This window comes from Lytechinus variegatus, chromosome 10 (assembly GCF_018143015.1).
Source record: "Lytechinus variegatus isolate NC3 chromosome 10, Lvar_3.0, whole genome shotgun sequence".
Classification (NCBI taxonomy): Eukaryota; Metazoa; Echinodermata; class Echinoidea; order Temnopleuroida; family Toxopneustidae; genus Lytechinus; species Lytechinus variegatus.
In genome coordinates, this window is record NC_054749.1 from 21,926,174 (window position 1) to 21,998,262 (window position 72,089).

The 72,089-nt window shown below is 36.5% G+C and overlaps 5 protein-coding genes and 1 long non-coding RNA gene across 7 annotated transcripts in view; 2 read left to right on the forward strand and 4 right to left on the reverse strand.

Moving 5' to 3' along the window:
- Window positions 1-2,488: 2,488 nt before the first annotated feature.
- On the reverse strand, window positions 2,489-12,643 carry LOC121422956. Of its 2 annotated transcripts, none has more exons than XM_041618204.1 (3): window positions 12,150-12,643; window positions 5,937-6,021; window positions 2,489-4,492 (listed from the first exon to the last, which is right to left on the reverse strand). In XM_041618204.1, exons 1-3 carry the CDS (start codon window positions 12,564-12,566, stop codon window positions 4,203-4,205), a joined length of 792 nt encoding a protein of 263 aa, XP_041474138.1. In that variant the 5' UTR covers window positions 12,567-12,643; the 3' UTR covers window positions 2,489-4,202. The 2 variants fall into 2 exon arrangements, with proteins under 2 accessions (XP_041474138.1, XP_041474139.1); XM_041618205.1 differs by lacking the exon at window positions 2,489-4,492 and adding an exon at window positions 7,206-7,562.
- Window positions 12,644-13,020: 377 nt separating this feature from the next.
- LOC121422715 (uncharacterized protein DDB_G0284459-like) lies at window positions 13,021-27,341 on the forward strand. The gene is made up of 6 exons (XM_041617887.1): window positions 13,021-13,555; window positions 18,711-18,859; window positions 20,287-20,500; window positions 20,784-20,840; window positions 20,998-21,129; window positions 22,172-27,341. Exons 1-6 carry the CDS (start codon window positions 13,372-13,374, stop codon window positions 22,318-22,320), a joined length of 885 nt encoding a protein of 294 aa, XP_041473821.1. The 5' UTR covers window positions 13,021-13,371; the 3' UTR covers window positions 22,321-27,341.
- A 1,641-nt stretch (window positions 27,342-28,982) lies between these two features.
- LOC121422713 (piggyBac transposable element-derived protein 4-like) lies at window positions 28,983-33,082 on the reverse strand. The gene is made up of 3 exons (XM_041617886.1): window positions 32,530-33,082; window positions 31,349-31,534; window positions 28,983-30,894 (listed from the first exon to the last, which is right to left on the reverse strand). Exons 1-3 carry the CDS (start codon window positions 33,012-33,014, stop codon window positions 29,721-29,723), a joined length of 1,845 nt encoding a protein of 614 aa, XP_041473820.1. The 5' UTR covers window positions 33,015-33,082; the 3' UTR covers window positions 28,983-29,720.
- A 5,719-nt stretch (window positions 33,083-38,801) lies between these two features.
- On the reverse strand, window positions 38,802-39,832 carry LOC121422716. Its single transcript, XM_041617888.1, has one exon. The coding sequence runs from the start codon at window positions 39,496-39,498 to the stop codon at window positions 38,851-38,853; it is 648 nt and encodes a 215-aa protein (XP_041473822.1). The 5' UTR covers window positions 39,499-39,832; the 3' UTR covers window positions 38,802-38,850.
- Window positions 39,833-52,989: 13,157 nt separating this feature from the next.
- LOC121422195 lies at window positions 52,990-55,486 on the forward strand. The gene is made up of 2 exons (XR_005971131.1): window positions 52,990-53,968; window positions 54,136-55,486. It is a non-coding gene; the product is annotated as an uncharacterized LOC121422195 (long non-coding RNA).
- A 15,532-nt stretch (window positions 55,487-71,018) lies between these two features.
- Window positions 71,019-72,089, reverse strand: part of LOC121422215 — a 4,416-nt gene continuing 3,345 nt past the window's right edge. The window contains exon 3 of the mRNA XM_041617123.1: window positions 71,019-71,481. Coding sequence (XP_041473057.1) covers window positions 71,170-71,481 — 312 coding nt within the window. The 3' untranslated portion in view covers window positions 71,019-71,169. The remainder of the gene's footprint in view (window positions 71,482-72,089) is intronic.

Below are 72,089 nucleotides of genomic sequence, written 5' to 3' on the forward strand. Positions count from 1 at the left end.
AAAAATGATTTTAATAGAAAGCGAAAATTCAAAGCATCACACTGAAAATTTCATCACAATCTGACAAAAAATTAAGCGAGTTGTGACATTTTGAAGTTTTGCTTAATTTCATAAAATAATATGCACATCCTGGTAGGAGTGCAAATGAGGGGACTGATGACAAAACCCACTCACTATATCTTTCTTTTTAAACATGTTACATGAAATATGTTATTTTCTCCTCAATGTCACGTAATACATACATGTAGTTTCAACAAAGTTTCTTTCCTTCCTGAACATGAGGAATTCAATTGTTCTAACATTTTATGGTTCAAAAAGTAGGTTCCTAATTGTCATATCTGTAAAAATTAAATTTTTGTATAATTCAAACAATAAAAAAAATGAAATAAGGACTCGCATTGACTCTTTCATATGCATTACACTTAGTTGAGCATTTTTCTCCATAGTATTAAAATCTAACTTTTTCTCTTGGGTTGACTTGATTTTTATTGAATTATTCTGCCTCAAATGCAATTTTTGTTTATGAAGATGTGCAGTGAATGTGAGTTACATGTGGTGTCACTTCATCTTTCCTTTCCGGATCAGGCATTTAAATCATAGGACCGGTAATAATAACAGTTATGAAATCAGATCTTAAAACAGACCAAAGAAGATCATGGCTAAAATTACATTAACCATAACCACTTTAAAATGCTGTGGCCTTGAATGCCCTTCTCGTTCCCATCAGAATTTATTTTATTAATTTTTGCTGAAATATGTCATTGTAAATTACAGAAAAATAGTCTTCTCCTCTGAAAATATTGAATAGCCCGTAAAAAAATTACTTTTTGGTAAAGACAGCGACAAATTCATTTAAAGCTATATGAAATATAGTTAACATTAGAAAAACGGGGCATGTTATATGGCAAGGTCTGTTTAAAGGGGAAAAAGTACTCTTGGAAAAGTCAAAGAAATTTATGTACATGTACAGTACTGTATATTTACATACAGGTACAAGTAAAATCATGTATGTCAATATTCATGCAAGCTGACATTCTGAAAATTGGTGCAAAGCAAATGCTTCCATTCCTTAATATTGGGGGTGTGATATCATTAACCACTGGTAAAAGTAACTGAAAAGTGTAAAAAAAGATGAAATTGAAAGAGCCCAAAAGAAAAATACCTCAAATCAACTAAAAGCTGAACTCTCACACTCCTGTGATAAACATGTACATGTATGTAAACAAAAAAGTTAGTTCTACATGTAGCTTTTGCATGCGATACGTAGGGAAAGAACTCTGAAAACTGCTTTTAGCAGAAATTAATTTCCATTTTGTTATCTTTACCAGAAATTGAAACGAGGAATTTCAGCCAATATTCTATGGTCTGGAATTAAGAACATGCTGCAGAAATATCCATGGCCTTTTTAATTCCCTGCTAACACTGCATAGACCTGCAAATTAACAAACTCATATTTATGGACACATTAAATCCTATTTTGCAAAATGCATGTCACAATAAAATCCATTTTGTGCAGTTTGCAAAAAATGAATAAAATGAAGGTGTTTTTTTTACAATAGATGGGCAATATTTAAAATCTAACACTTGATTCTCAAAGGGTCCCTATTAACGAAATATATCTGTATTGTAAGAAACCTTTTCTCATGTATTGAATGGGCATAAAATGAATCTGTAGCTTAAAGCGGCACTCCAAGCTGAAAATTTCATGAAAATCTGGTTATGAATACTGAATTTATTGAATTTCAACGTTTAGCATTATTTTGTATTTAGTTATAATACAATATTTTTTACTTTATGTATTTTCAATTTGTCAGCAAACTATTGTGTGAAATGTACAATTTCCAGTTGGATAATCTGCAGGTCATCATTTTACATCAGATTAAAAGTATGCAAACATATTGTAAGTTGCAGGAAGGGTATTTTTTTTTATTTAACTTTAATAGATCTTATTCTTTGATATTTTTTGTTTTCATATTAAGAATGATTTATTTTTCCAAGGGTTTCATTCTCTAAATTTTACTCAAGATTAAAAACTAACCCACCTTACATTTAGGTCATTCATTAATTCAATGCCACATAATTTGGCATAGTTATTATGTACCTTACATCATTCACAATTAATTCTAAGCAATTTACTTCTGCTTCAGTGGCAAGCACGGCTGACAGCAAATTGTTAGTTCCTGTACATGTTTTAATATGTGCTATTTTTGCATCAGATTCATCATCACAGAATGATTCAATTTCTTCAAGTATCAACCATTGCACTATCATGAAACATTGGTCATCCATAGTTATGATACTACGCAATTCACCTATTCTTTTGTCAGAAAAACCACTAACTGGTTGTTCCTCTTGATTGTGTCCATTCGATATTCAGATGTACAAAAGAGCAAGCCATTTCTTTTCATTCGTTTATACGTGGTTACTATTCTATCTATTTCAACTCTTAGGCCAGAAGAAATAAATGCAGCATATTCAAAAATCCTTCAGCCGTCTGACTGTACCCATACCAAGAACAGAATCTTGCCTATAATCTTGTGCTGATTTCTTCCCAGAACAAGACATCATGTTGCAAAACACCCTGACTCCATGGGAAACTACACGTTTTGTTATAAGGTTCGGAAGCATCTGCATAAACAAAAATTTTCTCATTGCTTGCATTATCATCCCTCTATTTCCTTGTATCTGACGTTTTATTTTCCAATTACCTGATTCGAAAGGAAAACATGAATGAGTCCACAGTGGTCCCCATTTCCGCACACTTTTTGATAAATGTGTCAATGAATGGACATTGAATGTCATTGAGGATGCACCATACAATATTTGGCATCTACCAACAAAAGATTCAAACAGAAGATCGCTGTTAAGGAGATCATCATTTGTGAGGGATTTTTGTAAGAGCAAATATGATGCCTGAACTAAGATAACTAAGTGATTCCAATACTCATGGGGCAAAATGCCATACAAACAAGGCAGGCAGTATACCAAAAGCCACATGTACCATTCAGATGCTTTCCAGTACTTTCGTTCATTGATAGGTCTTGGTGTTCTGACAACTGAGCTGGGAGGCCTGATAGATTTAAGGCAGGAATTGATAACTCCCATTACTCTCGCTGAACCTATGTAAAATGGGTCAAGAGCTGTGGAAGCAAACCACAGATCAGCCAACTGGCGGGCTACACCAAGGAGGAGACAATGCATAAAATCTGGGGGAAAACCCCAACAAATTGGGAAATGTGGTAGATTTATCAAGGGGCTTGGACCTTTTACACCTCTCACTGATCGATCTTCTTCAACAGACTGTGCCATATCTTCCAATATTTCTTCATCTGTCCTATCATTATAATTGCACACATCTATGGGATACTTTACCACCCTTTCAACAAGTTTACCGGGATGGTAGCATAGGCTACATCCATTATAACCATTGAAGCGAACTGTATTTTGCATGGCTGCCCTGGCTGGTGCATCAGCACAGCAACATATTCCAAACAACTTACTGTGGATTCTTTCTTCTCCCTTTTTCCAAGTAACACCTTCTTCTGCCAATTTCTTTGCACAATCTGTAAATTTGTCTAAAAACACCTCCATTTTTGGCTCTACCTTACCAAACCATACACCAGCTAGGATAAGATTTTGATGTCTCAACTTTGGGGGAAGTTCATTTATCATAAGGAAAATTGGCCACATAGAATATTTTGATGATTTGAATACAGGTAAGCCATCAGAATTAAACATATGAAAAATTGGCTTCATTTCCAAGCAGTTCCTCATCAGCCAATAATTTCTGGTAGTATTCACCATCATAAATATCTTCAATAGCATCATCAGATTTTTTTTGCGGGTTTGGCGATAGGACAAGTGAGGTGCAATATCTGCCCTTTCAAATAGGGCTCTTATCTGGGAAGACAAGTCAGCTGTGACAAAAAAATTGCCATTACAGAGATTTTTTGTGACACATGTGTCATTACACTGAGGACATAGAACTTGATCTTCACACAGATTTGCAAAAGACTTGACATAACTGTAGCAAGATACACAATAAAAATGAAATGTGAGAGATATTGCTCTTCCAGAAAATATACTATTCATGATTGACGTAAGTGAAGTGAAGACTTCTTTACAACAAAGGATATTGATCAACTCTAATAGATGGGATATGGCAGCAGATGATAAACAATGCCTCATTACAAAGGATAAAATCATGAGAATTGCTTCTGCTTTAGAAATGTGGGAACCATTGAAAATTGCGCCATTGAGAGCATCATCATCATCCCTATCTCCCCTGTCCTCACCCTCTCCGCTTCCTCACCCTCTCCGCTATCTTGATCCTCATCTGTTGTGAAACCAATGTCGGTAAGTGTACCCTCGAACAGGGCATCACGTTCATTAACATCTTCATCACTTCTACTTGTGGACAAGTTTGTGTCCGTGCCAACAGTGTCCTCTCCTAAATTGTATCGTTCATTAGTCAGATCGTCACTTGTGATGTCTGCCAAAAAATGTAGTGTATAAAAAAATTAAAAGACTGTAAGATAATTAATATTTTATACTATACAGATCCTCTTTAAAGCGTTAATACAATCAGATGCTGTAATATGAGATCTCCTAATTACAGATAGTCGTAAATGGATTACATGTACATCTGTCATCAAATTGATGGAAGGATGACAATTAGTAGTTAACAGGTTGACTGTCCGTCTTCCTGAAGATGGAGTCAGTCACACTGCCTGAAACAATGAGTAATCTCTCTTCACTTCAACCTGCTACTTCTCAAACCATCGCTACTCAATATTCAGCTCATCTCATCTGGTTTACAGTCCTTCTCAAGACTTCACTCACTTTTAAGAAAAGAATGCCTCTAATATCCTCTGTTTCTCATCTTTCAATTCAATTTTCTGCCTGTGTTTTCATTCCCATCTTCATATTACACATGGTGAATGGTTTAAACCAACTCCACATTAAGAGATCCATTAAGACTATAGAATATCAGCCACTTTTTTCTACATGTACATCTATATTTTCACATGATACTATATTTCAGCTATGGAAATACTACTTCATGTACAGTATTTATTTCTTAAAGGTCAAGTCTACCTCAGAAAAAATGTTGATTTGAATTAATAGAGAAATATCAGACAAGCATAATGCTGAAGATTTCATCAAAATCAGATGTAAAATAAGAAAGTTATGATATTTTAATGTTTCGCTTATCTTTCACAAAATAGTTATATGCACAATTAAGTAACATGGAAATTTATGAGAGAATCGATGCTGTCCCTTACTCACTATCTCTTTTGTTTTTTGTTTGAATTATATAACATTTTATTTTTTACAGATTTGACAATAAAGACCAACTTGACTGAAACATGAAATGTTAAACAATGGTAATTCTATATGTACAGGGTTCAATAAAATAGTGAGTGATCAATGTCATCAGTTCCCTCCTTTGCATATTAAATCAAAAACTTTTTATACTGTAACATTCTTATTTTACATCAGATTTTGATTAAATTTTTAGTGTTGTGCTTGTTCGATTTTTCTCTTTTTATTCAAATCCAACTTTTGTTTGGGTGGACTTGTCGTATAATATTCTTGCTTACATTTATTGGCCTGTGACTTTAAAATCCTTGCATTGGCACAGCCATTTAGTTCTGTTTGACACTTTTAGTTTCTCACCTGGCAATTCTGCAGTGGATTAACTAAGAGTCACAAATGAAACAACCTTTCAGTGTGCATGAATTAGGATTGTAATATTACGGGCCGATATCAAGCATGAAAATTGATTAGTCCTGCTCATTACTATCATTTCAAAATCTCTACTTTGTTGATTAAAGATTTGAAAAAATGTGAAAGTTTTGATCTACATGTACATGTAACAAAGGATATTTACATGTAGACTAAAATATAAATCAGCTCTTTCAAATCATACACACCTGTACCCGGACCACCTTCAGCTGTGTCACTATCCTCTCCTGCAAAGTCAGAATCATCCAAGGCATCCCCTTTTCCATGTTCAATCTGTGAAATAAATAAATTAAAAAGAGTAAAGACCTCACATGTGATTGACCCAAGTCACACAAACATGAAGGGGGCCTGGGGACTATTCCTTATTATGTCCATTCAATTCAATTCAAAATCAAAAGGGGGGTTAAAATATACTGTACATTGCATGCCATAACAATTGCCCCTCTCATGGATTAATACATTTGCATGGCTGCCCTGGCTGGTGCTTCAGCACAGCAACATATTCCGAACAACTTCAAGGAAGGAGCTGTAATGTAATTTCATTTACATACACTTTTCCAAAGGAATTTACATGTACTTGGTTCAAAGCACAAATAGGAAGAATTACAAAGGAGCACAAATTCTTCAAATGCAATGAGGACATTAATATCGAGTTCGTTTTAAAGTTCACACCTGTGATTACCGGTAAGACCCAATGCCTATTTCCATCACTCGTTTCTATCCAATATGATCAAGAGTCCAATACCAGCTATCATAAAGATAGAACTATGAAATCAAACTATTCAGACCCTACCAATTTTCAATTTTATCATGTGAAAAATCAGCATTCTCAAGTCCTGGACACTTGAATAAAATGACCAAAACTGTTGATATACACTATACTTATTACTTCAGTATGCAGATTTATGCAAATGTACACATTTTGAAATTCTGACCCACATTTACGTGTGATTTCCCAAATTACAACACCACAGTAGCCTGGTCCCTTAGTAGTACATACATGTACATGTATGGTGTACTTCATTTACTATCATGTATAAAATTACATAATCAGCAATTCAATCACAAAACTCAATCACATCTTGAAAATTTCCATGAACATGTACCTTGAATTTGTATACTTCTTACAGTACAGTACATGCAATCTTTATTTCCTTCTATTTGAACATTCACAAATATGCTGGTTTTATCAGCTTACATGTACCCAGTAACTGTTTTTTGGCATTTTATACCATTTACACAGGGAAACATGGGAATTTACATGTAATCAATTAATCAAACAATTTCATCATTAAATTATAGTTTAAACTATATATGAAGATTCATTTGAAAGCTTATATTTGTTTGAGATATAGGATTGTAGCTTGTGATGATCAAGGTGGTGATGATTCCTTTATAAGTGATGGTGGACAAAAACTTTCGGAAAGCTAGATAATCATTCTTACATGTATACGTACATCTTACTAAATCGGCTGTTTTTCTAATAGCTGCATCTTCCGATGGAGAGTTCGCCACTGGCAAAATTTTTTTGCCAATGGATCTTCATTGTAATAAAATTCATCCTTCTTGTACGAGAATGGATTGTGTCTGTGTTTATCCCCTTTTGTCGACGCGCTTTCCAGGGAGCTAGAATCATCAGCCGTTGTACTCTGAGATGAGCTCGAACTACATGTATAATTTACATGTAGGTGTTCTTTTGCTTTAACTTTCTCTTTGTGAAGTCTTAATTTCTTGGCAACTCTCCTTCTTTTAGACCTCCCTTTAACAGCTTCTTTTGAGCGAAGACTCCTTTTTTTTCTGTTGCAATGTTTTTTCTGCAAGTTATGAAAATAAAATAATAAAGTGATCGTTTATTTTCAAATAAGATTCAAAATGTGAACAGGAAATAATTTTCCTGGCATTGCAATTTGCTCCACATTGTTTTATGACTGTGACTCCAAATTTCTTTGGTGCAGCAGATGTTCTTCCCTAATACATACACATGTACAAGTTTGGCTCACAGCCTATACAGTACATGTGCCAGTCACATTTCTTTGACTATCTGCTTTAACCAGAGAAGAATCAATTCAGTGGACCAATTGTTTTCCCCATTCTAAACCTTCAAACAGGTACATTGAAACTTGAAATGTATGTCAATTTTTTTAATATTTTGTATCAGAATTCACTAAACCTGAATTACAAATGATTCATATGCAACGCTGTATAAACCGATAATTGGATCAGAAGAGAACAATCTACATTAACGGCAACCATACAAAATTTGAAATGCCTCTTGGCGCATTCAGAGGTCGAAAAACAAGATTATGTCCGATCAACTTGAGAGGTTTCATTCATTTTTTTTTATTTCAACAATATCTTCATATGAAGGTGCCTTTCAGCAATATGCTGGTATTAATAGGGAACCTACATTGCATAACACGTTTATACAAACAAAACAAATACATGTAAATACACATGGGCAATTCCAAGCAAAAGTGGACCTTTTCAGAAAAATATTGGCTCAACACTGAACATGTATTTCAAATCTGGATGAAAGTTTTCTATCAAATCAAGACTCATATGGAATTTCATGTACACAAGGGAAACATAATTAGCCATATTTTTATGCATCTCCTTTAGGAGAATCCAAACCATACAAACAATTTGATATGGGACTTCTGTTGGTTTTTGTTTGTTCTCTACTTAATTTCACTTTAACAGAAAACTATTGCTAGTTTTGTATAAATTTTCTTTTGGATAATCTGAAGGTCATCATTTTACATCATAATAAAAGAAAATTCTCAAATATAAATTCATTATATATTGCCTGTGTGTGGATATTTCCGATGTCACTGTGTAAACATCACTCCATAACTGGGTATGCCACGGTTTTATGTGTTAAGTCTTAACAAAAATAGTACCCCATTTCTTTAATGTAATGCAGATATTATATCTTGAAAAACAGAGAATCCAATCAATGACTCTAACTTGTGATAGCAATTTAAAGTTCACAGAGTTTGAGGTAGTTAGTTTGAGCGATATGTTTTATCCTAAAAAATGGATGCCCAAACTCTGTCAATAAGTAACCATGTTTATAAATATCCATCTTATTTAAAGTGTACCGTTGAAACAAATATTGTATTAATACATGTATGAGTGAATTTCAGGAAATACATGTACAGTCAGGTCACATTTCTTTGCAAATATGGTACAAATATGGGTGAGAAATTTTTTTGAATGTTATGTTTTTTTATCTGAATGTCACTCCATTACCTTTAAACTGCCCACATGATAAAAAAATATAAAACAAAATAAGCAGGGTTTGGGCTTAATTACAGGTTCCATGACATTTGCTCCGGCCACAATCGCTCTGCAGCTTCGGTATAAATGCCACGTACTAATCAATTAGGGTTTGCAATTTGTTATATTTTTTTTAAAACAAAATTTAAAAAACAAAGTAGCTTTGACTGACAGAGTTTTTCACAAATCCACTTCACTGTTTTTAATACTTGCATACATAATTTATTAAAGAACTGACTGCTAATTTTGCAGCAAAAAGCAAAGGCAGCAATCCCATATTAAAGCCTCCTACATGTAGTTAAGGAGTGTATTTAACAAAACCCAAAATGCTGAGAAAATGAAAAAAATTATCTTATACATGTTTGGAACAAATCAAATGATAGCCAACAATTAATGGAACACTGTTTCTTAAATTTACTAGTTCTACATACATGTAACAATATTCTTAACTGAGGCTGAAGTGATTTCGCAAGACTTCTAAAAAAATCAAGGCTTATTTTCTTGATTATATAGGAGTTTCAAAATACGCTTTTCACAGTCCACTTTCTCATGTACATTACAACTGACATCTACATGTACAATTTTATGGAAGTCCTGGGTCCCATAACACAAAGGCTTGATTTTCATGATGGATTGTACATTGTAGTCAATGCAATCAATGGTAGAAAAAAGTTCTACGATCATTACTAAGCCTTGTGGGCCCCTTGTCAGCAATAAATATCTACATTTATGATGAAGTTCAAAACTGATTTCAAATTACATATTTCAATTGAATCATTGTGAAAATTGTTCATGAATGTGGTGGATTACTGGCACACAATGTGTTGTCAGGACCCTCAAACCTTGCGTACATGTATGTGGCAGACTTCCAGCACAAATTGATGGTGTCAGACCTTCAAACACTGCGTATGTGGCAGACTTCCAGCACAATTGATGGTGTCAGACCTTCAAACACTGCGTATGTGGCAGACTTCCAGCACAAAGTGATGGTGTCAGACCTTCAAACACTGCGTATGTGGCAGACTTCCAGCACAATTGATGGTGTCAGACCTTCAAACACTGCGTATGTGGCAGACTTCCAGCACAAAGTGATGGTGTCAGACCTTCAAACACTGCGTATGTGGCAGACTTCCAGCACAATTGATGGTGTCAGACCTTCAAACACTGCGTATGTGGCAGACTTCCAGCACAAAGTGATGGTGTCAGACCTTCAAACACTGCGTATGTGGCAGACTTCCAGCACAATTGATGGTGTCAGACCTTCAAACACTGCGTATGTGGCAGACTTCCAGCACAAAGTGATGGTGTCAGACCTTCAGACACTGCGTATGTGGCAGACTTCCAGCACAAAGTGATGGTGTCAGACCTTCAAACACTGCGTATGTGGCAGACTTCCAGCACAAAGTGATGGTGTCAGACCTTCAAACACTGCGTATGTGGCAGACTTCCAGCACGAAGTGATGGTGTCAGACCTTCAAACACTGCGTATGTGGCAGACTTCCAGCACAAAGTGATGGTGTCAGACCTTCAAACACTGCGTATGTGGCAGACTTCCAGCACAAAGTGATGGTGTCAGACCTTCAGACACTGCGTATGTGGCAGACTTCCAGCACAAAGTGATGGTGTCAGACCTTCAAACACTGCGTATGTGGCAGACTTCCAGCACAAAGTGATGGTGTCAGACCTTCAAACACTGCGTATGTGGCAGACTTCCAGCACGAAGTGATGGTGTCAGACCTTCAAACACTGCGTATGTGGCAGACTTCCAGCATGATGTGATGGTGTCGGACCTTCAAACACTGTATGTGGCAGACTTCCAGCACGATGTGATGGTGCCGGACCTTCAAACACTGCGTACATATATGTGCCAGATTTCCAGCACGATTTGATGGTGTCAGACCTTAACACACTAAGACATTCACCTAGATGCACATGTTGCACATGCACACCTTTTTAAAGGTCAACTCCACCTCAGAAAAATGTTGATTTGAATCAATAGACAAAAAATCAGACAAGCTCAATGCTGAAAATTTCATCAAAATCGGATGTAAAATAAGAAAGTTATGACATTTAAAAGTTTCACTTATTTTCAACAAAATAGTGATATGAACGAGCCTGTTGCATCTAAATGAATTGATGATGTCACTCACTATTTCTTTTGTTTTTTATTGTTTGAATTATACAATCTTTCAATTTCAATGAATTTGATGATTAGGACCTCCTTGCCTGAAGCACAAAATGTTGAAATAATGGAATTCCACGTGTTCAGGGAGGAATGACACATCATTTCACATGACAATGACAAGAAAATCAAAATATTTCATATTTCATATAATCAAATACAAAAGAAATAGTGAGTGATGTCATCAGTTCCCTCATTTGCATACCTGCCAAGATGTGCATATAACTGTTTTGTGAAATGAAGCAAAATTTTTAAATGTCAGAACATTCTTATTTTACGTCCGATTTTGATGAAATTTTCAATGTTATGCTTGTTGAATTTTTCTCTTTTTATTAAAATCAAGTTTTTGTTGGGGTGGACTTGTCCTATAGTATAAACTTATCCTAATAAATTACACGTATACACTGTCTTTGCACATGTGGGATTCATCCCATATATACATGTAATTTCAGCAAATTCTTTGGACTGTATTCCCAATGATCATGATCATTCCACTAAATTACATGTATTTGGCTCTTGAAAGCTAAATGATAGTAGTAGCAGTAAAATACTAATTTCGTGAGAAAGTCTGTACTGGTAATGGCAGTTACATATTAAAACTGAACTTTGTGAAATCATAAAATCTACAGCGTATAGGCTATAGCTGAAAATACGACCACACTGGCAACACAGGCACACGAGGGACAGTGTATTATTATTGCTGGAATAAAGACCCCACGGAAGAGACCACATCTGAGCTTATTTTGCTTATTTCTAAGCAATTACCAATTTCTTCCAGAATCCTTTTGGATTTTTGCACATATTTTTCATTGCCTAGCTGCCTAGGCCTAGGCTACATGTAATTGTAATCACCTTGTTCATAGAATGAGTGGCCCGGGGTTGCGAAATGTAGGCCTTTTATTTAGTAACTGTAGGCTGTACATAATTAGTGGCTACTCACCCGACTCTCTGAGGACTCTGAACTTTGATCAACATCAGATTCTGGATCAGGCATGTCAGGTCCAGGACGAAGTTCACGGGACTGGTGATGAACAGATTCTGTATCCGATACAGCTGATGTAATCAGTGATGATGATTTATCATCATCGAATTCCAGTTCAGAACTCGTGGTACCGGTTTTCTCGTCCGCCTCATCTTCTGTTGACGTCCTCCGGCCAACTGCTGCTGCTGCCAGTACCGCCGGCACTAGTACCGGATCATCATCAACCTCTCCCTCATTCTCTGGCGCTGGCTCTGCTGCTGGTTCGGCCTCCGACTCTGCATCTTTGCCTTGCCTCCATTTAGTTGTCCTCGGAATCCCGCTCTCTGAATTTGGTTCGAGATAATCTTTATATTTTCTCTTTCTAGGATGTGCCATTTGTATCAACAAATAAGCTGCAAAATATGTAGAATTATTACGAAAATATTCTAAATCCTAGTCTAGAGTTGACTCAGGTGAAAGTAATTCCGAATTCCGCGGCCGCGTGTCCCGTCCGTTGTTACATCGCGCTTGGTTAAGAAAAATATTACAAGGTATTTGGCATAGTGATTTTAAAGAAAAAAATAAATTAATGATATATACATATTATGTTAACACTTCAATGCTTTTCTTTTATTAAAATACTAAAAATAATTAGTGGCAACTATTTATTTCAAATTGGCCATCACCTCCCAAGATCTCTATTGAGCGCTATCCGAATTGAGCTAGGTCAGCAGATTCCTTCACTGGCTGTTTGATCTAGTCTTATCGTACGGTACCACTTGTCATATTAAGCAGTCATATTAATTTCATTCATACATAAAATGACAATTCTTGGGATTACAAATAATGCATCATGATATAAATTGAGCTCTTAATTTGTTTACTTTGACTTTGGGCAATATACTAGATGTACAAAATTACCTTAATACCGTAGGTCAAAAGTAAAATTATGAAAGTAAAGACTATCATGCAGAACGATCTCCGGTTGTATTAAATGCCCGCGCAATTCGAATTCGCGCCCAGCGCTAGCGCAGATAGCTAGCTCGCAGCGAGCTCATTTTGGAAACGACCACGATCCGTCTTCACTACTTTCTCTGAGATCAGCCATTATTATTGTGTTGTCAAATTTCGTCAAAATCTGTTTCAATAATAGTTTCACCGTGTATTCCAGCAGTGGTGATTCTAGTGTTGTTTTGTCACCATGACCAAGTTTAACTTTGCATATGTGAAGTTTCTGAGGGATAATTATAAGGCTACCATTCCCATCACTGACATCAAACGGTTTGATGCGAAGTTTCACGAAGTGTCCAAGTGTTATATGGTGGCTTGGTGCGACGACGACGGGATGGATGTATTCTACAAAGCCCAAATACTGATGTTGGCAGGTACGTTATCACTTAGATTATAGCTAGAAATAGAACAGATCTAGTGAATTGTTCTTGAAAATGAAATAAGTCACCTCTCTTCTGTTCTGATTATGATATGAATATGGATTGCAAAAAAGGGGTTAAAACGTAGATTCTTGGAGTTGGACCATTATTTCTGATGAGAAAACAAAAACTTTTTTATTCTCACTTTTTGTATCATGTAGGCCTAAACGTAAATAAAATAAGTCTAAGTTAGACTACAGTACCTGTCTCCAGGTTATAGCCTACATAGTACACTCATTCAATGAACAAGGTTATGATATAACCTTGTTCTCACAATCTCAGTTACATCTCCATGACCATGTCATGCATGTGTGGCAAAATAAGGGTGGCAATGTTTGGCCTATTTTCTCTTTTTTATGGGACAAATGCTTGATTTTCTTACACTGTCAGTTTTCATTACAGCTATTCATTATATAACTTGGCTCTTATGGAAATTCAATTTTATGAATTATTTTTTTCTTAATTATATTATAAATAGAGATTGAAAAATGAAAATTTTCTTGCCATATTACTTTCCACCAATAGAGGGCGTACACAAAAGTATGCCAAAAATTCAAGTTTTTGAACGTTCTGGTAAATACAAAAATTATTCCCACGTTACTAATGAAAAATAAATTGCAACTGTATGGAAATTAGTAATATGGGCCACAAAAGTGATATTTTCATGTTTTTTTTAAGTGTGTGCTCAATACAGCATTGGCATACCATAGTCCTACCTGTAGATTGACTACAGGCAGGATGGTAGCAGTGAACAAGTGATAAAGTATAGGCCTAGTGACGATATAGCCTAGTCTATATAGGCATTGACCTTAGCTAGGCCTATATATTTTTTTTAATTATCATTTTGGATCTAGGACCCCTTTTGCAAGCGAGCAAATCTAATTTAAATGAAAAGATATATTTTTTTGCCTCTTATTTCATTTATGTTGTCAGAGCGACTAAAAATCCATAGGCCTAGGTTTTTAGACAGAAAACAATAAATATGAAAAATTGACCTAACAAATGAGCTCTTCAGAAAAGTTTGGCAATAACTGAAGGTTACAGGTAGGTCCACTCAAGGAAATAAATTCTCCCATATTATACATGTATGCAAAAGTGAATTTTCATGATACCCTAGCATGCCTACCATGTGAAATTGTGTTGGTATAAATCTACTTATTTTTTTAATATTCTTAAAAACAAATCCTTTCGATTTTGCAAAGTTAAAGGCCGTTGTGATAAGTTAATGATCAACCATGACCAGTTTTGGTTGCTTAAGCAAATTTTATTAATTATTAAATTGAACTTTAATGCATGAGTGAACAAAAATTACACTTTTTGGGCAGCATTTCAACTGTATTATTTGGATCTCTTTTGGAGAAGCATTTCAAATTTATACCTAGGGATACCTAGGGAAGTTTCTGAATGAAGGCATGTTATTCCTCTGTATTCAGTTCTAGGTTTTTCCTCCTCAAGATGGCTGGCTCTCTTTCGGGAACAGGGCTTTCGTAGTCATATTTTATTGGCTCATTTTTCCAGCATCTATCCAGGGCAGCTTCAAAACTGTGCACACTTGGGGCAGTGACAACATCATTATTTAGGCTATTCCATGTCTTACGTATTCTAACATAAAAGAGAATTCCTATATTTTGGGGTCTTTGTCCTTGGTATGAACAATTTTTTACTGTGACCTCTGGTATGTTCAATTTATCATGTGGATCTCAGCAATGTGTTCTTGGGAGTAGGGAGAATAGGGGGTGGGATACGATTTAAGTGGGAGAATTAGGTTAATGGAATGAGAGTCAACAGAACATTCAGCCCCCTCCCTCTTTCCCCCTCCCCTCCTGTTGAGAGACTTTGCTATTGTCATGTATGCATGAAGTGCAGAGCAGGATGTTGATTTAATGATTAATTTTGAATTGGGGCATCAACCTTTTCCTATTAATCATTTAATCATCATTTTATCAGTTAAAGGTCAAGTCCACCTCAGAAAAATGTTGATTTGAATCAACAGAGAAAAATCAGACAAGCACAATGCTGAAGATTTCATCAAAATCAGATGTAAAATAAGAAAGTTATGACATTTCAAAGTTTTGCTTATTTTTAACAAAATAGTATGAACGAAAATATGAACGAGCCAGTTACATCCAAATAAGACAGTTGATGATGTCACTCACTATTTTGTTTTTTATTGTCTGAATTATATAATATTTCAATTTTTACGAATTTGACGATTAGGGGACCTCCTTGCCTGAAGCACAAAATGTTAAAATAATGGAATTCCACGTCTTCAGGGAGGAATGAAACTTCATTTCACATGACAATGACGAGAAAATAAAAATATTTCATATTTCAAACAATAAAAAAAACAAAAGAAATAGTGAGTGAATGACATCATTGACTCTCTCATTTGGATGTAGCTGGCTCGTTCATATAACTGTTTTTGTGAATTAATTGAAGCAAAATTTTGAAATGTCATAACTTATTTCATATCCGATTTTGATGAAATTTTCAGTGTTATGCTTGTTGAATTTCTCACTTTTTATTCAAATCAAGTTTTTGTTGGGGTGGACTAGTCCTTTAATCAACTCATTCAATGTGCAATGTGATCAATCAAATATCTCTTTTCAATACATTATTTAATTAATTATCATAATCATTATATTTCTTGGTACTGTAATCATTCCATAAAAAATGACCATCAGCCACCGGTCACTTGGCAGTTACAAACTTACATGTAAGTTTTGAATAGGCTACAATCCAGGAAGTGAGACAGAGAGGGGGGGGGGCTGTGAAATGGAGGTGGAGGGGGAGTACATATGACTTTTAATTGGTAAAAGGACAAAAAGAAGACAATGCACTTTTAACCAAGTCTGTGCATATCTCGGCTTCTTCCTTGTAACAGGTACCATCACATTACTCTGACTCTCATATACATTTCTGAGGCCCACAAGATGAATATACTACACAAAAATTACAATTACTGTTCACCCATGCATTAAATTTCACTTCAGTAACTCATGAAATTTGCATATCAAACCAAAACTTATCTCATTTAATAGCAAGTTCCAAAGGACTAACCACTCAAACAAATGTTAGGCTAATTCCTGCCCAGCCTATCAGGAGAGAAGGGGGGGGGGGCGAGATGGAGAGAGCGGTTGCTTAATGTTCTGTTGACCTTTATCCAATAAACCTATTTCACCTACCTAAGTCATATTACCCACTCTTCTCCTGACTGAGCACATTTTTTACATCCACATGATAAAGACAGAATGCTGCACTAATAATTGCAATTCATGATTACTCCTGCATTAAATTTTAGTTTAATAACATCAAATTTTCATGAACAAGTGATCCTTATATCAAATCACCAAATAACCCTCAACTTTGCAAGTTCCAAACCAAAAAATGAAAGATATTGGAAGGCTAATTCCAGCCCACCTTAATTTTCATACCCTTTGTTTCAGTGGGCAGTGCTCGCTCAAGCATGAATAGTTTTCCAACTTTTTTGTGTCATTTGAAAGTTTACTTTATTGGCTTCATTTCTATAAGTCTCCCCCCCCCCCGAAAGCTACACTTTTTATTTGGCAGCCATTTCAAGTGTATGTTTTTTTATTGGGACACACTGTAGAGCTACATGTACAATGTCAGGAAATGCATAAATTGAGACCCCCCCCCCAAAAAAAAAAATCAAATTTGATTAAAATGGACCTAACTCTTTTGCAACTGAGCTCTTCATAGAGTCTACAGCAAAACACTGAACACAAACACGATCAACGATACACCATTCAGTATTGAAAATATAAAGCCATTTAAATATGTTGATCGTCTTCAAAAATCTGGCTTTCATTAGCGCAGCTTTCATGCTCAGTTTGACCCATTGCAAGAAGGTCAGATCTGTATAGGCTTCCACTGTGAGAGCAAGCTTAAAGGGATGGTCCAGGCTGGAGATATTTACAGTATATTTTGATAAATAGAGTAGACTTCACAGAGCCAAACTACTGAAAATTTGATTGAAATCGTGCGACAAATATCAAAGTTAAATTTTAAAGATTTATTCAGGTGAAACAGTTCTAGGCATGCCTGCAATGGGCTGATGATGTCATATTCCCACTTGTTCTTTTGTATTTTTTTTATATGAAATGAGGTTTATTCAACATTTTTCTACCGAGAACTGAAACCAATCAGTTTGACATCTGATTATAATGTGCATTACTGTAGTTATTTATTGCTGTAACGTATTATCATAATGAAAACACATCATTAAACACATTATGATAAAATCAAACATTTATGATTTCATGTTTTCACAAAAGAAAAAGGAAGTGGGCATGTGACATCAGCCCACCTAATGAATATTCATGACCATAAGCATATAACTATTTTCACAAAATATTGATAAACCTTAAAATTCAATAAATTGGTCATTGGTCATTACATCTGCTTTTTGTAATCATGATTTTAACATGATCCGTGTTGCTGTTTAAATTTGGAAACTCACACTGAACACACCCTTTTAAAGAGAAATTCCAGTAGTTGCAGGAAACACTGATTTCATGAGAAAGTCTGTAAAACCAGGCTTAATTGTCAGTATATCATCGAGGATCTAGATCTGGTACAGTTACATAAACTGAACTTTGTGAAATCTTGAAATCTACGCTGAAAAACGTTCACACTGAAGATCCCCAACACAGATAGGCACACATGGGACAGTGCATTAGTATTATTGCTGGAATAAAGACCCGACGGAAGTGACCGAATCCATACTTATTTTGCTTATTTCTCAGGAATTACACAATTTCTCGCAGAATCCTTTTGTACATATTTCTCATTCATACAAACAGACACTTGGGTGGTCATTATATTAGATTCTGTAAAAAGTCATTTTGAGATCGTTACCAAAACTGGAATTTATCTTTAAGTTGGCATACAGGTAAAGACTGGTACAAATTGATACAGAAGTATCATACATGTAGAAAATTGAAAAAAATGTGTTCTTTTATGGACAAGCAATTACATTATTTTAGGCCTACCTAGTAATGTAAATGAGAATGTTTTTATGTAATGAGTAGTATTCAAACTAAAGAGTAGGCCTATACATACTGATTAATACATGTATGTTTCTTAACAGAGACTGAACTGGAGATACAAAAGAGAATAAGAGATGGGCCTCGGATGGCAATTCCGAAAATCAGAGACTCCTTGGTCGAGGAAACGGAGGATGAGCAGGCACCAGAACTTGCTGCCAAACAGAATGCAACAGACTTTGCAAAGAAGAAGGTAATAGTTTTTGGGGGTTTATGCCTTTTCCAATGCTACATGTAGCAAGGTTAAAATAAGAGTGATATCTCATAAAGCTGTTGTTGGATCTTTTTTATGTATTTGTTTTTCTGTCAACTCTGTTAATACAGCTCTATGCTGATCAGGTCATGAACTTTTCAAGCTTTAGTGTATTTCAAGGCTACATGTACAATCAACAGATGGCATTAAATGTAATAGATATAATGTTTGCATTTGTGTTTCATTGTTATGCATGTACATGTATCAAGATGCTTCCCAAATGCACTCTTTGGGCCCTATGCTTTTAAAATTTCATGTACCAGGATCCACTTCTGCACACTGTCACTTTTACTCAATTGGGAATAATAGAATGTTTTTAAATGTTAATTTCCTGGGTGGAGAAAATGGGTATAATATAGTAGAAGGTACATGTGTGGGGAATGAATGGCCAGAGCAGTAGGCAAAGGGCGTGGTTCTAACTTACAGAGACATGAAGTGGACAACCACAGGCTAACTCAATGATTGCCAGTGATGAACTGCCCTGGGCTGAACAACTTTGAACATCAGGGGTTTATTTGGCATAAAATGATTACATGCTTGATTTGCAGAGATAAATAATATAATAAATATTCAAGTAGCAAAGGTAGCAAATAAAAGAAATACATGAATATACATGTAAATGGCAAATGAATAGCTGCTATTGAATATTAATGAACTTAAGTCAGAGGGAGAGAATGAATCAGAGAATAAGAACTTAGCAAGAGTATGAGTGGACATGAGTACGAACAAAAGAGAGGAATGGAAGAGGGAATCTGGTATGTTTAAAGGAATGTAAAGAAGGTGATGGAAGAAAGGGTGGAATTTTGATGAATGACAGAGAAGAGAGGATGATCAAGAATAATGACTATATAATGTAATAATGACTAATAATGACTATTCTTGAAACCCTGTTCACACTACAGCTCTACAATTTGTGGATGTAGTCATCGTCATATCAATTATTCTTTTTTTGTCCAATACACATAAGTAGAATACCCCCCCCCCTTAATATTTTGCAACGAGAGTGATAATGAAAGGAAATTTCAAAATAAGTTGAGCATGCTATGCAACATATATTTCGCAGCCCACCATACTTTAAAAATATGAGTTCCAAAACTACAAATGGTCAAACCTAATTAAATTTTTCATTCTCCTTTGGAAGAGTATTTGGTTTTAGGATTATTTTGAATTTCCACCAAATAAGTACGTATGTATCTGTTTCTGTCAGATTTGCGAAATATAGGCTTGGCAGCTTGATTGACATTCCCTGTAAGATAAAATATATCAGGACAACTCCCCCTCCCCCCAAAAAAAAAGATTTAAAAAAATACATTTTTGGTATGGTTATATTATTAAATAATAATCCATTCATTGTTACTCAATTTCAGAAAGAACAAAATTCTGCAATGGCAAAGGCCAACAAGTCGGCGCTGAAAGAAATCATTTCAAACAAATTGGCCGCGAAGAGAAAGCAAGATTCCTCGGAAGACAGCACAGAGAAGAAGCTGAGACTTGAGGTTGCGAAGTTAAAAAAAGAAAACCAAACACTTCGCGACCTCAACAGAAGGCTTCAAGAAGAAGTCCTCAACAAAATTCCAAAAGGTAAAATGAGCAACAGGACTATTATATTACATGTAACAAAGAATATATCCCCATAATTTGTTTGATATATTGAAGCCATGTCACTGATTTCATAATCATTACCGAAGACATTATTTAAGAAAGAAACAGTGTACACTATTTTTTTTTGCAATATTACACAGAAGCAGGAATTTATGCCTTAATATAAGAATCCTTTTTCACATGTATTAAAAGAGTGTACTGTAGAGTCTTGATATTGTGTTGACAGCCAACCTCATCATACATTATCTTATTTAAATCTCAGCATTGGTTCAACACAAGCCTATTGCCCCTTCGATGGCCTCCGCACGTTCTCTCTTCGGTAAGTTAATTATTTTTGTTACTTCCATATTGTAACTAACTACATATGTCTAAACTCAGAAAAACATGAAGACAATTATTTTTCCCCCAACTGTAACATGAAAAATAAACTGGTATTACTGTTTATAATTTGAATTCAAACATCTTTTAAATCTCAGGTGATACTTCTCAAGCAAAAGCAACTACATCAGTGGCCAGCAGGCCCAGCACCGCATCCTCAGCCACCACCGCATCCTCAGCCACCACCACATCCTCAGCCACCACCGCATCCTCAGCCAGCACCTCATCTTGTAAGTTTTATTCATGCAGTTGTACATTCCTGTAAGAAACAACTCTTCATTTACAGACACCCTTTTTATAGCCATTCATTATGTATTTCTGGTTGTTTTCCTTCTTTTTTTCTAACTGATAATTTCTTTCAGTGTACCGTATTTAAATTTCTTACTTCCCATCGTGCAATTGCTTTCAGGGGGGGGGGGGTATACAAAACTTATATAAAAGGGAGGTGAAGCTACAATATTTAGACAAAACGGTGTTAACATGTAGTGTACGGAAGTTGAATATACCATAAAATGATAATTCATAGATCAATTTGGAATATTTCAAGTTCTTACTGATACCTTCTTTCATGTCCTACATAGGTCTATAACTTGTACATTTATATATTCTGATGATATGATGACATGCTACTGAGAGACTCAATGATGCTAGATACTTTCAGCACCTTTCATATATTAAAAGATGAAAATCAAAATTGAAACCTTAAAAAAAATTCTTGGTCCAATTACGTGAATCATTGTTTGTTTCATGGATCATGTACATCATTGTTTGTACCTCATTGAGAATCAATGGGGGCCTTTTTCCATTATTATTTAAATAATTTGGAGAATGAATATGGTGAATGTATATAAAACAGTTCTTTCATACAAAGTACCATGCATGTACACAAAGTTCTGTTTTTTATGAACACTATAAAACTATAAAAGCCATGAACTTTTGTGTGTAGTCAGGCCTGAATCAGTTTTGGATGAGAGTACCAAAGCCCTGCCTGATTTTGCCCCCCTCTTTATTACTCTGAATTGGATACAAGTGCTGAGATAAAACCCTTACTAATTTCAAATCGCAAAATATTACTTAAACAAATTGGATGCATGGCACACTTGTATTCTGTATATTGAATCAGAAAATGAAAATAAAACACTAAAGGTTCATTTTAGTGGTCATTCTTATAACTCTGTACACTATATAAATTCTACTCAAATTATTGAGAGTGATATTGTTATATGCGATACATAAAATGAATAGCTATTGCCACACTTTCTCAAAACACAGCTTCATGTCCTACATCTCTCCCTCGGCCTACAGCACCCCATACAGTTTCATCCCCACCAAAGGAACTGGATGCCTTGAATACAGCAACAAATTCCAGTTCTGTTGATGGAGAGGCAAGTATTTTTTTTTTCTTATGCAATATGTCATGAAATATGACTCAAATGTCCTTGACTGGGCATGTGCGGGCACTCATCTGGCATAAATAGCAATATTCCATCAACCACATTTGAAATTTTTATTTGCCGTAAACGATCGGAAAACTGTTGAAATCTGGATTGTTTTTGAGCGTCTTTGACCACTCCAAGAAAAAATTATTGAGAACGCGTCACAGGATAAAAAATGCGTAAAATTGAATTGTCAATTTTTCCATTATTTTCAAAGTGAATAATTGAATTGTTTTATGCTGTTCAGCTGATAAGAATCCTGTCAAATAATTTTGAATGTTTTATTTCTTATTCTGTTTGAATTTCCAAGTAAAGAGCGCCCTCTGTGTCAGAAATTGGTGCCTGCATACACTAAAAAACCGTCATTGCCAGGAATGCACTTTCAATCATTTTCTAAATTCTCACAGAATACTCTACAATGTAAATTGGATAAACATTATACAGGGTATATAACTTCAGAATTATTTATTTAGGTTTCAGAAAACATTTATTTCTCATCTGAAGATGCATTACTATTACTGGATAAAATCGAAGTAAGCATGTCATGTAATAAATTTTGCATAATAAGGACATTTCTATTTTATCTTCCTCTTTTCAGTATGAGTTTCACTGAGAGTTTGAACATGTATGTATGAACGTTGTGATTTATGTCATTACTAAATGAAAATGTCCAGATAAAAAAAAGGAAAAAAAAAGGTCACATGACCTTGCTAACTGGCATGTATCAAAGCATAAAGAATACCAATTATGCAACATTTCATCCAAAAAAAATATTTTTTCTGAAATATTGCTGCATTGCATTATTCTAAACAAAACATTTAGAAACATTGTCAAAAAGTGGACGTCATATGATAGAAACAAGAGTTGGCAAAATAAAACTAAGTATACTTAAGTACACAAATTTAGCACAAGAAATGAATACAATACTGTACACAGTAAAAAAACCCTAAAATTCACAAGAAAAAGCAAATTACCTGTCAAGAATGTCTTTTTCTCGAACAGTTCTTCTGCAAGTTTTGGCTTGGTGTAAAAATTATCCGTGTAGAGATGATATCCCTTGTCGAGCAAATCACCCCTTGTCATGAGCTCAATGACGACACCATGTGCCTGGCCTTCTCCATACCTGATGTGGAACTCCTTTCCAGCATAAAGTTCTACATGCTGAACATATCCGTTGTCGTCACACAACTCGAACTTCTTAAATGCCGAATCTAGCATGACGCTTATTCGGCATGTACTGAATGTACGACATGCGGTTCTTCATGCCAATCATCGACTCATCGATGCTGACATGCTGCTCGGGAACATAGTGTCTCTTGAACGAAGAGTTCCATCTGTCCAAGACAGGATGGATCTTGTTTCATGGATCATGGCCGTCTTCTCCTCGAGGAACTTGAGTTTCAAGATCGTTCACATGTAACATCCGATTGACAAGCGTGAAGAGCCAAAATGGCATAACTTCATTGAAGTATGGGGTCCTCTGGCTTGCTCGAGTAGTCCAGTACTCTGAGAGTTTCTTCTTTTGTGTGAGGCCCATGTTGATTAGGAGGCCCAAATACTTGTTCAATGTCTCAGATGTAATGCCCTCCGCAGGCCACCGCTTGAATCGTGAGCTTGGATGCTCCCTCATCCACGCAACAATACTCTCATTAGCAAGGAACATTCTTGCATACTTGTTGGTCTCTCTGACGATGTGTGTTATCATAGCTTTATCAAAGAACAACTCGAAATACAATACCGGGTCACTGTTCCGAGGTGGGGCTTGTCAGGGACCGGTTTGTCTCACCGTAAAGCTTGGCATTGTCGCTGGGTTATGAGCTGTCTCTGGTGGCTGCACGGGGATCCACTGGCGGTTTGCGTGGACGTTTACCGCCGGGCTGGCTGGCCTTGCTGCTGCCTCTGCACCGCTGCTTCTTGCACTTTCACCACTTTCCATGCTCCAATCACTATCGATTTCGTCACTTGAAACATCTTCCATTTCAATGTCCGATCCTTCAATTGTGTCATCCAAATTATCGGGAATGGCAAAAGTCTCAAATAAGCTCGGTCGACCACCACCAGAATCCGAAGGAGTTGAAATATCAGCCATAATTTCAAACTTTTTAGCTTTGTTTACAATTGCTCAAAGTCGGACATCGCACACTAAATACAATCAATTCACCGCTCACACACACAGCTACAGTATACGGTATACCGGTACATGCCATGCATTTCACACACACATACGCATCGTAAACATACATCGAGCTGATCAGACGAACTTCTTTTCAACCGAGAACAAAAGAAAAATCTTGAGATTTGAAAACTCTTGTGATTGGATAAATCCTGTTTGGGTTCCGTACATTCTTTTATTTATTCATTATTGTTTCAGCCAATCACAGCTCTTCTTACTAGCCCATAGGCCGTGTCAATACTGACCAGCAGCCAATAAAATAATGGGCATACCAAATCGGCCCGTGCATTCTGGCGACAGGCACCAGGCCGATCTCATCGGCCCGTGACACATATAGGGTTAATTATGAAATTGTTGACGAAAATGCTGCCTTCTGATTGGCAGGAATCATTGGCCGTAAAATAGAAGCCAGCATGTTTTATAAAAGCAGTTTTTGGGTAGTGAAATGAACATTTGGGATTATGATCCTGAGGAGAACAAAGTGTTTATGCATGTTTTATAATATTTGGAAGTTTATTATGAATTTTATTTCTAACACCTTTGACCAGACCATGCAAAAACATAGTACGTCCTGGCTCTTGGTTGAGCCATCTAAAAATACCATAAAAAATTACCAATTAGAATATTTGTCAGTAATTATGCAATTGAGAAACTACCAAAGGATATCCCTCCATTTGATATTGCTTTATGGGAAAGTGTGGTTAACTTAAAGACATATTTATTTGAACTTGGTCACTAATGATACAAGCCAGGTTAGCATACTCATGTTGGTTTCGCACCAAGGTACAATTGCTGAGCAAGCGTATCCAGGGACCTATGATGTCTTGGTGTGAAAGCATCAAAACGATCGATCGCTGAGCAAGATCGGCTCTGTTTCTTTCACATCGTACTCAGCTACTGATGGAAATGCCGTATTGTCGAAAATGATCGGTCGCTGCGTACGATCAGAGAGGTAGTTGAGCAACTGATGCAAGCCTATTCATCCTTTGTGACATAGTGAATAAAGCCGTTTGTTTTGCACATAGTGGATGGGATTGTAATGCCTTTTCCGTGTTTTAGCATCTCAGAAAATAAAATAATAAAATCAAATAAAAACCATTTTGACAAGCTAATAGTCCTTCTCCATTCTCATACTTTTTATTGCTCAAACAGTTGTTGTATAAGCTTTAATCAATCAATATCTTTTTCACTCCCTTCATTCTTTTGCCCTGCTCTTCACTTTGATCTTTTGATCAATGCTCAACCCCTTCTCTTTGCTCCTACCTTAAAAAAAAATCATTTTATGTGCTGCACTCGATCGATCTATGTGTTTCATGTAGCCTTAACGATGGTCTCTTTCATCATGTACTATGCAGGGTTCCCACAGTCATGGAAAATCCTGGAAAAATTTGTGGTCATGGAAAGTCAGGGAATTTGGAAAATTTGTGAAAAAGTCATGGGATTGCATTTACCTCTTGGCTATGGCAGCTTTCTAGTTTGTCATGTCTTGCAACTCTCATACTCTGTGATCATACTCATGCAGTGTAATCAGTTTGAGGTTGGTCTTTTTGCCTCGGAAGTCTAGCCTTTCTAACAGTTTGCACGATATGAAGCTGACATTGGATTTTACATCCAATATCGCATACTATGATTTTGACGGGTTACTGGCACTCATCACCCATACAAGAACGATCATAGACTTAGTGGTCCTTCCCTTGAATGTCCTGAAGACTGCAGACCGAGGTGCACTTTTTGGTTTCTTCCTGCTGCTGAACTGGCATTTTTCTGCCATGAATGGAAACGGGATAGATGTCTCCCTTCACAAACTGCACTAGAGCACCATGCCTTACTCTTGCTCCTGTGGTTGCTGTACATCCTGCATCAAAAGCACATCTTTTTCTCAAAGAAGAATGCCCGCCGCTCATTGAGGGTGATGTTTTTGAACTTGAAACAATCTTCAATGAGATGTTTATCACTACAATATGGACAGGTCTTACCTGAAGATTTGGAAGGTTTTTCTTCAGTTGCGAAAGTACGAGCATGTTTTCCGCTTGGCTTTGGGTTGGCTGGCTTTTTTGCTCCCGCACAGAAGCACTGAGCTCTTGGATATTGGCCTTGTCTTCCACTCTCCTCACAAAATCAACGAAGGCTATGAAAGGAGGGTCTTCTTGTCTCCCATGTCTTTCCTTGTAAAGATCAATTTCATCCCTCCACTTGCTTTTTAGGTATGAGGGGATCCTTTCGACAAGTTTTGAGTTTTCTTGGGTAAAATCCAAAATCCCCAGGCTCTTTATTGATTTCTTTATTGCAACGACATTTGCTAAGCAGTCTAACAAATCTTGAAGTCCGGATGCGTCATGGCTGTTGGTGCATTGCCTACAAATTCAGCTTAGAGGTAAAGGCTGAGCTCACAACCGTCAGATTGCCGTACCGTCTGGATAGAGTCTCCAGAGCTTGTTCATACTTATCAGGTGAGCCAATTAAAATGAAGTGCTGCACAATTTCTTTTGGCTTCCCAGATACGCAACTGTGTAGCAGATTCAACTTGGCTCCATATCATCGAGTGGTTTTAAATGTACAGTAGAGGCAAACAAGTTTTACACAGAGGATAGCTTAGTGGGTTACCCGAAAATATGGGCACATCGACCTTTGGTAGCTGAGCCTGAATTGATTAAACACACCTTGCCCGAGAGATGACTGCACTAGTTTCTCAAATGAGGAAACAATCTTATGAATATCATCAAGTGAGTTACTCAATGTTTTGACGACTGTCCCAATTCTAAGTATGTAACAGCCAGAGTCTCCTCTCCTTGGCGATTAAGAAAACATTAAATTCTCTCTGCTTCATTTTCCTCTTTAACTCTTAACATGCCATACACACTACTAACCCAATGCCACAGTGCTAATCCGATGCTAATCCCCTGTGCCAGCCACAAAACCCCCCTGTGCCACATTGTTTTTGGGGTCACGAGTCCTATTCGTTCCTTTCAATAGTCATGATTACAATTGCTTGTAACTCTCTAACGATTAGTTTATCCACAAAATATTGTGTAGTAAAGTTGTAGGAAATTTCATACCCTTTATAATGGTGCCCTCATTATATGGATTGGTTATTATCTATACTGCTAAAATATTAGTTGTATCAAGAAGTTCCATTTTGTTCAGTGTTTTGTAGGCATCATGGCAATAGTCACTTGCTATTACATGCACTGCCACTTCCTGCTCTTTGTTTTCAAAGAGCACACTTGCTTTCATTCAAGTAAAAGCTTGCTTTTATCCTGTCATAAGGCTTTTGGACCCTAGTCTCATACTCAAACTTCCTGTTTTTTGTTACAAATTATTGTCAAATAAATTGGTTCTCATAAATTTGGTTAAAGCTGTTCGATAAATGTTGTTTTATTTTGAGAAGTATTTGTACCTTTCGATGTAAAACATATTTCTTGTACCATGTAGCCTACATGTAATAGAACAATCGTCTTCAATTGCAAAATAATAAATGTAATTCATGCTTAGAAATAGTTGATTTGTTTCATTGTGCAAATATATGAGTGGATGAATGGTTTGATATTAATTTAAGTTCTCATTTCCTATGTCACTATAATTTTATGACGACCCCCTCCCCCTTCTCTTTCTATCACTCTCCCCCTTATTTCTCTCCTTCTCCCTCTCAAATTACTTTCTATCGTCTTTTCTCGTTTCTTTATCTTCCATGTTTTTGTATCTCCCTTTTTTATAACTTGTTTTTTCTATCTTTCATATCACTCTCCTTACTCTCTCATCTGCCCCACTCTCTCTCTCTTTCAATCTCTTGATATTTCATTTTTTTTCTTGTCCTCGTTACCCACCTGTTTCTTTTATTCATTTTTTCTCCTTTTTTTATCTCTACCAGTGTCTTTCTATCTCCCCCTCTCACCTTCGTTTTTTTCTATCTCTCCTTATCTTTCTTTCTCTCACATTCTATATGTCACGATATTTCAACCTATTTATGTCGCTCCCTTCCTATGGCTGTACACTTTCTTTTTTGGAGGGAGGGGGTGGGGAGTAGGTATTCTATTTCCCTCTCTCTTCCATGTATTTCTATCTCCCTATCCCACTGTTACTATCTTACTCTTCCTCCCTCTGTTAAATTTTTTCATTATTTGTTCCTATCTCTCTCCCTCCCTCTCTTTTTCTTTATTTCTCTCTCACTCGTTCTACCTCTTCCATGTCTATCTATCTCCTTATCTCATACCTCGCTTTTTCTATTTCTCCCTGTTTTTTTCGTCACAATTGTCCATCTTTCTTTCTCTCCCCTCTTTTTCTATGCATATCTTTCTCTTTCACATCCATCCTTCAATCTCCATTTTACCAATCTTCTTATTCATTCTGTCTTATATTATTTTTTCATTTACTTATAAAACTATTAAAAATTAATTAACTATTTCACATATCACCACCATACATGTATAACAACAAAACTCCAACTATAATAACTATTGACTCACAGAATGACAAATAACTTTGTGATACAGTTGAATACTGTTTGGTTACATTTTACTGGATCCATGTGACAAATTGAAACAACATTTTATCAATTAGTTCAATCAGTAAAGTATGGCAATATTCATGGCATAAAGTTTTTCAAATGCACAGACTGTGCAAAAGAAACAATAAATATCAGCTATCAATAAATAACAAAGTAAATGAAATATTGCTTTTCACATCATAAGTTACATATGTACAACGCCTCCAGTAATATCACGGAATATTGTCAATAACTCATTATACATGTATTTGAATATGACTGTATGTACAATATTTACAGTAATCAGAAAATAATTCAGCCTTGTAAATGCTTGTCAGAGGATTACCATTACTAAAAACTATATTGCATAAATAAAGCAGGTGTTCAATTAATATATTACGGCAATAATCATGGCACAAAGTTTGAAAAATAACTTATGAAATAGACAAAATAGACAAAATAGACAACAGCCATCACCTCCAAACTACCTCAGAAAAATCGGTGCATATTCATTGACTTAGTTATATAAGACATAAATGATAACGTAAAAATAATAAGATTATCATTTAAGAGTAAACAATGGATACATGATAAAACAATAAGAAACAACATTGCACAATTATTAGGATTGCACTAATGATACTGCCATGGCATAGTCCTTTAGATAAAACTAAAAGAGGTGACAAAACCAAGACATCACATGGGCCAAGTCAGTAAACTATTCAGTGTTCAAGCACGTGGAGAGTGGTAGTTCTGGAAGCACGGTTCCAAGCACATGGGCAGTTGGCATCGCTTGCAATAGTAGGAAGTTGTCTTACGTCCATTTCCGTTCTTCTTAGAGCAAACAACACAGTCTGGGTAGTATCTCCCCTTCCCACCAGAGCATCTCTTCCCCGCGAAGTGTTGGCCTTCATATCTCAGGGCATCCCGGTTGTCACGTGTCGATTCTCTTAGTACCTTAGGGCGACCTGCTGGCTTCTTCACGAAGCCATTGACGAGTCCATTGATGACCTCCATCCGAAACTTCCTTGTTGACACAGAAGAGCCCGTAGCCAAACGATAGGCGAGATATCCGTTGACGAGTGCAACTTCAAGTAAAAAGTGGAATACCACCATATACCATTTTATATGCCGGTGAGGATAGCGATAGTAGGACATACGCTGGTCCAGTAAGTCTACTCCTCCCATTGATGAATTGTAGCCACAGATTGCAGTTGGCTTGGTGACCTGACGAACCCCTCCTGCCGATCTTCTGTCACGCACCTGCCTCTGTTGACATCCAGATGGGTGGATGGTTGACAGAGCGCTGACCCGCTTTGTGTCGTGCCATGTGACACCCAGCATGTCACCTCTCCTGAAGAATTTTGGTGCGTCACCTTTCCGGGCTGCGGCAGCTGCTTCCCTCATCATTGGCGGTATGCCCCTTCGGTTGAGACGGAGGGTCCCACATGCACCAAGATTAACTTCCTTCAGGTCCTCGAATAACTGTGGCGATGTATAAAAATTGTCCATGTATACATGGCGTCCACTCCCAGCATAAGGCCGAGTCAGGTCTTTGACGACTTTGGTGCTCAAACCGTCTCCTCCTCTCCCTTCCTCCTTGCCGGTGTATACGCTCCAATCCAGACAGAAACCGTTGGATGAGTCGGTAATTACCCAGAACTTTACACCAAACTTCTTTGGCTTCATAGGCATGAATTGTCGAAAAGAGAGTCTCCCTTTGAACGGTGCCAAGCTTTCGTCGACCGCCAGTTCACGACCTGGTGAAAAAGACTGCTGGTATGTTGGGCGAACAAGGTCTATAACAGGCTGGACTTTGAACAGAGGATCATAACCAGGTTGTCCGCGGGGAATCCTCAGCTCATTGTCGACCAGGTGCAGCATGGAGTTTAGCAGTTGGTACCTGAAAATACATAAAAAAATATATAACATTATTATAGTTTTTACAAAACTGATTTCATTGACTCTAAAATATATTGTTTTTACATCAATTAAAAATTTAAATATAAAATGCATATATCTGAAACAATGTTTTCCAAACAAGAGAAAAATGTTTTGAATTTAATGCTTCCCCTAAATTGACAGAAACAGCAAAACGTTACTGTTCATATTACTTTATCCCTCTCTGACTTTATTAGAATAAACTTGGTTTATTTTCTTTCTGCCCAAAACCCTTCCTCTCTGAAATTTTGAGTCAGCTGGGACCCCACTCATCCCATCAATATCCACCCTACAGTATGATTGTAACATAAATGATGAAATGAATCACACAATAAATCTAGATTGTTAACACAAATGTCTTGATCACAAGATAATAAACTAATAAATGGAAAACATAGATAATGATAGATACTAACCTATTACGACACATGACTGTAGAGAATCCAGGTGTGCCGAGAAGCCAGTTTTCCTCCCAGTACTGGTCGGTAGCAGACTTGGTCACGAGGCCCATCGCCATTTGAAGAGCTATAAAGGCTTTCAGCTCTGCAGGAGTCGTATCCGTCCACTTGTTCAATCTGGAGTGTTGCTGCAGCACACCTAACCTGAAGAGAGAAAAAAATGTAACATTAGAGTCAATGATCATACAAAGTATATATCGTAATGATTATCAATAATACATTTTTCACAAGTAAATTGAAACAAATAAATGACAGGAAATGCGTATTTTGGATTTTTATTTAATTTTTGCAACCAGCTGTGATTCTAAACATGAGTGTAAAGGAAGCTCGGGCACATGCACAATCTTAACAGCCAAAATATAATGGAAAAAATAAATGTAAGAGTGAAGTGGAACATTTGACAGACCATCAGAAAAAAAATATCAAGAAATGGCAAGGACATTTTTCTAAAATAATTCTAACCAAATATTCAACTTTGTAGCTGAAAAGGACTGTAAAGTTCCATTGGAATTTGGAAAGAAATTTTGTAAGGAAATCAAATTCTTTTTAGTCTATAAATGCAGTTGAAATCTTTGCTTTGTTGCGAAATCTTGATCAGCATTTGCGGTGGAAGCCCAAACATTTAGGGGGGTGGGACAAGCAAAAAAAAGGGTCATCAATCTTAATTTTAGGGGGACCGAAAACATTTCAGGGGGGGGGGGTCCACGTGAATTTAGGGGGGGAACGCAGGAAACAAAATTGCAAAATCGACAAGCAAAAACAAAAAAAAGTCATCAATCTTAATTTTAAGGGGGGACCACAAACATTTCAGGGGGGGGTCCACGTGAATTTAGGGGGGAACGCAGGATAATAAATTATGCAACAAAAAAAAAATTATCAACAAAGAATTTTATAGGGGGACCGTATGATTTCTGGCTCAGTCAAACACTGAACTGAAAAATCTTGGTGTAGATTCAGTCTATACTATTCTAATATAGGCCCTACATGTATTTATACAATATAGACTCTAGACTCAGTCTAGCAACCAAATTGTTAGCACAGTCCCACTTATTGATTCATGTGTTAGAAGTTCTTTATCATTCATGGGTGGGGGGGGGGTAATACACAAAGATTGAAATACAAAAAATAATTAAACCTACCTTCCAATGGTCTGTTTTGCGTACAAATTTGTCTGAGTTGCCATCAGCTCAAACACTTCATCAGGAAAGAACTGTGAGAAGTAGTCGACAGGCTCGTAGTCGGTGTGATCGAAGAGAAGTTTTGGCCTTTCTTGGTACGAGTTCTGCTGCCACGAAGGTGCCCAGTCTTCATCGCCGAGATCAATCCACATGTCTGGTTGCTGTTGTGGTAGCTGTTGTTGTGGTTGATCGTCATCATCTTCAACCTCGCTGTCAGAATCATGCTGATAATCGTCCGTCCCTAAACCGCCACCGACCTCTCCGCCCTGCTCATCGCCGGACCTCTCCGGCTCCAAGTCTGGCTCTGACTCGCTCGCACTTTCTAGCGACTCATCCGAATCAGAATCGGCCCTAGCTAATGCTGGTGGTGTCTCTCTCATAACCATCTCACGAACCTCATCAGGATCAAAAAACCTGGGTCTCTTCCCTCTCGGAGGTGGAGCCATATCTTGTAAAAAATGTAGAAATACTCGAAAAAGTCGAATGTAAACCGCATGAGTAAGTTGATCTGTCAGAAAGCCGAGTTCGCACTGCACACAATAATGATAATTACGGCGTTCACGCGATGCGCAATACAATGCAAAACAGCGTAACAATCATTGTAATTCCGAATGTGCGCAGTCATGCACGAAGCAGGCGAGGGTAGGAAACAATGCAAGCACAAAGCAATCAATAGTAGGCGTGCGAGCACGCGTGTGGCATGTTACAGTAGGATACGTAGCATGCACGAAGCACTCAATGAGTTAATGTCTTTGAGATTATTGTTGTCTTCAGGCCTATGAGAATACTCACTCTGCACTCTCCTCCAGAGCGGCCTGTTTGACTTGAAAACAAACTAGCTTTCGTTGTGTTCTTAAATTAGTGGTAGTGGTATTTTTAGCATACAACGCATAGGCACAAAGTGAGTAAAGATGTAAGATGGTCGTTCAATGTCACATGTGATGTCATCAAGTTTGTCTGTTTGTCCTATCACCTCCTTTGCAGCTTGAACAATCAAGTCAAACTTGGCAGGTTTTATGAAGTCTGTTACAGAAGTGCAGTCCCCCTCATGTGGGTCAATTTCTCACAACTGTTGCACCAGTCCTCCTACTTCTCTCATTTTTGTGATGTCTGTTGCTTTCTAGAGTTCTGCCTTCTTAAACACTTGCATCGAAGTTGCAAGATGAATGGATCATTTTTGGTGATCTGATACACTTCATTTTGATTGTTTGCAGAACCACTCTAGGAAGACAATGCATGTCCGTGCTTTCTGACATGATTATCTTGGAATCAAGAGTCCAGGTGGATCAGCCACATCTAATGTACAAATTCAATAAAATATTTACGAACTCCCTGAACCCTTTTAAAAAAAAGAAGAAGATGAAATGATAATTGATAGGTTTCACATACCTTTGATTCTTTGCTCTACTTTATATTGTTTGCAGTATTGTTGGGGCAATGTCTCATGGCAAAATATTTTCCTTCGCATAACTTTTTTAGTGTCCCGACTGCCCTTTTATTGATGCTAACATTTGCTGCTATCTCTTGAACACAACCTAGAGTGATTTGGCCTTGTGACAGAGTGGTGTGGCCCTGTAGCAGAGTGGTGTGGCCCTGTTGCAGATTGATGCTGCCCCGTTGCTGTGTGAGGTGCCCCAGTCATGTAGTAAGATGACCAAGGTTGAGAATATGGCAGCCTCTGTGCGGTTGCATCAAACGGACGTGATGAGGAATTATGCCCCATCATGGCTGTCATCATCTGACCAAACATGGACATGGTTTGAAGCTGTACATCAGTCAATGCCTTCATGACCTTAAGTTGTGTTTCTTCATGCTGCTTTGCCATTTTCATCTCAAATTCTTGCTGCTGTTTCATTCGATTGTCTTCAGAATCTTGAAAAGCAGCGTTGTTGTCCTTAAGACTCTTTTTCATTACACCCGACATGGCATCAAACGACTTCTCTAATTTAGTTTTCTTGGGTCGCTTCTTTTTCACACCTGAAATTTTAGAAAAAATGGAAAAAGTAAATATAATTGTTTCAACAAACCTGAGCAAAGTAAACTATTCTTAATTACAATTTGAAATGATGTATATGACCAGCTATTTTACTGAGAGTAAAATAAATTTGTCTTTTTTAAATGGAAAATGTTGCTTGACAAGCTAATTAGACATGAAAGGGCACCTGACATCTGTGGTATTTATGATCTAAATGTAACAGCAGATTTATGATTGAATGGACTCCCAGCCCCCATTCAATGTTCTAATTCAATGCATATATCTGCACAAAACTATGAATATTTACATTAAATTTCAAATAGAAATCTCATCTGAGAACTCTGACAATATTTCAAATATCATTTGAGTAACTTCCTGACAGCCGTGACAGCAGTGGCAGATCCAGGGGAGGGGGGCATGTGCACGTTTTTTTATTTTTGAGAGCCATACAGTGCCGGCCGCGGGAAACGTCACAATGCCCCCTAGGGCAAACGCGGTAGCCCGTAGCGGGCATTTGAGGGGAGCGGACGCGGGAAGACGCCCGCATCCGCTCCCCTAGGACATGAGTGCCCGCAGTTAGCGCCGCGTCTATCCTAGGGTGTTCTCTAGGATGTTCGGCAGTGCATTCTTGGTCGAAAGAAGAAGTCTGATTTGACTCATTCGTTCAAGACTGCATGTGATCTTTTTCTCATACCAAGCATAAGTTTTCGATCATTTATCGTGGATAAAATCTGTTATGAAAATTACATTACAAAGTTTTGGACTGATACCTGGAATTTTAGGCTTTTCACCGAATGACATTTGTGTTGGATTACACACTGGCACCAGCGTAAATGGTCATTTCTTATGAATATTCTCCCCGTGGTGTCCGTTATTTCATTCACTGATATATTGAGTTTCTGACAAAGGAGCCGGTATTTGTCGATGTTGACCCTACATTCTGGAGGTCGTCCAAGAACTATTTACTCTATTCTTTCCCTGCATGGCCATCCTTTTTTATACACCCTGATATGCCTTTCAGGCGCGGATCTACAAGATGCAGATAAAAGGGAGAAGAAAGCAAAAATGAAAGAAAAAGGCGAAAAGGAAGGGATGGATTGAAGACGAGAAGGAAAGAGATAAGAGAAATAGAAAACTGAGAGCCCGGACTGAGAGAAGGGGAAAAGGGAGAAAGAGAATAGGGGGGGGGGCGAAGAGGAGAAAGAGGGAACGGGGGGGGGGGGGGGGGGCAAAGAAAAGAAATAAGGAAAAGGTAAAATGGAGAAGGGATAAGGAAGGGGGGAATTAAAACAAGAAGAAGAACCTAGAGAGAGAGAAAACAGAGGTGATGAAAAAAAGCGAAGGTGAGATAGAAAGAAAAGAGGGAAGGTGGAAGGCAAATAAAAGAAAGGATAAAGAGAAGGAATAAGGGGTGAGAAATTAAAAAGGAAGGGAAAATTGAGAAAGATGAAATAGCGGGGATAAAAGTTACTGAAGGGGATAAAGAGAGAGGGAAAGGGACTAAGAAAAGAAACAAGGAAAAGGAAAGAAAAGGATACGACCATTCTTATCAAAATACTGGAACCCCTCTCTAATTTTTATCATTTTTTATCCCCTTCCTGATTTACCTTTATCTATCTCAACCACTAGCTCTCATCTTTTCCCGATGTTTATCTGTGGACATCATTTTCATATGCACCTCTCATCTTCAAGTTTATTTTCATTTATCATTTAGTTCTTTCTCAATCCTCTCTCAAACTATTCTTTCTCTCTTCCCTACATATAATGCTATGTTAAATTAAGCTACTTGTACATTTTTATAGAATACAAGAAACTGTTGTTTCACAGTATAACGGAGAGGGTATTACAAAAGAAGGGGAAGGGAAAGCAAGAGAAAAAAAAAAGGGGAGAAACAAATCAAGGAGTGAAAGGGGGCACAGAAAAGGAAGAGGGGGAAAAGGGAAGAGAAGGGGTAAAGGAAAGGGAAAAGAAGAAGGAAAAGGAAAAAAATATATAGAGGGACAGCAGAAGGAGGGAAAGAGAGAAAAAGGTGAAGGGGAGCAAGAAGGAAAAGAGTGAATAAATGGGGGGGGGGGGGATAAAAAGGAGGGGAAAGGGAGAGAAAGAGAAAATATAGCGGGGGATATCGAGCGTGATGGTTAAAGGGATTTTTGACTATATTATATAGAGGTGAACTGGGACGGGCTTTTAATCTTCAACTTGGCTCGACTAACTCCTTTGTTCCCCGAAAAGAATAGTTAGGTTTGATAGTTAGTGTTGAGTGAGCACCCGCTAAAATTCTTAAAAAAAGAAAAGAATGGTTTGTATAGCTCCATTCTTGCTTTGTCGGCAAGTGATAATTAACTCATTAAGTATCCATTCCATACAATACGTCATAGTAGCTTTCGAAAACATACTTTTGCTTGGGTTTAAGCATTTAAGCTAAATGCGTTAGGAAAGTTTTAAATAGTTACATATATGCAAATAGTTTTGTTGTTCTGCTCTGAAGCGCATTGAGCATCTAATCAAGATGGAAAGTGCGCTTTACAAATCTCATGTATTATTATTTTTATCTTCCATATAACACTGACTTATGTATTGTACCAAGCTGTAGTTTGGTTTTGTGATTTGGTTTTATCATTTCCAATTCATATAACAAAATATATTTGAAGGAAAATCTTGTTCTACTGAAATGAAATAATTGAAAAAATGTCTAGACCCTCAATGACATCCAACTAATCTATCAATATAAAACCGCAGTTCGTAAAAATGATAGGTTAATCTTTACTTCGAAGATCATCATATAAGTGTATCAAGGATATTAATATTCGTTTTAAACCCATCTATAATTTTGTATAAAATTGCGCGTAATAAATGCGTTGGACAAGTAATCTTTACTTTGATTATGTTAATTATTATTATCTTCCCAATCCGAATATCTACCGATGTAACTAACACCGGAATCGAGAGCAGATAATGTAATCAGATGTTTTAGCAAAAAGACAAAGTTGTTAAATCTGCAACATTGGGGTAAATTTATACTTTTTACAGGGTGGGGGTTTTAGAGACCCGATTTGAACCGAATTGAAAAGAATATCCTTATTCATTGTTGTTGACGCATCAGATAATTAATACCCCCCCCACCATTTCTAAGAACATCCTGTCATTAATTGGTAAGCGGATGTGATCAAAGGAGAGGGGTCGGTGTGGATGGGGAGCAAGACTCTCACAGACTATTGACAATAACAAAAGAACCAAATAAAAAAAATCGATGAGCACAACCTGTTTTGCTAGTGTTCGCTTTTTGCGCGTGTACTTTTTATGATGTGAGAAAGAACAATTTTCCCCGATATACAAATGCATTAGCATGATTAGAGAAATGAATTAAGATGATTAAAGGCAAAGAAAATGAAGGTAGAAAGGAATGAGCCAAACTCTAAATTGGAAAATAAAGAAAGGGACAAGATAACACTACACTAAAAGGGAAAACAGAAATTAAAGAATGAAAGAAAAGATGAAAGAAAAGAAAACAAATAACATCTTAAATCAAAAATTCAACCTACAATAGATCCTAATCACGCTAGTTTAAAAACATAATGGTCTATCACAAGATAATCAAAGTACATGCACATGTAAACATAATGCAATGTACGTACCCTAGGATTTCCTAGGGTAAGTGCGGGCACGGCCAATTTTACATAGCACGCAGGAAACCGCGGGCCCGTCTAAACGCCCTAGTCTACTCCCCTTGAATACCCTCGGTTAGACGCGAAAGCCCCCTTGGGTGTTTGCGTGCTCGGGCGTGACGTTTCCTGCGGCCGGCACTGTAGATAATATTTTTAATGTTAATATGCTGTTCTTGCAAAAGCATGCCCCCCCCCCTCCCCCTTGAAAGTCACATCATATATTTTGAATGGGAATATGCCCTTCATACTCAACTGATGACTTTTTCCTTTTTTTTTTCTTTTGGCTGGTCAAATTTTTCTCATGGAAAATCCTCTGGAAAAACTTGTGCAACAGAGTTTTCGAGAGGCAGCTAGTGTGCATCTAATGGATTGTTTAAACACAATGGGACTCCTAAATTTTTTTGAAAAATTCTAAATTTATGCGTTCATTTAGCACAACTCATTGCCATTCAAAATGAACAAAAAACAGTAATTCTTACCAAACATATGTAGGCCATGACCCATGAATCACTTGTTTTTAATTGATTTTAACAGTGAGGCTTATGCACTACAATTCATACTGACTCACTCATGCATCTTTTGTATTAATTTTAATAAATTATAAAAAAAAAGGGAAACAGTACATGTGCACAAGGGGACTTCTTAAGTAATTTCGATCAGTATAATTAAACATAGCATTGGCTTACTCTTCAAATCGAAGTTCTGCGGCCCAACTACATCATCGGGTTTAGATGATGGTTTAGATGATTTAAGATGCTCAGCGTCACGGCCAACAGTTTCTGATGCTGTACTACATGTAGATGCCCCATCACTTTGCAGTTCTTCATCCACAGATTCTACATCCAACATGTCTACATCCTGATTGTAATCTGAATCTTGAGATGTAGCTGAGCTCCTTGTTACGTCAGTGGTGCTAACTTCAAGCTCTACCTCAACCTCAGATTTCCGCCTACCCTGCCTACTGCTGGAAACAATGTTCAAGGGTTTTGTGGTTGCCCTATTACCCCAGATTGACTCCATAATATCAGAATTTGGAACAGTTTTTTTATCGTTTCCACTTTTGTTGTTGTGGTCGACCATCGCATAGTACTTTCTTTTTAAGTACTTCAGTTTTTGAATCATGTGCTTCTTGTCTTTATTAATACCCCTTTCTCGAAGCTTACCTACAACTTCTGCGTAAAGCTTAGCGGATGGATTGTCCATTGCCTCCATAATGGCTTCCTCCGCCCGAATTTGGAGAAGCACTCTCTCCTCCTCGGTGCTCCATTCTTCTCGTGCCTCGTTCGGCATTTCCACCGCACCACGATTATAACTATGAAAATTGTCAAGATGACGGCAAGATCTAATAAACAATTATGAAAGTTTTCAAGATGAATTGAAGGCAAGATCTGGTAGTAAACAGTCAGTATCAGTGCTCGACACTTGCAGAACGAAACGAAAGATAATTGTAAACAATGTGTGTCAGGCGCCTTGTTTTGTAGCCACATTCCAGTTTCATTGCTTTTGAACATCACCTTTGCATTGACCCTACCAACAGTTATATTTGGTGCATATGCAAGTGGGCATCTGGTCTAGAAAAATGATGCTCACCACTGATATATTTTTGTTGATGCACGATTCAGCTTGCTTTCAGGGGCGTCCCAAAATTGGCCACCAGGTAGCTGTGACTCCGGCTGACGCTTAAAGGGGAAGTTCACCCTGAAGAAAAGTTTGTTGTAAAAATAGCAGAAAAAATAATAAAAAATATTGGTGAAGGTTTGAGGAAAATCCGTCAATGATTAAGAAAGTTATTAGAATTCAAAGTTTTGAATTTGTGACGTCATATGCGAGCAGCATTCCTACAAGGCGAATGGTAAAAAATATATGAAATGTCATTTTCTCAGAAAATTGAAAATGTTTTTTTACTGTGCCTTTTGTATATCAATAGACAAATCATTTCACACCCGATCATAAATAGAAAACAAAATAAAGTTATCAGGAACCGTACAAAATTTGAAATTCATTGATTTTTTACCATTCGCTATGTAGGAATGCTGCTCGCATATGACGTCACAAATCCAAAACTTTGAATTCTAATAACTTTCTTAATCTTTAACGGATTTTCCTCAAACCTTCACCAATATTTTTTATTATTTTTTCTGCTATTTTTACAACAAACTTTTCTTCAGGGTGAACTTCCCCTTTAATGACCCCCAAGACTTATGCTTTTGATGCATGTACAAGTTGCTTTGCTTGGATAACATTCAACTCGTTTCACTCAGCACCTGCAACATGAAGCAATGATTCTGAATTACAATCTCTCAGCAGTGATTCTATCTCAGATTACACCAAGTCTTTAACAGAATCCATTGTGGATAGTTTTCTAGTAAGGTCGAGGCAGCAACAGAAGAGAAGACAAAAGTACAATATGAAACACAATCAGACAGAATGGAAAAGTAATGACACATCTTCCTTGTCCGTGTGCACATCCAAGAGAACTACCACCAAATGACCTTGTTGAATTTCTTCACAAGCACATCAAGATAATGTGCATGATTTCCTGTATCAGAACATGAAATAGGTTCTCCCTCTCTTTAGAGTGAAGTGGCATGCTGGCAACTTGTATTACTGCAATCAGGTTCTTGTGCACGATGTGTGAAAAGGTGCCTGGGTAACTTACTGCCATCCTGGTTCATGCAAAAACCGAAATAGTCATGCTTATCACATTTCCTGTACCCTTTGCTATTGTTTGTAGTGGCAACTGTAATTTCTAATCCTGAGAATGAAGTTATATTTGGATCTTGCAAGGATTTATGAGGTTGGACTCGCTTTGCACTTGTTGTAGATGATATATCCTGATCCCCTACAGAAAAAATTCTAAGCGAGTCGCTAGCTTGGGGCATAAGCTAGCGACTAGCTTGCTGCAAGCTGGTAGCAAGCATGCAATCTGTGAATTATGCAAATTATAGAGTTTTTATCCAATATAACAATCAAAGAACATGTGCTTGCAAGCTTGTAAGCTAGCAATCTGCAAAGCTTGTAAGCTAGCAATCTGCAAGCTGGCAAGCATGTAAGCTATTTCTTTCTGTTTTTATTAAAACCAACATATTACCAGGGTGAAGTTGTCCTTAAAACCAATTCTTTTGATTCAATCTAATCATTATGCATGCAAAATGGCTATGATACATACCAACAATAAACTCAACCTTTCTCTGATCGAGGACTTGCTTCTCAGGTTCTCCCTCCCACTGACGTGTCCCAGTTGCCACTGACGACCTCATCTCTTCAATGGTGAAAAGTGCATTCATTAAGGCGCAGACCATTTTGGAGGCCTTTGCCGACTGGTTTACCAGTCTTAGTTGTGATCTTAGCTTGTAAGCTAGCAATCCGCAAAGCTTGAGAGCTTGTAAACTAGCAATCTGCAAGCTGGCAAGCATGTAAGCTATTTCTTCTGTTTTTATTAAAACCAACATATTACTAGGGTGAAGTTCCCCTTAAAACCAATTCTTTTGATTCAATCTAATCATTATGCATGCAAAATGGCTATGATACATGTACATACCAACAATAAACTCCACCTTTCTCTGATCGAGGACTTGCTTCTCTGGTTCTCCCTCCAACTGACGTGTCCCAGTTGCCACTGACAACCTCATCTCTTCAATGGTGAAGAGTGCGTTCATTAAGGGGCGCAGACCATTTTTTGAGTCTTTTGCCGACTGGTTTACCAGTCTTAGTTGTGTATCCGTCAGGAACTCTTGTGCCTTTAATCAAATATCTATATGGAATATTTTAACTTTTACAAGTCTGTGTCCAAGAACTTTTTTTGCTGAGTGTATTTCTGGTAATAAATCAAACAGGACAGGGATTGAATAATAAAATAACCATGCTCTACACTCCGATGCTTTCCAGAATTTACTGTGTTCCTTAATACTTCTTGGAAGTCGTGTTATGAAATTTGGGGGCTTAATGTGGGCATGTCTTTTGTCGATTGTTTCAACTAGGCGTGAAATGTAAAAAGGCTGTCTGGAATGAATTGAATCGAACCAGTACTTCAAAAACTTCCTGATTATACCATATAAAACTTGTGCATCCAGTCTATTACTGTCCCATTAACTATGTCTGGCATGTGGAACATATATCACATGTACCACAATTTGACCAAAATTTGGAACCTAACTTTAAAATTAATCACAGATTTAATGAAAAATAATTATGCTTTCATATTGAAATCTCAACCAACTAAATTATACACTATTCGGTTATGTCTCATATCAATGATCTGATATATAGTTTTGAAATATTAAGGAACAAAAGTGGGAAATGTTTTTATAACACCTAGTAGTATGAAGTTTTAAGTGCACATTACTTGTTTTGAAATGGTATAATTTTTTTTCTTAACATATATGACTTGTTAATGTCTGCAATGTTTACAAGTAAGATTTACATACAAGTGTATGGGTCATGTAAGATAAAACAAGAAACTTCAATTAAGCCAAAAAAGACAGATTAAGGAAAAGACAGATATTGAATTTTTTAGGCATGTGATTTTCTTTTTGAAATTGAAATTCAGATACCCCCGCCAAATGAGATTTTGGTATCCTTATTCAAATTGTTTTTCTCACTCGTGCGTGAATGAGGAATAATCTAAGTAATATCAGATGAAACAGGAGATTCTAAGCTTTACATTGGTAGGTCATTTGTCTATTGTATTTGTGATTAAGTTATGATAAATCATCGCTTTAATCTCGATTTTGTTTTTCTGGGATGCACTGTATAATGGAACTGATCCAGTGGATGGAAGTCACAAAATATTGTGAGAAACTACAAAAAAGAAAGCTCTAAAGCTCTTTCCAAAAATACCTGTCAGCTTTTATATTTTGACATACATACAAAAATATATTTTGACATGCATATAAAATCACACACTTGAATGAATATCACAATTAAAGCTAAGTTAAGAATTGTTTGTGCAAGAATGGTCTTAAAAAGGTACATGTATCTTTCAACATTAAAGACACTGATTAACTTTGCAAACAGCAGATTTAAACAATTCTCAGACCAAGATGAAACATGTGTACAAGTACATGTATCAGAACTAAAAAAAACCTGAAAACCATTATTGAGAATAGAAAGCTAAAAATGAAAGGCAAACCCTGATTGTGAGATTTTTATACAGAAGAAATTGTGTGTTTGAGTTATGTATTCACTTATTCTTATTCTTTTTGTTTTTGTTATTGATTGCTCGCCTGGCTGATGCTCACTTTGAATTAATTTTTTCATGGAATTCTCTTGGTGTCAAGCAAGCCACTCCACTTGAGGTCCTGAACTTTTTCAGGATGCATTCTGAAATAGAAAAGAAAGAATTTGATGAAAGTCTTGATGAGCTCCTGGAGGGTGCCTTTTTTCTCAACAAGCGCCATCTGAGTTGTCTCATTGTGATTTTTTCTCCGTCCACTCTTTCCATTTAATCTCATCAGAGTGGTGGTCCTGGATGAGTGTTTGTAATTTTTGCCGGAGTTTCTGTGATCCACATGCCTCACACTTTCTATTGACACAAGATATAGATGGATATAAACCAGTGTGAGGACATAGTGTAGCATTTATTGCATCATATTTGTTCTTGATATCCATGGGGTGACCTTGAAGAGATTTCATCTTGAGGGACTGAAGGAGGAAGCTTACATTTATGCAGTATTCACAAAGGCACTGCATCAGCTTTGTTGCTGACATGGGTTTCATGTTCTTTGGTTTCAGCCTGTAGAAAGCACTGAAGCTGATGGAATTTACAGATTTTCTTCGCAAAAAAGGAGGTATGCCTTCTTCATTGAACACTCCATAACTCTCTTGGGACTATCTGTGGCTGCCCTACATGGCAATTCTCTGGAAATGTCAACTCTTTGGAAGAAAGATCGTACTTGGTCCTTGACACCAAGCAAAACATCCGTTACAGGATTTTCGCGAGGCCAAACGGAAGACGCAATTACTCTGTTTTTCTCATGAAAGTGGTGAATATTTTCCCGGTATCACTATTAACATAAACGTAATGTGGCTATGTGAAGTTTATTTGTGTATCAACTATTCATGATTAAGTGGGATTGATTTTTTCATGTCACATTTTTGGTGTCCAAAATAGCAGCCAAACATTAGAAATGGGTCTAGAATTTTTTATTTTTTTTACGTTTGATCTGGAAGTTATCTTATGTATATCTGCTAGTTGTATAGTTCCTCAGGAGGAAAAGGTTTTTGCTCTAAGGAGTGCAGTATTTTAAAAACACAAGGAATATTGATTGTCTTTAAAATCTCTCCAGTATCAGAAAAATACACATATGTATTCACTTATTCTTATTAGGTGGTCTGTCTTTGACAGATCACCTCTTAATTTTGTCAGAATTTTCTTTTTATTTCTTTCTTACTTTATTTATTTCTTTATTTTTACGGATTTTCTTGTCGCCAAGATATTTCAAAATGGACTTTATCAATTTCATTGAATTTCATGTCATTTTGAATTAGAAAATACTTTCCCTTATCCAATCAGATAATGAATTCATCCATAAAACTTCCAATTTACAAACAATCCATTGCATTTATTCAAATCTATTATAATCCATTAAACACTGAATATCAAATAAGATTTTCAATTCAAATACTGTAAGTATACCATACTTACGCAATTATATTAATTGATATTAATATTGATTGTAATGAAATGGATATCCATCAATTATTTATTATTTACATTATGAAATAGTTATACAATACATGCAACGTCAAACCTGTCTTAAGCCCCTTTTACACCTTCACGGATGCAACGCGGATCATCACGAATCTCAGTCCGTGATGATCCGGGGTGCCAAATTTGTATTTTCCTAGCATTTCCGGAGTGAAAACGGAGTTAACTAGTTATTAACACGGATATGTACGAAAAAGTACCAAGTCTACAAGGATAGGCAGGGTAGCAATAGGGATCCTGTTTAATATGCTCCTGTAGCCAACACGGAATACCCAAATAATCACAAGTGTTACTGGTTCTTTACACGGACCTTCACAGTTCCTCACATTCTGTACTGGGATATATCTTGCTAGAATGAAGTTTCATCCCTTTTTGCAGCATCTGGAACATGCTCATGCTTGGTTATGAATATTGACTATTGTTTATGTACCCAAACAATACAAACATTTGACCTCGGATAAAGCCAAAATCAACAAGGATCACCCAGTTCTTACAAGGAGCCTCCCACATGCATTCAGTAGCTACACGAATGTACACTCCAGGATGAAAAATTGAACATGTTCAATTTTTCTCCCGAACATGCCGGTACATCAAGGATGGCACCAGACGACCAGCCGGAGTGTACACGGTAGTCCCGGACTCTACACGGATGACCCCGGATTGACAATCCGGAATGATCCGTGTTGCTTCCGTGAAGATGTAAAAGGGGCTTTAGCAACCATTTGTCTAACAACCTGAGACGGTATTCTGAACATTGTCTTTTCTCCATATTTTATCTTTTCTCAGACATATAACAAAATCGGTATTCAGGTGGATGTCATTAAATTGTCACAAAAATTGTCATAAGTTTTGCCTCTTCTTTTTAACGCGCACCGAAAATATGCAGCTTTAAATGCGCCTAATCCTTTTATAAAAGCAAAAGATATGACAAAATTTATGACAAAAAAATACCAGTCATTAATTTTGTCGCATCTTTTAGTATCAAATATCCCAATACCCTACCGATTAAATGTCAAATATATAATTATATCATTTAGATTAGATTGTGGTATTAGTTTCACTCATCATCCATGACAATTTTTAAAATTATTTTTTTCATGCTACAATTAGTTAGGCCCTCATATTAATTCCTCCTTTTTCCTCTGTTTTTTTCATTTTTTGTTTCTCTTATGAAATCCTTCACAGGTCCCTGTATCTCTTTATAATTAAGTGCATCAAGTATACGCCTAGTTGCGTGAAGCCAGCAACTGTTTAGGATATACACCTACCTGCCACAGAGCCTTCCTATTAACTAGAAGGGCTCCCACTGGGATCTAATGATGATTTTGATTAATTTGCTACCAAAAAGATGGGCAGAAACTTAGAGAGATATGACAAAGAAAAGACAAAATTCAGAATACTTATTTGTGTCAATCATAGCGTTGTCATATCTCAGGGAGAAATGACAATAGTTATACAGGTTACAAAATACCACCCCTGATTACAATACCCACTGAAAATTCCCCACACAAATTATTCTCATATAGACCCTATGTATAATGGCCACCTCCCGAATACACCAAGTGACAAATGTGTATCTCTGTCAATTTCTCACTGTCTATCATATAAAGCCAGCAAAATCCAATTAATTGTAAATTCATTTGTAAAATTTGTGATGATGCCATCATATCTCATTAATAATGACTCACAATACACAATTGACTATTGTACAGTAATTTTTTTTCATTATTAACAAAATTCCAATAACAATTGTAAAATTATCATGTGACATTTAAAAAGTGTCAAAATCCATAAATTATAAGGTCTTGTTAAATATTTTTCATAACTTGTCTACTTGTAGTGATGTGTAAGAATATATGTTCAATAAATACAAAATGTCTAACCTATCAATAATGATAACCTATGTAAAATGACCAACTTGCTATTGTTCAGTGGCTGCAATAGACAGGTTTGACTGTACGCTGTAAATTAACATTACTATTGCAATACATTAAATGACAATTATATTACAGTGGCAACACCAACTTTTGAAAGTAAAAGAGCAATAAAAAACAGGACAAAATCTTAAAAATTAAATTTTTTTGAATAACTCTAAAAAACATAGCAACAGAGAGGAAACAAGAGAGCTTTCAATACATGTACATACAAAACAGAACACAAACATTGAGCCCTGGTTCATGAAATAATTGACATGACTCAGGCTTACTACAAATATTTATTATATATCATCTTAAATTACTGTCTTTCATATACCTGACCAACACGTCCTTCAAAAGTTATACGTCGCTTCTTCGGACTGTCTTTAATATCTGACAAAAGAACCACTGGAGGGTTCAAAAATTGGTCTACTACATCTTTTTCCACTTCGAACGCCTTTGTTACCGGGAAAAACTACAAATAAATACACAAAACAAATTTACATTATTGATAAAAGAATTAAAATATTAGAACAAAAAACATTTAACATGTTGGTTATTTATATAATCAATATAGAAATATATTAATGTACAAAACATCTTTAAAATAATAATACTTGTACATTTACTCAACTTTATCATAGCTATAGCTCACTCTCCACAACATTAAATTATTTAAACCAATTCATTTACACACACACATCCACACATCCAACCACAGAAACAATCAAATATGCAAATGCAATAGAAAAAAAAACTTTATCACATCACTTATTAAAACCATTTTGGAAAATCCCATTTCACACAAATAACATAATTCCAGCAAATACATAGGCCAATTTAATATAACATTTCAATTTCAGTTCCCAAACATTTGTTTAAAAAAAAGCCCACCCTCTTCACAACAATACATCCAATAAATAAATTGTAATAGTTTCAACTCAAACAAAACAATAAGTTTCTTACCCATTTAATTTACCTAAAAAATATTCAAACTTTTAAAGATTCATTTAAAAAATTAACATAAAATAACACATCCATAAAATATTAAAAAAAACATTCCACTACCGATCATGTTTAACTTAAATTACAACCTTTTAACCCATAGAAGTACAGTGTCTCCTTTTAGAGACAGTTTTCAGTTTCTCTTCATTCTTACTAATAGCAAATACACATGATATATGATCAGAAACAGAAAAATGTACTGAACACTTTTATAACACCCTCAATACCATACCAGGGGGGGGGGGGCACTCGACCAAAAAAGTGGTAGAGGTGTGCCGCGAGCGAGACAAAAAACAGGGGCCTTAGAGCGGGCTTATTGTAAAAACGAGGGTCCTCGGACAGGCTTGTGAACTACAATTTTGTGAAAAACAGGCTCCTTGGAACGCATCGCCACATGTGAGTACATGAGTATGCACCCCTATGGAACAGGTAGGCGTGCAGCTAGAGTGGCCTCCGCCAGGTGCACTCGCGCAAAGACGATGATCTGACAGCGCTCAGCGGCCGCTTTTCACCAAAACTGCAGCAGATCGATGTGAACGGAACAGCGTAACAAAAAATATGCGAAGCGTTGGAGCACAATTTTTCTTTCTTTTTTCTCCATAAGACAAAAATGCTATGCCTTGGAACGGAAATTTGGGTGTGAAAATAGGGGTCCTCTCCGCGGCACATACCCACTATGCACTATATACTGAATGCCCCCCCCCCCGAACATACCGCATGCCATTCACAAGTAAAAGCCTGTTTACTTATGGTAATCATTACTGGTATGTTTTATAAATTGGCAATGCCATAAACAACGAAATCATCATTGTTTAAAAATGCAATTTGTCAACTTTCAGCAAAACACTTCTATATCACTATTTCAACTCATGTTATGTCCATATTTATTTTTTTCAAAGTATAAAATTGATCGAAAATTTATGATTGTTGCCAATTTCAAGAACCAAAGCAAATTAAATGTAATCTTTAGAAAGATTTGTACTTCTATGGGTTGAAATTATTTCATACATATTTTACCTTCAATATTAAACTATGAAAACAACACCACACATAAACTAACATCACCAAAACACAATTTTGCTTTTTTTACTGAACAAAATACGCACAATTACTTGTCAAGTTTCAAAACAATTGATAATTCTTTCAGAATCAATACTACTAAAAAAAATAAAATTATAAATCAATTAAAAACATACCATGCTATTGCCGCCAATACTGATCTTGTTGAGCATTTTGTCCATCGTTCCACCTCTAATAGAAAAATAGCTACCGACCTTCAAGCTCAGATATTGGCCAATATCCTATAAGAAAAAAACGATTAAATATCTCATTCATAATATGTATAGAATAACTTACTAAAATTTATTCATAATTCTTACATACTGTAACAACCGATTAACAATCTGCATTAAAATATTCATGATACACCGAGAAATGCTCTCATTATTGATTGAATATTTAAAAAACTAGGTCTATATAACTCTACATAATACATAAATTTAAAACAACACAATTTCAGAAGTTCTTTCGTAGGGTCTAAATGAATAGTCAGAAAAATAACATTATAATCTACTCACTGATTACATAACCTTTTTGACTTTGACTTCCAAACCATCAAATCATTATCACTAGGCCTACTCACTGGATAATAGTCTGGTCTGTTAATGAATTTATGTCGACACCATAGACAAAAGCATAAATTTTTCTCCAGACCTTTGTATATATATCAGGATTAAAAATTAGGTATGCGCCAAAAAATCTTTTTACAGGAACAGAGCAAAAATGGGGCAAAATTTCAAAATTAATAAATTTAAAGTGGTCTGATAAATAGACTAATGCTAGTGCAAATCTCGATAGCACTGCATTATTTTACATTCACTTAGTTCTTGAGTTCAGACCATTTTGGAAGAGACATTCCATTAGTTCTGAAATCTTAATGCACTCATCTGAATTAACATAAATAAACTAAAAGGGTGGTAGTGAAGGGAAGGGGGTTCTTCAGCTTCACCATAATCATACCATCTCATTTTGTTTCCTCATGCTCTCTTTGTGATATTTCTTCTTAATTTATGAAAAGTTCAATTGTTATTAAAACTAGATTTAGTGTTAAAGGGGAAAATCACCCTGACAAAAAGTTTATTGTAAAAATAGCAGAAAAAATAATAAAAAATATTGCCAAAGGTTTGAGAAAAGTTCATCAAATAAATAAAAAGTTATTAGAATTTCAATTATATGATTTGTGACGTCATTTGCAAGCAACATTCCTACATAGCGAATGGTAAAAAAATCAATGAAATTTCATTTTGTCACAAAATTGAAAATGGTTCTCATTGTACCTTTTGTATATCAATACACAAATCATTTCACACCCAATCATGAATAAAAAACAAAATTAACTCTTCAGGAACCATACAAAATTTGAAATTCATTTTATATTACATAACGCATCAGGCAGCTGTTCGTTTATAACATCACAAATCCAAAACTTTAAACTATAATAACCGATAGTTGAACGCATTTCTGAACACAAGCGCGATGTTCAGTTACAGCGAACCGACACATCCGCAGTGGCAGAACATGCTTGGGAGAAGCAACACTACCCAGATTGGGAGGGTGTACATTGCATTGCCAAAGAAAGACATTGGTATACACGCAAGATTAAGGAGGCTATTAGTATACGTCTTTGTCCTAACAACTTCAACAGAGACAGCGGGATCGACATCCCCAATTTCTGGATGCGACCCATCCGACAGCACAATACCCCCTTACCTGGCAGTGCACGCCGACCCGATCATTCCCGGCCCCAATGGAGGGACCGCTCAGCTAGTCAACCTCCGCCCACAGGAAACTAGCGAACCCGCCAATTTTTGTCTCAATTGCATATTGCCAACCCACGGCGTATTTGCATATACCCCCGGCTTATTTCCATAACTCCTGACCAATCACACAACGGATCAGTGCCCACCTATTGTTCTCGCGTTTCTCCGTACGGTCTTGCAGATTAGTATAAATAGAGTACGATATCGGATAAATCTCTGTCACTTGATAAAGAGTTACAGCGGCACTCGAAAGCTCGTGAACTTGTAAGCTAGTGAACACTTTTTGCGAGAGTCATCGCAATTTCCTAGAAAGCCAGTGAACACTTTTGCGAGAGTGATCACAAATTTCCTTGTTGACCATAGTAGATTGCGAGACAAATGAATACCCTCTAGCGATCATAATAACTTTGTTACTCTTTAACGGATTTTCCTGAAACCTTCACCAATATTTTTTACTATTTTTCTGCTATTTTAACAACAGAGTTTTCTTCAGGGTGAACTTCCCCTTTAAATGGGCAATCATATTTATACGCTTTGTCAATCAGCCATATCAAAATAAAAAATTTAATAATCAATTGGCTCACAAAATAATGTTGCCTTCTCATTGTTTTCTACTCATGAAAGAATAGGAATAAAAGATGAAAACAGGGGCAGCAATCCTGGGGGAAAGCAAAAGGCACAATGCAACCCACTATTTCAAGCACTGAAAAGTGCCCTTTAAATGCAAGAAAAATGCCTGCTCACGAAGGTATACTGTAGTCTGTACCCCTTTCATCTGACAAAGATCTGTTTTGTTATTACACAGTCACAGTACCATACGTACCCTTTGTCATATACAGACGACCCGTGTTGTACATGTTACCAAGTGCCCTTTTTCGTATAACTGCAAATTAAAAAAAAAAGTGTCCCCCCCCCCTATCGAATATGTTCAAACCCCTTTCACATGACAAGAATCTGTTTATTACCATGTGTACTTTCTTGAATCATTGCCCCCTTTACCCCAGAAAAGTACCCCTTAAAAACGTATTCTGTGTCCTTTTCACCTGAACTTGAAGACCCGTAATGGAGCAAGTGCCCTCTGCCTGGCTTTGCCTTCTAGTTTCTAAAAGTAATGAGTGTGCTTTATGAAATCATTGCCCATTTCTACCCAAAAAGTGCCCCTTAAGAAAATATTCTGTGCCCATTTCACCTGAGATTGAGAATAACCCATTTTATTATGCCACCAGCAAATACCCCTTTGCCTTCTTATAGGTGCCCTTTTTCATGTCAGTCACCCTTTTTGCCATAATGCCATGTAACATTAGACAGTAGATATAACATTACATATACCCAGTTGTTGTGTATCCGGACAGGTTGTGTGTCCGGACGATCAATTTTAGAATGTCCTTTTGGAAAATTTACCAGCAAAGTTTCATCAATTTTTAGTACAAAATGTTAAGAAATATTAGGCTATAAAGAACAAAATAGAAAATGATTACAAGTAATATTGGCATTCTCATACTTTATGTCCCAACAAACTTACCATTCAAAACAATAACTTTCTCCGTCGTCCCAAATTATTGAAAGTAGTTCCGGCGCAATGTTTACGTTTTAGCTAGCTTCAAAGTGAACTTCAGCCAACTTGATTAGATGCGTGGAACGCGCATTAAGACAGTTGACAGTTGGCTACGAATCCAGGATCATCTCTCTTATTTATACTCATACTTTATGTCCCAACAAAGAAATTTCACTGTGCACGCCTATGGTGCGCGTTATGTCTACTATAGTGTGCATGGAGGTGGGGGACATAAAGTATGAATATATTAACCCTATCTATGCGGGGGGGGCCTCGGAAGCCCCCCCCTCAACAAATCATGCAATATTTTCGTCGTGCGAAATTCTTTGACCGCGCCACTCGCTAACTCTTTACTTTCAAGTCTTACGCAACTTTTGAGACCAATTTTGCGTCACCCGGAGGCGTGATTCCAAAATTACGCAACATTGTGTAAGTGCCTGTCAGACCGAAAATGGCTCAAAAACGTGATTTTGTGTACAAAATCAATGCAAATTGTGTTTTCAACCCAAATTCATAAATGTATCATTATTTTTAGTTTTGCTAGTCTAAATGTATTCATTTTATGCTTTTTATGATCACAGAAGAGTACCCAACAAATTTCATTGAAAAACAATGGAAAACAAAAGGTCAAAAAAACATAGAAATACATAATTGCAAAAAACAACACAATACATAACAAAATGATTTGATATAACAATTTTTTTCATGTACACTTGCTAAGGACACCACAAAGAGTTTCTATACCCAAAATTAGTACATTTGGAGCTTTATTTAGGGAGTTAAAAGAAAAAGTATGATTTCGCATACTAATTACGCATAAATTAGCATAATCACTTAATAGCAATTCGCATAAAATAAGTTACTATACAATATTCTAGATTATGTCCCAAGCAACCCGCGTGCCAATTTTCAGCGCAATCGTGCAGTCGACGGCCGAGATCTTAGGGGGGGGGCCTCCCCGGCCATAGGAACTCCCAAAATACCCCAGCCTAGATAAGGTTAAGAGAGATCAAATTTGGTTTTCAGGTTTAGCCATCAAGAGTAATAAATGAATGCGCATAGTGTGAATGATGGGCCGGGGTAAGGGACATAAAGTATAAGTATATTTAGAGAGTTCAAGGATTTTGTTATCAAGGTTAATCAATCAATCATTTTGAGATCTCATGATACTAACTGTCAAACTGAAATCGTGTTAGGAAGACGGTAAATGCGGCTTGAATTAAAAAACAAGGGTAAAATGGGGTTTATGATATGCACGTGCTGATTACAGCAAATAAATTTAGCAAAAGGTGAAGGACATAAAGTATGAGTATATTAAGAGAGAAAAAGTTTTGTTTTCAAGGTTTAGCCAACAGGATTAAATGCGCACAACGCACATAGTCTAAATGAGGGTGGGGGACATAAAATATGAATATATTAAGAAAGATGAAGATTGGCTTTCAAGGTTAATGAAGCGTTTTGAGATCTCATGAATATACGTGGTTAGCTGTCAAGCTGAAATCATATTAGGAAGATGGTAAGTGCGGCTTCAATTAAAAAACAAGGGGAAAATAGGTTTTTAATATACACGTTCAAATTACAACATATGAATTCATCAAAAGGTGGGGGACATAAAGTATGAGTATATCAAGAGAGATGAAGTTTTGTTTTCAACATTTAGCCAAAAAGGTAAAATGCGCAAAACAAGCATAGTGTGAATGGGGGTGGGAGACATAAAGTATGAGTATATTAAGAGAGATGAAGTTTTGTTTTCAAGGTTTAGCCATCAAGATTAAATGCGCAAAACAAGCATAATGTAAAAAGATGAAGTTCTCTTTTCAAGCTTCAGCCAACAAAATTAAATGCGCAGAACAAGCATAGTGTGAATTGGGGTGGGGACATAAAGTATGAGTATATAAAAAGAGATGAAGTTTTCTTTTCAAGGTTTAGCCAACAAGATTAAATGCGCGGAACGCACATAGTGTGAATGGGGTGGGGGACATAAAGTATGACTATTAAGAGAGATGAAGTTTTGTTTTCAAGGTTTAGCCAACAAGATTAAATGCACGGAACAAGCATAACATACAGAGATGAAGTTCTGTTTTCAAAGTTTAGCCAACAAAATTAAATGGGCAAAACAAGCATAGTGTGAATGGGGGTGGGGGACATAAAGTATGAGTATATTAAGACAGATGAAGGAATTTGGTATCAAGGTTTCCCTATCCAACAGAGTTAAAAGGAAGTGGGGGACTTAAAGTATGACTATATTAAGAAGATGGTTGGCTTTCAACTCAAGGTTAATAAATCGTTTTGAGATCTCATGAATTTACATGGCTAGCTGTCAAGTTGAAATCGTATTTGGAAGGACAAGGTATATAAGTGCATGGACCTACAGATCCATGATAAGTGCGACTTGACTTTAAAAAAAAACAACAGGCAAGTAAGCTTCCACGTATGAATTTCGCCCACATATAAATATGATAAGTGACGAGGTTATGATAAGTGACAAGGTTTTGAACAAAATGGTAAGGAACTGAGATCGAAAATCTGTTAGTGTTGAGAGAGACATAAAGTATGGGAATGCCCCAACATTTCATATTTTTAATGTAATCCACAGACAAAAACAAGGCTTCAAAAGATAAAATGTCCGGACACCCGACCACCCATCCTACCGGTGTAGCCTAGCCCTAGCCGGGCCTAGGCCTAGGCAACGACGCATCAAGCCAGGGCCAGGCCGAAAGCTTATTTGAACACAGATAACGCACATCTACCTTAGATTGCAGAAGGATGGGGGGTTGGGTGTCCGGACACTTTATCTTTAATACTTACGTCATCTTTTGAGAGATTGTTGATATAAATCTCTACAATTGTCGTCGGTAACTCCTTACAAATTACTTTCGAACAGAGGAAAGTCTTCTCTCCTTTAGACATCTCTGCAAACGTTTCAAGGAGATAAAAACTCCTTCGTTGGAAATTACTTGGAAAACTTGAAGAAGTCGCCATTTTGCCTTGGTTGCACAATGTCATATACGATAGTAGGTACAATTAGTACAATAGGTATACGGTACGATTCTCGACCGATATCAAGACAACTGGGGTGGTATTCTGACATCCATTTTATCTCAGATAAAATAAAATATTTTATCTCCGTTAAAATCAGTGAGATAAAATATTCTTAAATCTCTCCGAATTAGTATTCTGAAAACCAATTTATCTTTATTTTATTTTCGAAAGATACACCTACTTTTCAAACAACATCCAATGAGAAACGCTCTTTTTAGCACTCTCGTCTTGTCCAACCAATAAAAATCCACCGGCAAAGCAGCGAGATTGCGTCAATTTATTGAATTCAAATGCGCCTGCGCTATACGCTAGCGCGTCTTAACAAAGATTTCTTTTAGAAATAATCACAATAATCTCATCTTATTTTCGATGTCAATATCGCATTATTCAAGCATCACTTCAAACACAATATAAGTTAAGAAAAGTATCATTAAATAATTCCTAATTGTACAATAAGTCTGTTTATTTGTCACTGTATCTAGTATGTATCTACACATTAAATCTGTTTGATATCTTATATACCCAGTTGTTGAGTATCCGGACGGGTTGTGAGTCCGGACGATCAATTTTACAATGTCATTTAGAAAAATTTACCAGCGAAATTTCATCAATTTTTAGTACAAAATGTTCCAAAATATTATAAAGAACAAAATAGATAATGATTACAATTAATGAATTCATATTTTTAGTGTAATCCACTGACAAAAAAACTTAAAAACGATAAGTGTCCGACTATCCGGACACCCGACCCCCATCCTACTGTGTATTTATCTATCAATCCAAAATATATCTATTTTCTATCTGTCTGTCTATTAATCCATCTATACCTATCTGTCTATCTGTGTATGTATCTATCTGTCTCTAAATTTATGTGTTTATCAAATATGATATCATAATAACCGTTATCATCACAAACATATTTGTCACTATCTCTATCTTTTTATCCATTTATCTGTCAATGAAATATAATTATCTCTTTGAATAATTATGTACATGTATGTTTATCTATCAATTCATCTATCGTGTCTTCTCTCTATCTACTTCTTTTTCATCTATCAACCGATCCATATATCTATATATTCATCTATCTGCCTCTTGTATATCTGTCTACCATCACATCTCCTGCTACTATCTCATCTCGTACCATCTCACATCTCATCTTTCTCTTACCAAACTTGCATCTCATTCTGTCACGCACCCAGGGTTCCATTTCCATCAATCTATCTGCCTGTCTCTATATATCTTTATATATGTATATATATATAATCATCTATCTTGTATGTATCTGTTTTAGTGCTGCAGCCGAACCGCCGAACCGAACGGAAGTTCGCCGAACTTGGCACTTCCGAACCGAACCGAACCGAACTCAAAGGCCTGGTTCGGAAGTTCGGTAAAAAAAAAGTATGTTTGTATGCAATGCGTGAATGCGATGACTACATAGATTTAAGTATAAAATCAATAAAATATATATTGGTTAGTGATTGTGCACAAAGAGAATTCCACTCAATATATTTTTAAAATCCACTATGATAGCTCCCATCTTGTCTTTGATTGAACTGTTATCAACTTAAGAATATTTTATTAACATAAATATATTTTTTCTTGATAAAATGAGGGGGCATTTTGAAGCTAAACTCGGTATAAAAGTGTGGTGTAATTACGTATTGCCGTAATCGATCGTGATCGTAATCGGACCTAATCATTTTGTATTTAATAAAGAAAAAGAACGAGACATAAATTCATTCCTCGTAAATGACAAAGTATGACAGTTTCGGTCTCGTGTTTGATTAAATTTTTATCATTTTCAATTTTTTATTAACATGAATAGGCCTGGGAGTAAACATCGATTGATCGAATGGTTCGATTGGCATGCCGCCAATCACCAATCGATTAGCAAAATTTACACTAATCGAATGTTCGGCAGATCCCGATTATGACGTTGGGATACCTCTAATACCCAAGTAATAAAAATAAAATGACAAGAAAACAATGATGACAGCTGTTTTTTACAGGTTTAAAAATGATGTTACCGAGGTAATGTTTCAAAAATTATCAATGATTGTATCACATTCACAGTTACATACCAACATGATAGCGCTCCGAAAATGTTAATCCCACCCGACCTTGCCCTCATACACAAAATAAGTCATTGTGTGCGTGCACAATAATAAGTAAACACATAACCAGCTCACTTGAGCTGATTGGACCTTCGGATAGCCAATGAAACTTTGGGAAACAAAGAAGCGGAAGGCATGTGGTTCCCTTATCAGGAAAGGTCATGACTTCAGAAATGAATTGACCCCTCCCCCATCTGTGTGTGTGTGTGCGTGTGAGGGAAAGAGAGAGGGAAGGATAGGGGGTGGGAGCCGGAGAATTTCTTTCATGTTTCAGAACAATGCAACCTTTTTTATATCCCCCTCAACCAATGAAAACTACATTCCAACACGCGCCCGCCTTCACCAGTACTTTCTCGACTAGTCTCCAAAAATAGACCCAGTTATACATGTAGGTTCAAATGATAAAAAAAATCGTTATTTTGAAAGGTATTTCACATGAAATATTTTTTTTTAATACATGTGTAGCATCGTGGGCAGTGCCACAAGTGGAGGCGGGGACATGGTGTGGGCAAGGGATGAAAATTTTCAAGTGAAATGCTCCACCTTGGCTCAGTCTCAAAGAATATACTTCATGAATGAGTTGTTTACGTCTTTGGACTCGGCGGGGCTGATTCATTTATATGCAGGGGTGTGGCACTTGGAGGGATGAATGCATAATACCAGGGTACCAGTATTAATTTAGGAAAGATTTTCATTGGGGAAATAAACTGAAAGATTTAATCTCATTTCATGAAGTTTCTTTTGATATAAAAAAATCATGGAGAAGGGGGAAAAGGGCCTCATTTATGCTAAACATGTGACTTTGATGGAGATTTCTTCATGGGGGGGGGGGGGAGGGGTCACCATAAAGTAGGACAACTATTGTGACTTAAAAAACGTAATTCCCGACGAACAATCGAATCATTCAATTATTTTTCCAGGAAATAATCGAATGGTAATAATGACAATCGTCCCAGGCCTAAACATGAATATATTTTTTCCTTATAAAATGTGGGGAAATTTTAAGCTTAACTCAGTTAAAAAGTGTAGTTGAATTACGTATTGCTGTAATCGGATGTACATTTAATTGAAAAGACATAAATTAATTCCTTGTGACTGACAAAGTAATGGTAAAGTATATTCCACCTTCTGAAATTTCCATATTAATATAAAAGATAAATAAATAAGAGATGAAGGAATGAGGGTGAAAAAAACAAAAAAGATAAAAATTCAAACCAAATCAACGCATGTTCCCTGATCGATGTTCCGGAAATGGTTGGTAAGGAAAGTTGAAACAGGAAGTCCAAACAACCTGCTCTCGGTCGCTATTATACAGGTAAAATTCGTATTTCAAACTTGAAACGTTTTTCCATTGTCAATATTTTCTTAAAAGTGGTTAAATCTGGCCAATTACTGAGAATGAAATGATAAATTATCAGTTCCGTCTTAGTTCTGACGATCAACGCCGAGTGATTTCACAACACTAAAATATGCAGTACAGTCCCATGTACTCATTTTCGTGTTAGAAATATGTTTGAAGTCACGTAGCGTCGATCTTTCTGGACCAAGAATGGACTGGTATTTATCTTTTTAAAGTAATTCATTGACCAGATTTTACCACTTTTCAGAAAATAGGGACTTTCTAAAACACTCGTATTCTTTGGAATGTGAATTTTACCGGTATAATAACAGTTGAGTGGAGGTTGTTTGTCTACTATTTCGACATTCCCGATCAACACTTTCCAATTTGAGAAGCTGCGTTGGCAATGACATCATAATCGATCATGATCATAACTACATGAAATAATCGTGAAAAATATATTCTGATCTTTGTAATTCTGTTTCTGTCCTGATTCTCTCGTTATCAATATTTTTTTCTTTTGATTTTTTTTATTTTCATTTTAAAAATGAAAGTAGAAATGACTTATTTTTTGTTAATTAAAACAAAAGAAAGTTCAACAATTATCTTAACTATTCTTTTTAGAAACAAAATTTATTATTAATACATGACGGATCATGCACGAGATTACTTGTTTGTAGGTCGGCGGTCTTTATTTTTTATGTGTTAAATTTAATTTGGCATTTATTGCCGAACCCGAACCGAACCAAAGTTCGGAAAAAAATTGCCGAACCCTGCCGAACCGAACCGAACCCGAACATGCCGCCTGACTTGCAGCACTAATCTGTTTGAAGATGTATGTCTGACGATTGTCATCACCACATCAATAATCACATTTAGCAATGGTCAAAACTAATTCTTGGGATGTCTACGATCAAGATTATCAATGTATCTAAATGATTTATTTCATACATTAGGCGACACTGAATGACAAATCATGACAGACCACCTAATTCGTCCGCATGACGAATTAAATTCTAGTTCTTTTTGTTTTTGTTATTTAATGCTCCCCTGGGTGATGCACAATTTGAATTAATTTTTACATGGAATTCTCTTGGTGTCAAGCAAGCCACTCCACTTGAGGTCCTGAACTTTTTCAGGATGCATTCTGAAATAGAAAAGAAAGAATTTTCATTTGTTAGTGGAAGTATTACTATTATTTTTATTGTTGCTACTGCAGTAATTATTATGAAAGGGATTGGATATAGACACTAAGTGAAACTTGACAATTCAAATACATTTATTTAACATGTAAACCAACCCTGTTGAAGACATCCAACATTGTGACATTGATGGGGAAAGTCCACCCTGATGTCAAGTGTGTTTTCATCAAAGGATGATGAAATATATTAAAGAAGGTGTGATAAAAATCTATCAAAGAATAATAGAGTTATGGATCGTTAAAATCCTAAAGTACTTTTACGTCACATATGAGCAGCTCTCCTAATAATTTTATACATGAATGTGTATATGAAAGAAAACAATGAACTTCAGTGCAGACTTCCAATTTCACTTGAGACAAAAGTTTAATGTACAAGTTCATTCATTATTTTCTTCTCGACAATCTCCTTTGCGACACAATCTGTGAAGAAGGTTGTACTCCTCTTCACCAACTCGTCCCATCTCTCTTCGTCAGCATACACACGAACTGTCATCTGCCCCTTCCTAGAGTATACAAAAAAGTCACAGTATCTTGTCTTTGTTACACCCATTTCCAACTGGACTTGGGAGTAGTAGGGATGATTTTCCTTCAGATCAATTTTCCCATCCTTCCTTATCAGGTAAGGTACATTGTCTGCTGTTGGCAGAATTCAACGGATGGGTCAATTTCATGCAAGTAAACTTCACCGAGCCATCCCGATGCAAAGTATGAATACGACTTTCTATCTTTATAATCAGACTCCAGTCTCGAGCGCAAGTCTACATTGTCTATACTCTGAAGGTATTTCCCAATGTCAAAGGCCATTGTCTGAGGCCATTTGGTGATCCCATCTTTTTCACCAATCCAATTTTCTAACGAGTTGGGGTCGGGCTATGAACCAGTTGGTACTTCCAGGAGGTCAGCATATGCTGTCGTCCTCTCCGCCGCAGCTTCGGCCGGAGAGGTGACTACCGGAGCGAGGTGTGGCGAAACTTTGGCAGCAAAGACCAGCGCTACTAGCTCTTCCTTCCGACGCGAAACTGGCAGGTTTCTCTCCCTCACAAAGTTCTTCATTTGCTGCATATTCCAAAGCCTAATCTCATCAATAGACAAGTGCGATTCTTCATCCATATTTTCACAACATCAGCGCAAAAAAGTATGAACACCGTAAGAAAATAAAAAATATCGTAGCGGACGTGTAGCAAGGAAAAATCTTCATAGACTTTACACGCACCGCGCTTACGTAAAAATTCCCCTGCACACGACCCGCTGGAGAGTATGTACAGTTGACCCCTGACCCAGTGACGTCATACATCTCCGATCGCTAAATAGAAAACCCCTTATTAAAGCTAAGTTAAGAAATGTTTGTGCAAGAATGGTCTTAAAAAGGTATCTTTCAGCATTAAAGGCACTGAGTTTAAGGTTTAAAGGTTTTATTAGAATATCCACATATCGCAGCCATTTAGACTCAATTGCATTGGATTTACAAAATATAACAATAAAATGATAACATGGTATAGCAATCGAACATTATAAATATATTATTTACAAATAAAAATACAAACACTTTGGGTGACTTGACAGAAGGACAGGATGACCAGAGTGTAGGAATAAAGGGAAAGGGGGATACAATAGAGTAGGGAAAGAGGATGGGGGAAGATGAAGACAGAAGAAAAGAGTATGAGTACTCCACAGATGTAATTCTTATTTAAATTGAGAAGAGTACATCTATATCAAAATATGTAAATTAAAAGTGTCAGCAAACCCCCTCCTCACATGAGTGTATTGAATCGTATATGGTATATACAGGATTATGACTAACATTGCAAACAGCAGATTTAAACGATTCTCAGACCAAGATGAAACATGTGTACAAATACATGTATCAGAAATAAAAAAAACCCCGAAAACCATTATTGAGAATAAAAAGCTAAAAATGAAAGACAAACCCTGATTGTGAGATTTTTTATACACAAGAAATTGTGTGTTTGAGTTATATGTACATGTATTCACTTATTCTTATTCTTTTTGTTTTTGTTATTTATTGCTCGCCTGGCTGATGCACACTTTGAATTATTTTTTCCATGGAATTCTCTTGGTGTCAAGCAAGCCACTACACTTGAGGTCCTGAACTTTTTCAGGATGCTTTCTGAAATAGAAAAGAAAGAATTTTCATTTGTTAGTGGAAATATTACTATTATTTTTATTGTTGCTACTGCAGTAATTATTATGAAAGGGATTGGATATAGACACTAAGTGAAACTTGACAATTCAAATACATTTATTTAACATGTAATCCAACCCTGTTGAAGACATCCAACATTGTGACATTGATGGGGAAAGTCCACCCTGATGTCAAGTGTGTTTTCATCAAAGGATGATGAAATATATTAAAGAAGGTGTGATAAAAATCTATCAAAGAATAATAGAGTTATGGATTGTTAAAATCCTAAAGTTCTTAAGTTACATATGAGCAGCTCTCCTAATAATTTTATACATGTGTATATGAAAGAAAACAAACTTCAGTGCAGACTTCCAATTTCACTTCAGACAAAAGTTTAATGTACAGACTGACACACAAATGTAAAAAAAGTTTGTGTCTTGACTTTAGGCAATACATGGATTCCATTAACCTAAGGGGTTTTCTTGTGATTAGAAATGCTACAGCTATCTAAAACATGTACATGAACCTTTCAGATACCAGCCATGATAAAAAAAATCTTCATCTCAATATTGTTAACTACCTTTTATCTCCACCAATAGCTCCGGATCAAGGGGCACAGTTGCATCAGGTGTGGCCTTGTTGGCGGCCACCCTCATGCTACACGCCTTCCCTTTAGACAGGGTCTCCTGTCCAAAAACTACCTCTAGGAGACTCGTGAGGAGAGTCTCCTTTGTAGTGCCCTTCCTAAACGCATGGCGCCGTTGGGAGTCAGTTATGATCGGTCTACCCCCAGGAAACAGTGGCACTAAGGTCTGAATGCAAAAGGATAAAAAAACATACATGTAACAAAGTTTTGTTGTAAATTACCAAACATGTACCATCAATTACATTCATTCCTCAATCAACTGGTGGGTAATATTATTAATGTATATTACTGTATAATATCACTAGCGATTTATACAATTTATTATAAAAAAACATCCTTGAATCTTGGAAAGGCAAAATCATAAATCGTTGTACAACTTGATTTACTGAAATCTAAATATACAATATACATACATATCTCTCTTGATAAAAATTTTCATAACAATCATGCTATCCACATACAAGATATGTGTGAATAAGGGCCTAGAAAGCTCCTGTCATCCTTGTACTTCAGAAACCCCCAGAATTTGTGTTAAATTCAAAACTACATATTTTGCATTGGATGCGAGCATGAAATCTTATCTTGAGCAGTTTTTGCAGTTTTGGTCTCAAAAGTTGCACTAGACTAAGAAATAATAGTCTTGTAATGCAAGTATTTGGTGTTACAAATTTTTCATAAAAAATAATGTTGGGGAGCCAAAAAGTATTTTTTATGGTTAACATGACTAAATAAATTGATTGAAGTTGCTATTCTAATTGTAATATGAATGACGAATCTATCCATCATATGCTTCAAAAAGGATCTTACCTCACTGGGGGCTTCAAGCTGTACATGTGAGCTCTGGGAAGAAAAAAAAAGATATATGGAATTCTTTCAATTCAGTCCCAGTGAGAGGGAACATTTCAGAGCAACCATTCCGCAGATGTTATGAAAGGAGAAAATGACCCACAATATGGGAAAGTTTTCTTGAAAAAGACTAGGGATAACAAATATATACATGTATGTATAATTCAAGAGTCCAAAAGTCATCAAGAATGAGAATAAACAAATGGGAGTAAAATTGTTAAGGTCTATATCAAATCAAGACTTTTTTGTGAAACAAATTTGGTAATCCTTCATCACTTTTATTTGCAAACAATAATTTACAAAATTACTTTAGAAGTTAATGATTAAAAAGTAAAACTGTTATAATAGGCAAATGATGTCATATTCTTTTCCATCTTATTTTATAAATCGGAAAACCTCGCATGCTCTGCATTTCCACTAACACACTCGGCTGCATGCATTATCTTTGATAACATATATGTAAAATATATGCAAAAACATTTAGATTCTAGATCTAAACCAAATATCACTATCAGATACACTCTTGTTACACCTACCTTAGACTTCATGTTTACTGTGCCAATATATGATCTCTCGATTCACTCAACGATAAACATGGACACTACCATCCCTTCCATTCTTGCAGTCGAATTCAATTTCAAGGCCATATCGGTACACATTCTTTGATTTACAATAGAGCTAGATGATTATAATAAAAAATGTCGAAAAAACAATCATCAGTACACACTGACAAGAATGACAACAGTTTACATGTGACATAAAAAGGACATGACCTTGACATCACACGCATACAGCAATCAATTGTTACATAATTCCGGGGGGGGGGGGCACTACCATTCACAAGTGGATACCGAACATTTCCCGAAAATCAACTAAAAAGAGTAGTCCTGTCTTTTCCAATTCTAGTACACGTCGTTACAACATAATACAGAAAAGGGTATAGATATACCAGTATATCTCACTACAAAACATACGTTTTTACAGCCCAATAAACAAATGTATAAACATACAAAATGGACCAACATACGTGTTTAGCGTCAAAGTTAGCGTCTCATATGAGGGGGATAAGGATATATGGGGTAACTCCTGGACTAGTACTTTACGATACGTTGCATGGCAGGGTCCTGTACATCAATCAAAGTAAAATACTAGTACATTGTTTAGGGGATCAAATAAAAAAAAACACTTGTAGAGGGTCGCCCTCCCCTGGCCTGACTGTACCCCATATAGTTAAATACATAGGCCTTACCCCAGGTTGGGTACGTAACTGGACAGCGCCTGCTTTCTCGTGCTCGCTGGAAAAGTTACAGTAGTCACGGCACTGCGACTGTATGGTACAACGCCAAGGCAAGCTGAATCAGTGAATGTAGAGCAATCGGAAAATTAAAACAAAAATGCTTACCTCTTTTCTTGACAATTCTTGGTAACAGCATTTGGTGGAAGCCCTATCAGGAGTAGGATTTGGCCGATTGACATGTAAAGTTGGTACGGCGTCAGGCTTTAGCAACTTCCTTTTGGGGGTATATCCCATAACTTTCGCTCGTTTATCTTCTTGAAAGCAATGCGTCTCAAAATGGTCCTCGCAACTCTACTTTGCACAAAAAAGTTTTCAAGTTGAATTTGTCCAAATGTTGTGTAGCCATTTTGCACACCTTTCTCTATCAGTAACAGGATTTGGAATTGAAAAGAAACTATGATTCAGATGTTCTCCCTGCTTTTTCGAGCAGTCAAACGCTTGGCACATCGGCATGATGGGTTTTCTCGGCTGCAAGAGGTAGATGAAGGCATCGATGGCGAGGAATGCACCGCTTCCCGGCCCAGCGGTTCGCACACAGAGACAGACATGCGCAGTAACACAAAAAGTAATGTGAGTGGTGTATGTCATACGGTCACGTGATCAAATTAGAATCGTGATGGAAATATAATTGTTTCGCTCAAAAAAATACGAAATTTCAAAAAATAAGCATGCGGCAACCGTTGATTCTGGGGTGGACTTGTCCTTTAATAGATGCAGAATACTGCACTTCTGTGTCACTCCCGCTGTCCTCATCAGCGAGTGTTCCTGATTCTACCATGTCCAGTTCTGTTGAAGATAATATGCAGATTTAGTTGCAGAATTACTCAACGAAACAACTTTATGAAAATAACATTCTCTTTATTGATTTCTATGTTTTGAATAATTTTTTTCTAGGTGATCCAATTGCTAGACCCACAAAAACCTATAGCACTTTTTCATCCAATTTTCTTTACCTTTTTTTGCTTGCAGATATAGGCTGTAATAGATTGTAAGTCCTGAAGTGGACACATGCATGAACAATGAATTGAGTTATCACATATAAATTAAGATTAGCTACAATTACCTTTCTCCCTGCATAACTTTTATAAGACAGAAAGCTGCCCTCTTGAATTTTTTTCTTTTATCTGTAGGAAAGAGCAAAACTTGTTTCTCTTTCATGAGAGTTCCAATCATATCTAAAAAAAATTATATATACATATCATATACATATTGAACAGCCATAACCAAATTTATCCTGAATATGAGAGAGTATTGAATTTATGTTCATCTCGTTGTTGCTGAAGATCATCAGTGCTCTTTGCCTGACCCAGCACTTCAACAGGATTTCCTCCCTTTCCATTGCAAACAAAAGTTTTGAGCTCTTTGCAACTTGCTGGGCTGCATCTGGCAGCCTGTAAAATATTGAATATTGAATGTGAAGGTCATGTCCCATGTAGTTGGCAAGAGCATCCATCTCATTTTCCCTCAGATTGAGAAGACATAGTGGCAATGTATTTGCGCAATCTTGTCAATCTGAGTAATGTTTGCTGGATAGCACCACACTTTTGAGCATCATCACGGATTCCACACATTGACCTTACCTCAGGGTCTGCTAGCTTCCTTAAAGCATGGTGGGTTTCCTCTGTACAAGAATCGGAATAAGGTGCCTGCCTTTTCTACTCTGATACCCAACTCTGAATTGCGTTGCAAGGGCCTAGTTTAGTGGATCAAGAACGTTGGGTTGTTTTTTATCTAACCACACACCCTCATCTGCATCATTCCAGTGTGTGATAAACAAGCGACATGAATACTTGTGTATATACCAAGTCTTGTCCGGAATGACTGAAAAAGTACCAGAAGCAAAACGGTTCATTTCCCTCAAGATAGTCACCTTCCTCCCCTGATAACAGGTTGCCACAATACTGCAGAGCAAAATCTCCATGCTTGAATTTTTAATTTGTGACCACTCTTCTACCTGAGAAATGAATTACCAAAGAGGATTTAAACATAGTACAGACAATAAGACATACAGATACAATTTCCCAGTATTATTCTTATGTAACTTAACATAATTGTGTGCATGTACACATTTATGCATGTTGAATGCGATAGGCATGAAATTGAAGAGGTTTTGATAAATTATTAGGCATGTTTTTGATTAACTTTTACAGTGCCAGTGTCATTGCCCATAACCCTCTTGTGCCAGTGGCATGTTTTTATGACAAGCATACTTCCTTCTCAGTGGCGTACCTGGCATATTTTGTTGGTGGGAAGGGGGGGGGGGCAAGCAACAAGGATGAGCAAGATGGGGGGGGGGGTAGTAGGCATGGGCATGTAGGCACAATGGGGGGGGGCTGATATTCATTGACCAAATATAATTTTTACAGTTTTTGATTTTGAGTGTGCAAAGCGAGCTATCATTTTTAAATTATTATTTAACCTTTTTACATGGTTTGCAAAGTGCCGAAATTATGCATTCGGTCATAGAATTACCAATACACGAGGATATTTGGGCACCTCGCAGTCCTCGTTGCCCTGCATTTTGCAGCCCCCCCCCCCCCTCCATACACTAAATACGTATTTTATGGAATTGCCCTTTGGTATATTTCTAGAGTTTACAATCAACATTTCTCCTAACATGAAAAGAATCCCACATGCAATGCTGCACTTAGATAATGTGATAATTATCCTGGTCATTCAAGAAAAATGCAAGATTAAGGAATTATTTTGATGTTTTGTTTTCTTCCAAATTTCAAAAACACTCGCAAAATTGTTGAGAAACACCGAAAAAATGACAAGCTAACAATATAGCAATACCTGTCGTTCTTTGATAAAAAAATAGCGATAGAACTGTCGTTATCTGCTTCAGAGCGGGTTGGCATAAAGTTTGTGAGACCCTAGACGTTCTTTGCGGCCTTTCTTTCCCACCATGAGTGTAAGTTACAAGATGTTTCTTGACTTCAGGCTGTTCTCTATCCTTTCTTTTCCTTGAGTTCTTGAACTTTTACCTTCCTATGCCATGATGCCTATAGAAAAAAAATTTATTGTGAAGTTGTGACTCATGATGATGAATTCTCTTCCAATTTTTTTCTTAATGCAATGAAGAAGGGTGATATCCAGAGGCACTGAGCGATGAGAGACCTTCTGGTGAATACAAGATCTCATATTTTGCATTTAGTTCGAATGAGAATTGAACACTAAACCTTAATTAAAAATTTCAGTTAATTTAGTCCATCTCTTATCATGTTATGCCAATATTGTGTTATAGTATGACAGAGAAAATCCGATGAGCTGTAGCAGGACGACATAGCTTCAAAACATCACGAAGGATATAAGCTAAACAGTTGGAGATGGATGTTAATTATGAATTTACCATTTCATTCATGTAACAAAATGGAGTTTGATGAAAATTGATGCATCATGTACTTGATGTACTCGATGTACATAACTTTCAATTCTCTGGTTGATTTGTCTGTGCTTCCATCTACTAAAACCGAGATGTATCGGGATGACTTGATCTCAGAAACCAGGTTCCTTCTGATGACAGCTGCTAAATATGAAGTAAAGTTGGCAGCTTGCTTGCTGTTGATGTAGGTGTTCCCCAAATCAACTCCATGCCTCTTTTCAAGACCAGCCAATGATGGGAAGTAAGCAAAAGGGAGTTCATGTTTTGCAATATGGTAGGCAATATCAAACAGTTTCGTCACCCTTGCTTCCTGTTCACCATCCATCTTCTGAATATGCTCGACTATGGGAGCTGTCTTCTTGATGTGCCTATTTTTCCAAGCATCTGATAAAAATGAAACACAAAAAGAAAAATTAAATGGAAAAATAAAAGTGACTGGGCTCCTGATGACTCAAGTTTGTTTTGATTAAAGCAGAAGATAAATTCAGAGACCGAAGTTCTAGCGAGATATGTACAGAGGACTCAATGGCCATATGTACGAAGTTCGTATAAAACATGGAAGTGAAGTTGCATGACAGCCGAGGTAAGTCACTTTTTTCGTTCCTTTAACTTGATTTTTTCCCGTTTTGGGGCACTTGATGCCAAGAGGGAATATTAATTTGCATTTCGGTCGCATTAATTTTCAAAAGTTTGATTCATTAAAGACAAAAATTGAAGAGCCCTGACAGGGGGATTTTGCATTGTAAGTCCCCTAATGGTGGCTGCACGATAGCGAGACGTCTGTGTAGAGGAGATATTTTTTGAAAATTTAAAAACTCCTCGAAACAGACGGCTGCCAGCTGTCTAACTGGGAAGTTACCAAGAATAAAAATTACAAGAAAATAATTAATAACAGATCTGATCTATCAAAAAATAATCTTGCTGACTTGCTCTACACAAAAAGCTAATTAGATCTACTTATGATAATGATAAATTTCAATCCTATAGATCTATTATCCACTTAAAAAATTCACTCCCCTTAAAGTAGACACCCGAAGAATCAAAAGTATTTTATAATGCCTTTTTGTGGTCATCATTGTAAAGGGGAAGTATTACTAATCAGATATATAACTTCACATTTCAAAATAGTGATTAGAGTTTGCAGAAATCAGCTCTCAAAAATGATTTATTTTCATGCCATATTTCTGCCTTCCACCGGTCCTCTTGCAAGCTCCAGCTGAGTGACGTCACACAATGAGTGGTGAGCAGCTGAGCTGACAGCAGCCCATTGAAGACGATCTTTCTAATCAGTGTTTTTACTCTTAGAATTGTTTATTCCTCACAAGATCGGTCTTGTTATATAGATAAAAGTTTGAATTTACTGAACAGTGAAAAAAAGTGCACATTTAACGTATTTTGGTAACCGATATTTAGCTTAGAAAAAATGATTTTTTTTCAAGAAATATATTTGAATAAGCAAATCGTATTTTCACTTAGAAATCACACTTGCGACAAATTAATATTATAATCGATATAAAGCATAGACATTCTTCTTAACGACTGAAAAAAAATTATGAAATTTCATTATGTAACAAAGTCAGGAACCACAAAATAACACGGCAATATCCATCGCGAAATGATTGAAATTGCAGTTGAATTGCCGTAACATGATTAGCCCACAGCGGCGAGCGGACTTTGTTTCATATATCTTAAAAGCCTGTCCCATGGAAGGAAATGGTCTGTGGCCAAATGTGTTGGCCATTGTTTTGTCGTGTGCGAGGACCTTGGTTCAAAACTCGGAATCATTCGGATATTTTTTTTTATTCCTTCTCGTCCCTACCCAGCTTTTTTTCTTGTGAAATCCTATTCAGACCTGTATTTATCAAATCTTACTTAATTGCTGCTTTTGGTTTTCAAGTTCTTGATTAGATTTTACTTTTATTTGGGATGGGAGGGGTAGAGGATGAGTTAAAAGTCAAGTCGACATCAACTAAAAATTATTTGAATAGAGTAATTTCCCTTGTTTTTACTCAAAACAGTCACAAAACAATATGCAAATTAGTGTTGTCACTCACATCACATTCGTTTCTAATTTTTTGTGGCATTTTGTTTTTTAATTCTTTGCAGATTTGATAGGAAACTCTTCATCCGATCACAATAGGTTACATTTACGGAACTGTAACTCTAAATGTTATTTGGAGGAATTAAAATCCCTCTGAAAATTTTTCAGAAAATAATTTAAAAATTAAATATCTAATCTACATGTCATGTAAATATATCAAACAACAAAATACAAAAGAACTTAGTGCGTGTGACATAATCAGTTAGTGTAATTTGCACATCGACACAGATGAGCATATCATTGTTTTATAAATTAGGTAAAATTTCTCAATGTTAAAATAGTAATTATATAAATTTGAATCAAAGTTTTTATGAAATTTCCTGCAATATCTTATTTTTCTTCAAATTCAAATGAATTTTTGATTGTGTGGACTTCTCCTTTACTCTTAATGTAGGGAATGCATAGCAATATTTATCCAGAAACAAAGAATATGCAAATCTGTAATTGGGGCACATGTTCACTTTTCTTTCATCCAGGCCACTTCCTCACACCCACCAGGCTTACAGTCTTATAACAAAAATGATGAACCATCACACAACAGCACACAACATTCACAGTGCTTCACAATAAATATTTCACTTCTGTTCATACATGTACATGCAATAAATATTGTGGAAAACAAATAAAAGGCGTACCCATATTCAAATACCGTTTAAAAGGACAAATATATTATACCTTTCGAGAAAAATCAAAATGAGGTGAATACCAAATTTGTGTATATATTTTCAGGTGTATAAGGACTTTTGTGACCTTTGTGACCTTGATACCCCAAAAACTAATCAATTCATCGTCGCTCCTATATACTTGGACCTACTTAGAAGTTGATCTGTCAAACGATATTTAGTTATCACAAAAACGAAAACAGGAAGGATGGATAGATGTATGTATGGATAACCCCAAAAAACATGCCTCCATGCAGCAACCACCTAGGGTGGGAAGAGGCATAATGACTGGAAAAATCTTTGACCTAGGTGGGGGGGGGGGGTTGCTGGGGACGTATCCCCTCAAACTCTGAATTTTGTACAGGACCCTATAGGACTTTGCGAAAAAATCAAGAAATCGCATCAACATCAACAAGATGACATTACCTGAATCAACACTGAAAAGTCCTGGATCGGGCAGGCTGCTGCTATCACTGCCTTCACTTTCCTTCTGTATAACAGTAAAAATCATAAGAGTGAAATTAAAACAAAAAACAGCAATGTATATTGACGTACAAAGCAACTGTATCCCCAGACCCCCATGAAATAATATCTTTTGTGTGAAAAAGAGTTGTCAAAGTTTTATAAACCTGCAATTAATGTTTGGTACAGTACAAGCAAAAGGATAAAAAGAAAATCAAGATTATCAAAATTAAAAGGTTTGCAAGCTAGTCATAATGACCTGACCTTTGCTTTTCAGAAATGTACTTTGGGTGTGAACTTAATGTCTTATTGCAAGTGCATTTTTTTTTTCTTTTTAGGGAAAAGTTATTGACCTTTTTCCAAACTATTTGGCATGCACTTTAAGCAGATTCATGTATGGTGTGGATGTATCTTATTGCTGGGAAAGAATATTGAGTTAAGTGCTTTTCAGGAAAATTCACTGAGATTCGACCTTGATCTTTATTGAAAAAAAAGAGGCATTGATCAGGTCTTACAGTGATACCTCCATACAAATTTTGAACTAAATCATGAAATGTGTGTATAGCACACACAAGTGATTGGGCAGGCTGGCAGTGATGTTAATGGGAGACAAATGCAGCTTAAATTACTTTTCAT

What these genes read in the sequence shown, in the direction of transcription:
- LOC121422713 (XM_041617886.1), bottom strand. Translation starts at nt 33,014, where the DNA reads ATGGCTCCACCTCCGAGAGGGAAGAGACCCAGGTTTTTTGATCCTGAT. An exon ending in GCAAAACAGACCATTGGAAG is followed by an intron (nt 31,535 to 32,529) that starts GTAGGTTTAATT and finishes TTCTCTCTTCAG; the next exon opens with GTTAGGTGTGCTGCAGCAAC. An exon ending in ACAGTCATGTGTCGTAATAG is followed by an intron (nt 30,895 to 31,348) that starts GTTAGTATCTAT and finishes ATGTATTTTCAG; the next exon opens with GTACCAACTGCTAAACTCCA.
- LOC121422956 (XM_041618204.1), bottom strand. Translation starts at nt 12,566, where the DNA reads ATGGCACATCCTAGAAAGAGAAAATATAAAGATTATCTCGAACCAAAT. An exon ending in CAGAGTCCTCAGAGAGTCGG is followed by an intron (nt 6,022 to 12,149) that starts GTGAGTAGCCAC and finishes TTTATTTCACAG; the next exon opens with ATTGAACATGGAAAAGGGGA. An exon ending in TGAAGGTGGTCCGGGTACAG is followed by an intron (nt 4,493 to 5,936) that starts GTGTGTATGATT and finishes ATTTTTTGGCAG; the next exon opens with ACATCACAAGTGACGATCTG.
- LOC121422715 (XM_041617887.1), top strand. Translation starts at nt 13,372, where the DNA reads ATGACCAAGTTTAACTTTGCATATGTGAAGTTTCTGAGGGATAATTAT. An exon ending in CCAAATACTGATGTTGGCAG is followed by an intron (nt 13,556 to 18,710) that starts GTACGTTATCAC and finishes GTTTCTTAACAG; the next exon opens with AGACTGAACTGGAGATACAA. An exon ending in CTCAGCCAGCACCTCATCTT is followed by an intron (nt 21,130 to 22,171) that starts GTAAGTTTTATT and finishes CTCAAAACACAG; the next exon opens with CTTCATGTCCTACATCTCTC.
- LOC121422716 (XM_041617888.1), bottom strand. Translation starts at nt 39,498, where the DNA reads ATGCCGAACGAGGCACGAGAAGAATGGAGCACCGAGGAGGAGAGAGTG.